The sequence below is a fragment of the Chenopodium album genome, chromosome 7 (genome assembly GCF_948465745.1).
Source record: "Chenopodium album chromosome 7, dcCheAlbu1.1, whole genome shotgun sequence".
Lineage (NCBI taxonomy): Eukaryota > Viridiplantae > Streptophyta > Magnoliopsida > Caryophyllales > Amaranthaceae > Chenopodium > Chenopodium album.
In genome coordinates, this window is record NC_137840.1 from 39,035,446 (window position 1) to 39,107,534 (window position 72,089).

The 72,089-nt window shown below is 34.7% G+C and overlaps 1 long non-coding RNA gene across 2 annotated transcripts; it reads left to right on the plus strand.

Annotated features, from left to right (window-relative positions):
* Positions 1–29,727: 29,727 nt before the first annotated feature.
* On the plus strand, positions 29,728–32,259 carry LOC145641065 (uncharacterized). 2 transcript variants are annotated; one of them, XR_014115137.1, is made up of 3 exons: positions 29,728–29,954; positions 30,942–31,656; positions 31,801–32,259. It is a non-coding gene; the product is annotated as an uncharacterized LOC145641065 (long non-coding RNA). The 2 variants fall into 2 exon arrangements; XR_014115136.1 differs by having other exon boundaries at positions 31,596–31,656.
* Positions 32,260–72,089: the final 39,830 nt, after the last annotated feature.

A 72,089-nucleotide genomic window follows, 5' to 3' on the forward strand; every position in this document is an offset into this window, starting at 1 on the left:
CTTAATCTAGAGAGAGAAACACTATTAGTCTTCATTTGGTAGAGAGAGAAAGTGTGGATTTCTTCATTGATGAACTTGGATTTTGAAGAAGAAGCTTGTTTAATCTTTTGTAGATCTTCAACTTTAATTAATGAGCAATCTCTTACTCTTTATTTTTACTTTTGCATTTAATTTTGCTTGTTTACTTTGATTTTCCATCTTTGCTTATTAATCATGTTGATGCTTATTGAAATGATGATTGATATTGTCCTCAACATGGTTTGTGAGTAGTCTCTTTGCCAAGGGTGTGGGGATGGTGTAGTTGCTAATTGTTCATGCTTATAATATTGGGATTAAGTTAATTGTGATTAAAATCTTTGCATGCTTGATATTCTTTGATCTTCTTGCTAGTGCACATTGTTAGTTGATTAAAGGTGATTCTTTGCTAACAAGAAACATAAGTTGACTTAGTTAGGATTCATTACTATCGATTGTTCTTTGATTGCACCTCCCAATATATAGTTCTAGTGTGGAAACATAGAGGCTATGTTTGGAGAAACCTTATATCGATATTCATGCATGTTTAGTTCACTATTGATTTGCTTTTATGTTATTGCATGATCAAGCGGCATCTACATCTACCCATCTCCCTTGGTGTTTAGTTGTATTGATTTTAACTCGTTTTATCTTTAGTTTAATCTCTTAGTCATTCCTAACCTTTGTCCCGAGATAGCTTAAAGTCTAGTGATGAATGCGGTGTTTATGTGCTTCTCCCTGTGGTTCGACCCCTCTTTTTACCATATACTTGTATTAGGATAAGTCGAGTGTTAAAAATTGTATTTGATTTAGGTGTAGTTGTCTAACGACGCAATTATTCCTCTATCAAATTGGCGCCGTTGCCGGGGAACGACTTCCATTACCATTATGTTATGTTATTGAGACTAGTCCATTGTTTATAATTTTCATTCTATTTGTTGTTTTTTATTTGTGTTGCCTTATTCGAAAAAAATTGGCTTATATTTCTATTCCTCAATTTGATAATGAACCGTTTTGGATGTATTTCAATAGACTTGAGGATTTCCTAGATAGTGTTAAAGGTTTAACCAAGGGTGATTATTGTGAAATCATCAATTTGGGATTAATTGAGCATTTTAGAGGAGTAGTTGATAATATGTTAAATGGTAAATTTCAAGACATGTCTTCGGATGAAGCTTGGGATTTCTATTCATGGTTAGCTAGGGATAATTATGATTGGGAGAGGGCCAATCATGAGACTTATGTTCGGGATTCTCATGCTTTTAATGTTAATGTTAATTGTCATGATTTGTCTAATATGAATTCCCATGATGTGCTTGATGCTCCCTTAGTGACCATGTAATGCATGATTTCAACTCCCCTCCCTCTATATCTCAATGTAATGAGGTACATTCTAATGATGATGAAGTGCATGTTCTTTCTCATATTGCATCCGATTTTTGCATAAATTCTAAAGGTGTTCCCCATAGTCCCCTAGATGATTCCAATGAGCAAGCTTTTAACTCGTCTATCCATGATGATTTGGACTCATTTGAGATTATGGCCCAAGTATTTCATGAGTTTCAAACGGTAGCCCATAACCTTATGAGTGAGTTCATTGATAAGGCTTCATTAGAAAGAGATGAGTTTGAGAGAAATTTGCCCCCATTCACTCTTAATTTTGAGATGTTAGGCCTTGAGAAATTTAAGGGAGATGTTGTTCAAGGTTGTGAAGAGGAGGTTGAGGTTGAATCGCTTGGAGTTTTTAAGCTTGAGGGAGATGTAAAACGTCAGGGTTCTTCATTTGAGGATTCCATGATTGATTTTCATTCCCTCATTAGTGATGTGAGACCTTGTGATGAGGGAGTAGCTACCCCTTTATCCCTTTCTCATACACCTTTCTCCCAAAGGTTTAACCATATCTCGTACTATCCTATGTTCCTCCCTTCTTTTCTCAAAGAACCTCTTATGTATCCTTTTCCTATTCATGCTTCCGAAGCCCCCAACTCTTTCATTGTTGATGAGGAAAAGAGTTATAATGCCAACCAAAAAGATTTTTGTGAGGAGAGTTTGCCTCCCTATTTCTCTTTTTCTTCTTATTTTCTTGATTTTTCTTTTGATTCTTTTACCTTTTCTTTTCTCCCTTCTCTCAAGCATAAAGTCTCCTTGTACTTTATGTTTGCTTGTCATATGAGCATCGCGTATGCTCTATTTCTCGATATGTTTGCCGGTGCATATGACAAGCTTTTGCGTTCTTTGTGGGGTTATTTACTAGATTGGTCATGCTTGGACGTTAAACAAGCCTTTCTCGGGAAGTAACCCGTGTTTTATTGCTTTCTTTTTCTTTCTTTTATGCTTCTCATTTTTGTTTACTCTCTTGTCTATGTGTATAGGTACTTGATGCATATACTCATGTGCAAGGATTTTGGATTGAGATCCTTGAGAAGAAGCACACCCATTATTGCTTGCATTTAGAAAGCAACAAAGACGAGGAATTAGATGAAAATGTGGACAATGTGCTCAATTGCGGGTTTCAACACCCACCTCACATTTGGTTTACTTTTTCCTTCTTCCCTCATCTTAAATTTGCTTTCTCAAATGCATGTGGATTGAATGAATTATGATTTGTTGTGTGAATGTGTTTTCTTTCTTCCACTCCCTCCCACCCTTTGTGCCTTTATTTTGAGCATCGAGGACAATGCTCCATTCTAGCTTGGGGAGTAGCTATTCGCTAGCTTGGGGGGTTATCTATATCTCTTGGTGGTTTCTTAATCCATAGTCTCATGATTTCTTGATTTATTTCTCTCATACTTGCCAAAGTCTATTATTGAGATTGGTTTTCTATGTTTGGATGGCCATGAGCGCCTTATTGAGTTGACTTTTGGTATATGTAGTTTTGATTGATCATGCTTTCATATTGCACAATTATATATGCATTCTTGAGTATTGTTGGTTGTGTCAATATTCGTTTGTATAGTGTCTTTCCATGGCATTCATGAAAGGAATGGTGTCCTTCGAACAAGTGTACTATTCTGATAGCGGGTTCAGAATTATTAGAAAGCTAATATATTCAGTAAGGTCAACTGATCAAAATGCCTGGGTGGAGGCCGCTTCCGATCAGTAATATTAATATAATTAATATTACAGCTTAATCTTGACTGAACCCTTCGGGTCACACCCAAGCAAAATATACGAACCGACTCGACGAATTAATTCGGAAGAAATTAATTCGTCGCCCGAGTGTTAAATATTTAGACGTCGGTAATTCGAGCTTGGAGCATCGAAACCGATCGTCGGAAGTCGAGTCAAAAATAATAAAAAGACGAGTTGCGCAAAATAATAATAAATTGACCATATTCCCAAAATACCCCTAGCATCGGAATGCCCCGAGCATCCGAATGATAGGGGCAAAAATGTCCAAGCATAGGTGGCTAGCAAGCGCACCAAGCCGAGCCTAGCATGGCTGGCTAGGTGCGTGCTAGCGCACCATGCTAGCAGCCACGCACACCAGCAGCTATCAGCCGCAAGCTAGGTGTGCTAGCAGCAGCCACGCACACCAGCAAGCCCATTTCACATGGTAATGCCACTTGTAGATTTATTATTAGTTTGCAATTTTAATTTAATTTAGCTTTAAATTAATTTTTGGAATTTCATGATCCCACATTGATGGGATAGAAATTCCCACTCATACTTTCCTCTATAAATACCAACCTTGGGATTTGGAGTAAAGTGCTTGAGTGGGAGTTAGAAAGAGCATTCCATATTTTGGGAAAAACTCTTAAACTCCATTAACACTTGGGTTTTGGTCGGACCTTGCTAACTCCAAGGTAGCGGACCTAAAAAGTCGTGTTCGTCCTTTTGGGTGGATACCGTTGGAGGAATGGCATTTGCGGTGCTCAAGGCTTTCAAGTAAGAGCCCGTTTTGAGAGGGTGAAGCTCGCTTCAAGGGTATGATTCGTTCTTCCTTTTCTTGTGTTTATTTATTTATGCTTTATGGTTTTATTAATTACGAGTGGTTCTTTGGGTCGGGGTTGTTTCTGGAGTGAGTCGGACTCACCAAACCCCAACAGCGGTATCGGAGCCCCGCTCGTTTATTTTTATAATCATGTTTTTCAAGGTTTATTTTTGCTTATCTTTCTGGTTTAAGTTTCTAATTAGATTAGTAGCTCGGTTTTATTTATTTTAATCCCGTTTTTAATGTCGAATTTGGCCCAGAACCCAGATTTTCGCCCAAAAATAGTGAATTTTGGGTGGAAAAGGTGTTCTGGAAATGTTTTATTCCTTTGGGAGTGTGATGTTAGCCAAATTCTGACCAGAAATGCCTTTTTCGAGGGATTTTTCGTTTTTGACGAAAAATTTTAAGTCTTTTCTAACCTTGAAATTAATGGCATAACTTGTTGATTATGTGGTTGATTATTTGCATTATTTTCTGCTTTTTAAGTCCCCTTAAAGCACACTTACTTGGTAGTATTTGATGCTTAAAGGTTGATTTATTTTCACATAATTGCAAACTGATTGCTTTTTAGTGTGAAATTTTTTGTTTTGAGGCTTCCTAAGTGTTAAAGATTCAATCTTTATTTGTGATAAGTGATTGAAACTTTAAAAACCACTAAATTCCATGTTATTTTGTATTAAACTTTGTTGTTTTAATCATTTTGAGTTGATTGGAAACATAAAGTTCCAATTTTTGTGATAGAAATTTGGTTTTCTTCATGTTGTAAGATATAATTTTCAAGGATTCACAAAATTTAGATGTTGGAATTTTCATTTGAGCATTAAAGTTCATATTTTTTTCCAACTTCCCCTTATTTTGTCAAATTCTGAAGTTTAATTTAATTTGATTAAATTAAAAGTGAGAAATTGCCTCAACTTTGTCATTGCACCAAGCTAAACCAATTTAATTAAGAATGGTTCTTGGAATTATTTTGGTTATTTGCACTTTGAAATTTTATTAAGTTAGACTTGTTAAAAGTTTTTATTTTTTGCTCATTAAGTTAGTTCTAAAATTAATTTAGAATTAAATAATTATGTCTCGCGAAATGGGATCAAATCCCGAGGCCATGACACGCAAAACGAGGCAAAGAACCACCCTTGGCTAGTCGGGCTGCATAGCAGCCCGCATGTGGCTGCCAAGGTGGCTGCCCCGCCTTGCGTGGGGCCACACGCGCGGCAGCAGCACACGACCGCATCAGCCACGCACCAACAGCCATGGCTGTGCGTGCGCGTGCATGCGGTAGTAGCAACAACCCATGGCTGATTGCTGCATGCCGTGTGTGCGGAGTTTTTTGTGTGTGCATATGCTTGGTGCGGTGAGGTGAATAGCCGTAGTATGCTTGGTTTGCATGAGCCGCGATTATTCGAGTTTCCTTGGCAAAACGCTTAAAGCAAAAGCCACTTGAAATGCGGTTGGCTTAATATTGCTTATTTTGCTGTTTTATTTATTTTAATTAATTTTGTTTATTTTAATTAAAATTTTGGGAGGCTAGGCATTGGCAAAATTTTATTTTGACAAGTTTAGGTGCTACCTACTTAATTAATTGGATTAATTAAGGGAAATGCGAAATTTAGTGGGAGCTTCAATTATTAATGACGTCAATTACATAATCGGTTAAACAACTTTGACTAGGTTTAATTAGGCGTGTTAATCGGATTAACCACCTAGATTAGTTACTAGTGCGCGCGTTGTTTAAATGCATTTTACTTGTTTGATATTGTAAATTGCATGGGCCATTCACAAATAGTGAATGGATGAATGGAATATATATTCTCTCTCACAGGTTTTATGAAATGGCAACTAGTGGAACCTGATTAGGATAGAAAATACGGACTACGTGCCGTTATGTATTTTTGTAAATCTAAATACGGTCTACGCACCGTTAAGTATTTTTGTACCTTAATATTTAGATTATTCCTAGTCGTAGACACTAGTATTTGCATAGTTTGGTTATGTCTTGAATACGGCGTATCTTGGAGGAAGACAAAGCCTTGAATTGCAAATGAAGACTTTTTGAAGATTTGAAGAATTCAAGGGGTCATGCTAGTTGCCAATATGTATCTATAATTTCGCTTTATATTTTATGCTTATATATACATGTGAATTATTCATTAGATGCATGTTTAGGTTTTCTTTATGTTGCGATGATTAGTTAAGTTCACTTAAATCAACCAACATAGAAATCCTAGGTTCCTAATAATATTGAGTCAAACTTGCCTTTCCAAAACAACACTTACCAACCGAACGAGGGTTATGGTAGGCTACGCCAAAGCGAGGTGCCATCACTTCTCCAAGGCTCATAAGGCACACCCAGTGTGCACGTTGGTTTTGGTTTAACTCATCGGTATGAGTGAGGAGACCTCACATACCGTGGCAAAAGAGATACATCGTCCAAGATGCATTAGATGCGACGATTGTCTAACCAAGAGTGGCTTAGAGCCATTAGCAAGGCAATGCTTACCCTAGAAGATTGAGTGTTAAGACAAGCCAAAGCATGCTTAACCACTCTTTGTTTCTTCGGATCTTGGAATCACCTTATTTTCACAAAATAGGGACAATTTTACGTGTAAATAAGACGCTAAATAAGTATTGAAAATTTGCATGAATAAAATTCAATCTTATTTAAGTAATTTTGAATGGTTTTTCATTAAAATTCTTTCAATTGTAGAATCATGTCTTCAACTAATGACAACAACCTTATGTACCCGGAACTTCCCGAAAAGTTACCATTTTTGCTGAATTTGGTGAACTTTAAGGAATGGGAAGATGAACTCCGAAAGACACTCAGAAATTGCTACCTAGAGCATATCTTGGACACTCTGATCCCCAGTTTCTACTCGAAAGGGATCATGAGTGATGAAGCTCATGAAGAATGGAGCATGGATTACAAGAGAGTTTCGAAACTCATGGCTAACTCCATCCCGGTTCAATGGAAGGAGATTTTCTCCGGCTATTTTCCGGACATGATGCTCAAAGCTCTTGAGGATGTAGTCAATTTGAGGGTCACCAAAAGTGCTAGGGGCAATTATGATGGTCACGTGGAGGATGTGACTAGGTCACTCTCCAAAATGAGGATCAAGCAACCGCAAGATGGTTGTCTCTCAAAAGAAACACAAGAGGTGTGGGGAAAAGTCTACAATGCGAGACTTAGGCCCTTAATGCCACTTCAAGCTCATGTAATTAACACGACAAGGCTATTCAACCATCTGGAGCTAATTGGCAAACCAGTGGAAGACGAGCAAGCGAGTCACATGCTTCTTAGCTCTCTTCACTCGGGATATGTGGGGCTTAAAATGCGTCTCACCACCAATAGGGATACACTGTCCTTAAGGGAAGTCATCCAAGAGCTTTAAAAGACCTATTCTTGCAAGAAGACTAACTTTTCCCTTTGACCAAGGAAGAAGGAGTTCAAAGACAAGAGGAAGATGCGCTGCTTCTATTGTGGTAACCCCGGACACTACAAAAGAGAATGCAGCAAGTATCTGGATGATGAGGCGAAAGGAAAAGTAACCTCAACCTCAAGTATCATCTTAAACACTTGAATATAAGCAATTTTAAAAGGTATTAGATACCGGAAAATTGACTCACAATACACTCCTTTTTCAGGAAACAAGTGAGCGGTGCTTTTTCATGTGGAAATGAGTACACAAGTAGGATGAAGGTGATCTATCCAAGAAAACTTGTAATCTCATGTTTTGTCTAAAGAAGTATAACTTATTTAGTTTTATGCACCATACTTTTGATGTATTTTCGACGTTGGACGTCGTTTTCATCAACCAAGACTTTTGTTTTGATGTCTTGAATATGGAATGACACTTTCACGTGTTTTTAGACAAAATGTTTGATACCAATGCAAAGAAAGCTAAGACTACACCGTCTAGTCAAACTTGTGGCACTATCATCTTGGCCACTTTAACATCAAACGCATCAAGAAGCTTCTTCAAGAAGTTATTCTTGACTCATTTGATTTAAAATCCTTTGAGAATTGCGAAGGATGTTTATTAGGCAAGATGATAAAGCAACCATTCTCCAAGTTGGGAGAAAGGGCCGGTGACTTGTTGGGACCAATACACACCGATGTATGTGGGCCAATGAGTACACCCGCAAGGAGTGGTTATCGGTATTTCATAACCTTCACGGACGACTATAGTAGATATGGTTATGTCTATCTAATGTCGCATAAATCTGAATCGTTTGATAAATTCAAGGAATTTCAGAACGAAGTTGAAAACAACCTCGGAAAGAAAATCAAAGCGCTTCGATCGGATCGAGGTGACGAATATTTGAGCCAAGAATTCGATGACCATCTGAAAGAACATGGAATACTTTCAGAGTTGACACCTCCGGGAACTCCTCAATGGAATGGAGTATCTGAAAGGAGGAATCAAACCCTGTTAGAAATGGTCCGATCGACTATGGGTCTTAGTGAACTTCCAATCTCTTTCTGGGGACATGCACTTTTAAATGCGGCACTTACACTGAATTGTGCTCCGTCAAAGGCAGTGGAAAAGACTTCATATGAATTATGGACAAATAAACCTCCAAGGTTGTCTTTTCTCAAGATTTGGGGATGCGAAGCATATGTCAAGAAACTCATTTCTGACAAACTTCATCCAAAATCTGACAAGGTTTACTTTGTTGGTTATCCAAAAGAAACCAAAGGGTATTACTTCTACAACAAATCCGAGAACAAAGTGTTTGTAGCTTGTGATGGTGTCTTTTTGGAGAAGGAGCATCTCTCCAAAATGACCAGTGGGAAGAAAATCGAACTCGACGAAGTTCGAGAGGACGAGCAACAAGGACAAGTTGACAATCAAAGTGCTCACAAAGCATCTGTTGACATTGGTCAAAGTCAAAATATGCAAAGTCAAACCGACAATGCAAATGCTCAGTCCATCACCCTACGTAGGTCAACTTGGCCAAGATCTCAACCTGACAGATATCTCGGTGTTGTATTAACCGAAGATTAGGACATCCTAGTAGTGGATGGAGATGAGCCGACAACCTACAAGCAAGCTATGAAGAGCCCCGACTCTGCAAAATGGCAAGAGGCCATGAAATCCGAAATGGACTCCATGTTTGAAAATCAAGTATGGGACTTGGTTGATTTACCCGTAGGTTACACACCTATCGGATGTAAATGGATTTTCAAGATGAAAACCGACAAAGATGGAAATGTATTCATTTACAAAGCAAGGCTGGTAGCAAAAGGTCACAGGCAAATTCACGGCGTTGATTATGATGAAACCTTTTCTCCAGTAGCTATGCTTAAGTTCGTTCGAATTCTTCTAGCGATTGCTGCATATTACAATTATGAAATATGGAAGATGGACGTCAAAACTGCCTTCCTCAATGGAATTTTGGAAGAAACTGTGTACATGACACAGCCTGAAGGTTTTGTTGACCAGAACAATCCTAAGAAGGTATGCAAGCAAGCAAGCAGAAGTTGGAATCTGCGATTTGATGAAGCCATCAGTAAGTTTGGTTTTATCAAGAATCCAGATAAGTCATGTGTTTACAAGAAGGTCAATGGGAGTGATATCGCCTTCCTAGTCTTATATGTCGATGACATTTTGCTCATTGGAAATAGTATTCTGTTGTTGGAGTCTGTAAAGGCTTGGCTCGGGAAATGTTTTTCAATGAATGACTTGGGAGAGGCTCAGTACATACTAGGCATCAAGATCTATAGGGATAGATCAAATAAGATGATAGGAATGAGTCAAAGTACTTACATCGATAAGGTACTAGCTCGATTCCAAATGGAAGGAGCCAAGAGAGGGCACCTACCCATGTCACATGGCATAACCTTAAGCAAGAAGCAGTGTCCAAAGACACCTGATGAGCGAGCAAGGATGAGTCGTATTCCATATGATTCGCTTATTGGATCGATCATGTATGCCATGATATGTACTAGGACGGATGTATCGTATGCCTTGAGTGCTACAAGCCGATACCAATCAGACCCAAGAGAGGCACATTGGATTGCGGCCAAGAATATTCTGAATTACCTGAAAAGGAACAAGGATAAATTCCAGGTCTATGGCGGTAAAGATGAATTGGTTGTTGAGGGATATACCGACGCAAGCTTCCAGACAGACAGAGACGACTCCAAGTCACAATCCGGATACATATTTTGTCTCAATGGAGGAGCGTTTAGTTGGAAGAGTGCAAATCAAAGCACAACCGCTGATTCTACAACTGAAGTCGAGTACTTGGCAGCGTCTGAGGCAGACAAGGAGGTAGTTTGGATTCGCAAGTTCATTGATGAACTTGGTGTTGTACCTTCCATCAAGGGTCCAATAAACCTCCATTGTGACAACAATGGAGCTATTGCTCAGGCTAGAGAGCCACGAGAACATCAGAAGGTCAAACATGTCAAGAGGCGATTTCACATGATTCGAGAATGGAAGACAGAGGGTGAAATCAGAATTTGCAAAGTGGGAACGGATGACAATGTAGCCGATCCACTTACTAAACCCTTATCTCAAGTGAAGCACAACAAACACAATGAGGCAATGGGAATCAAGCATGTCACGAACTGGCTTTGATTTCCACATTATAGTGTTTTAATTATATTTTGGACAATGTTAATGTAAAGCACAATGATGAACCATTCAGTTTTTGGAGTAATTAAAATTTTTCATGCAATTTAATTAACTCCGTCTCTATTTAATTGTGGTTTAGAATTAAATAACGAGTCCATTCAATTTTAATAAATATTCAAAATAGGGTATCAAGTCAATGGCTTGGATAAAGAAACACCTATTAAGTGAACATTGAATATTTTAATCGAAAATTATCCCTAATCAAGGTCATATTTTTTGTGGACGATTAATGACCATTAGAGATTAGTGTGTAGTATGATTTATAGCACCGTTTCTAGTGCTATGAGGATATAAATCATTTGCACAGGTATTGGTTTAGAACCATACTGGATCGACCTATGAGAATACTTTAAGAGATTTAAAATCGTCATAAGTATTTTTCTCATTATTACTATCGGAACTCTTTTCCTTGACCATGAGTAGTGGGAGGTCTCTTGTTTGAGTACTAGTCTGCTTTGGTACCGCCAAACGTCTGCCGTAACTGGGGATTATAACGACAGATATCGGGTGGCTAGGTCCTCTTAGTAAGAGAAGCTACATTACAAGACTGGAAATGTCCCCCTACTACCAATAGGGAACATGTCTTGTTGTTTACAAGGCCTCTCGAAGAGCGAGACTGTGAAAATGCATGGTCGTGCTCAGATGGATTTTAGAAATCATCTGCTTATTGACAGTCAAACTCGGATTTCGAGAAACACTTCTGGACGTAACAGAGATGACGAGTAATCTTACTCTATAGTTCATGAAGAGACATAGGAAAGGGGCTATACACTAAATACACACTTGTCCGGAAGGACAAGTGGGAGATTGAAAGGAATGGTGTCCTTCGATCAAGTGTATTATTCTGATAGCGGGTTCAGAATTATTAGAAAGCTAATATATTCAGTAAGGTCAAGTGATCGGAATTCCTGGGTGGAGGCCGCTTCCGATCTGTAATATTAATATAATTAATATTACAGCTTAATCTTGATTGAACCCTTCGGGTCACACCCAAGCAAAATATACGAACCGACTCGACAAATTAATTCGGAAGAAATTAATTCGTCGCCCGAGTGTTAAATATTTAGACGTCGGTAATTCGAGCTTGGAGCGTCGAAACCGATTGTCGGAAGTCGAGTAAAAAATAATAAAAAGACGAGATGCACAAAATAATAATAAATCGACCATATTCCCAAAATACCCCTAGCATCGGAATGCCCCGAGCATCCGAATGCTAGGGGCAAAAATGTCCAAGCATAGGTGGCTAGCAAGCGCACCAAGCCGAGCCTAGCATGGCTGGCTAGGTGCGTGCTAGCAGCCGCGTGCACGTGATGCGTGCAGCAGCTAGCTGCCGCAAGCTAGGCGTGCTAGCAACGCACGTACTAGCAGCCACGTGCACGTGATGCGTGCAGCAGCTAGCTGCCGCAAGCTAGGCGTGCTAGCAATGCACGCACTAGCAGCCACGCACAGCAGCAAGCCCGTACCAAGTGCGTGGCTTGCGCGCATAGCAGCAGCCCAACATAGGGAATAAACACGTCGTCAATTTTCTATCCCTAGATCAAATACAATTTATACAACCTAAAAAATGCTAATACGAGTATAAGGCAAGCATAGGGGTCAAACCACAAAGAACGGATAAACACCACCAAATGTTATAGACAATTAAGCTAGTCTGGAATAAGAGATAAATAAACTAAAGTCTAAAGATGCTAAAACAAGAAATAAAACATTAAGGGAAATGGTTTAGGTATAGCATTCAATTGAACATAAACTAAGGCATAGAAATTGAATTAATTATGAGCTAGACATGCTCGAATATCGAAGTAAAGGATCAAATCTAGCTGCCTTCCGGGGTCGATTGGCTTCTCCTAACATAGCCTCTATGTTTCAACATTAGAACGATATACTAGGAGGTACTATTAAATAAAAATCGATAGTAATGAACCTTAATTAAGTCAACTTCCGTTTCTTATTAGCAAAAATTCACCTTTAATCAACCAACAATGTGCACTTGCAAGAAGATCAAAGAATATCAAGCATATAAAGACTTTAATCACAAATAAATCAATTATAAACCTTAGAACATGCTCAAGGTCCAACTACACCACAACCATCCCCTTAATGGGAAAATTACTCACTAATCATGCTAATAACAAGATTAATTAACAAACAATCAAGAATAAACATGATTAACAAGCAATACCAACAACTAAAATAATAATAAAAATAAAGCAAATAAAAATAGAGGAGAGAGAGTTAGAGATTCTCATTCATTGAATGTCAAAATCTACAAACAAGATGATCAATCTTCTTCTTCAATATCCAAGCTCAACAATGGTGAAACCCTCACTTTCTCTCTCTTAACTACTCTAATCCTAACCTAAACCTAGAGAGAGAAGCTCTCATAAAAACTAATTAGAGAGTAGAATAATTGGTAATTGTTTTCCCTCTCCCCTTCTAATTACCCCAAAAATGGGTATATATATACTAACTTAGGAAAAAAAAGGAAAAAAATAAAAGGGGAAAAATAAAATAAATAAAGAAATAAGAAAAGGGAAAATAAAATAAATAAAATAAAACTAAAGAAATAATATTAAAAAGAAAAAGAAATAGGAAAAATAAACCTACAAATCCCCCTACAAAAAAACTTCAGACCCCTGCTTCCCCTTCTAATTCGAATATGGCTACTAAAAAATGGTGAAATAATCCCCTACTTCACACCCATCAAACAAAATCAGCATTCATCAAACTTCAATAAATGCCGCTCATTATCATCAAGAATCGGCATCAAGCAAACACCACCGTTCGATCTTCATTAAAAACCATGTGTGAAGATTGTGGAGTGGTTCGGTCGAACCATGGGATGGTGTGGGCGAACTACGGGGTTGGTTCGGTCGAACCATGGGTGTGTTCGACCACACCTCTTCAATTTACAGAACTTTGAAAGTTTCTGAGTCTTTTTGCATTTCGATCGAACTCCTCAATGGTTTTTCCCAACCATGATAATTCGTAATTTCATCTGATTTTGCTCTATTTCTTGCGCGAATTGGTAAGGTGGTGGCCGGAATTGGCGCGGCTGCTGCTTTAATTGATGCTGGGCTGGTGGTGAAGTGGCTGTGACTATTGGTGATTGAGAATGGTGGTGCGACTGTGACTGTTGGTAATTGGTGGTTGCGTGGAGAGGTGTATTGAGGTGGCTGGGGGTCTGGTTGGTCGATTGGTGGTTGATTGGAGATGGTGGTGGCTCTTCGCAGGTGGTTGCGTGGCTGGTGAGTGGTGTTTGCGGGAGCTAATGAGTTGGTGTGAAATGGTGGTGTTTGCTGCAAGTTGAGGCAGTGAGGGAAGGTGCGGCAGCAATTGTTATGTTGGGGTGGCGAACAGGTGATTTTGGTGGTAGATTGAAGGTGAGTGTGGTGGCGATGGTTGTTGGGTAGGTTGGGACTGCAATATGCGTGGAGCAGAGGATGAGCAAGGGAAATGGCTGGTTGTTTTGTTGTGGTGGAGGATAAGGAAGGTGGGGTGACGGACAGGAGGCAGCAGGGGCTTGATGTTGGGTGGCAATTGAAAAGCCTTGACTTGATCCTTGAACTCGAGCCTACACACAAACAAACCCGAGGGTAAAAGTGTGAAACCGAGACAAATAAAATAAAATAAATAAAAAGAAAATAAATAAAATAAAATAGAAAAGAGAAGTAACACTAAACTAATAAAAAATTAAATAAAACTATACAAGTAAATAAAATAAAATAACAAAATAAACTTAAAACTAATAAAAACTATGAAAGTAACTAAGAAAAGGAACGAAATAAAATAAATCGAAAGCAAATAAAATATGAAAATAAACTAGAAACTAATTAAATAAAGAAATTAAATTAAAACATAGTAAAACTAAGAAATAAACTAGAAACTTTATTAAAAAGAAAATAAGAGAATAAAAGGGAAAATAAGGGGAAATAAACAAGAAAATAACTCTAAAACTACTCCCTAAGAGTGACATAAATGTCACTCATCAGGCGCTAGCGATGTTTCAGTGGCGACACAACTTTCAGCCACTAAGAATGGTTAATTTGACCTCTTACAGCAATTTAGGGTTCCTTGGTACGCCAGTTAGCCCCTATAAGCAATTTGACATGATTTAGTAATCGGCTCGGTTACAGTTACATTAAGTGATCGACCTGATAAATGATCGTTTCACTTAGCTTAAAGCGCCTAAACATTGGCTCACTACAAAGGCACCGACATAATGGTTCATAAATATACAAAAAGCACTGACATAATGGTTTATACAGCAAAGACACCGACTTACTGGTTCACAATTCAGAAGCACCGACATACTGGTTCAAAAGCAGCAAAAGCGTCGACGCACATGCATAACAAAAGCAAAGGATCGACAGGCATTGGTCTTCGGTGATACTCCTTAGGGTATTTTCGCAAAAAATGAGGATAGTTTCAAGCGAAGAAAATCTTCGATCGTGTTCCCTGGCTTGCGAAAGATGGTCACAAAGCGCCATAAGGTCGTTTCAGGCAAAGCGGGGTTTTCTAGCTTGTAGAAGTCTATTACGGCGGAATTGGAGGCAATTATAGGCGTAGCAGTCTTCAGGCGGTATTCTCTAGCTTGCAGAAGATCGTCAAAACAAATAGCAGGATGATGTTCCCTAGCTTGCGGAAGCAATATAAAAGCAACAAATCGGCTACCTCCAGAGACTTGAGCTCGACGGTGCAAGATACGCATTTCTTTACTCTCTTATCTATTTTAACTAACGCTAGTTTTGTAGGTATCGGCATTACAAGAATGATTTAGGATCGCAGAACGTTCTGAATTATTCTCCGTCCCTATCGATACTTTGACTTTTGTTTTTGAAACTTGCATTTCTCCAAACTCAGTAAAAGTGGGGGCTTTTGTAGACACCTATTTTTGTCTCCCCAAAACCAAACTCAGTGATGAGTACCTTTCACGTCGAATCATAATCGGATGAGGTGAAAGTGTGGAAAGTCTAGTGTTGCGGTCAGTTTTATTTCTTTTCTTTCTCTCTGTTTTTGGAAAACCTATTTTAAGAAAACATCCAATCCAATTTGGTTTGGTCCATGAAAAGGGTCCAATAATAGTGTAGTTGGGTTGGGTTCGAAAAGAGATTTCCAACAATATATTATAAGCCCAATTCCGATGAATAATGAGGAAGTTATGGCCAAATTACTAAACTGGGCCCGGTTTGATATTTATATGCGGCCTAATGATCTAGAGGAGGGCCTAATATTGATTTACCATTCCTAATGCAATTAGGATTGATTATAGTCTTCTAGATTCTTCTAGAAGGTTCTTTTGAATCCTAATTTAATTAGCATTGATAAATTGACTTTAGTTGACTTTTAAGAGTTTTAATCAAAATAAAAGAAGTGTTTTTAAGGAAAATACGATTTTTCCCTCTCGTACGGTTAAATTTTATCAAAATAAGAAAACGCGTGGAAAATTATTTCCAGCGCCATACGACAGACCTTGCGTCTGGTGACACGCACATCGTCTGGCGACAGGTTTGTCATTTAGCGATAGGCGCGTGTTTGGCGCTGCGTTCGTGTTTTATTCTTTTCGAAACTCTTATTCGTTTTTTATTATATCCGGCTGGTTTTCTCTATAAATAGCCTCCTAAAACCTCCGTTTCAATCATCAATTCTTAGGAATTCTTTCTATCACCAATTTTCATCAAGAATCTCTTGATTACTCTCTCTCTTTCTCTCTCTCTCTCTCTTTTCTAAACTACCCTTTTGCATAAAAAATTCCGCATTCACAAGATCTAGAAAAACCTAGCCAAGTTCGAAGTTGCATTCTCCCTAGACGTGAAAGATTTTAATTTCTGAGGGTTTGGTCCCAAATCTCTCTTTCAATTATTTAATTTAATCGTTTTGTTTTATTATTTTCCTTGAAGTTACTAACGCATGTATTTTGTTATTAGAAAGAGGTACGAGGCATCCAAGTAAGTACTTTAATTGATTTATTGAAATTATGATATAGAAATCATGTCTAGGTTGTTATTGCTTGATCACACCTTTTATGCATGTTTAAAGGGAATTTGTACTTGTAATCACGCTTAATAAGATAATTAATAATCTTATTTAGGTTAATGTGATTATAATACAAGTGATCGCCAATAATAGATCTATTTGTGCATTGATATTCAACAAACATAGATAAACAGGTTTAGGGTAAACCTATTGATTGCATGTTAGTCAGAAAGCGCACATGAATACGATCAGAATAAAGTAAAGGCCTATTATTAGGGTAGGTTCAGTCTCTTTTAGGTTGGATTTGTACCTTCACTCCCGAACTAGTAGTCATGGTTCCAGACCTATTGGAGTTGACAATCTCCTGGATCGTTAAGGGGTGTAAACTTCACCCTGTGAACGGTTTACAAGTTAAGTGTATGATCATAGTGGGGTTCAAGTTTGGGGTAATGCTTGAAATATTCCCTACAAATATTCTTAATAGTTGTTCCTTTATGCTATGATTTATTCAAGTTCAATTATTTGAAACTAGTATAGGGCAAGTTGTTCTATAAGTAAAATAAGTTAAATCTTCTATTATAATCAAATGAGTCAAACTAGTCTTATCTTAATAATGGCTATAGTAGATTGGCAACCATGGTAAAGGAGGGAGAAAGAACAAGGATGAGCTAGTTTGGTGAAAATAAGGGCAACAACAACACTACTACATGGGTGGTGGTGAGTCTGAGTCATTAGAGAATTTACGATGGCTAAAGGCCTCAATGATGGCATCAAGAGTTGCAAAGATGGGAGGAGGAATTTAAGAGAAAGTGGAGGAAATCTATGCAGCTTTGGCACAACATTTGCTGGTGGTTCTCAATGCTATTGGCAGTGGAGGTACCATATACAATTTGTATCATATATTGTGTGATCTAATCATTTACTCATCTACCTTCATAATAGTACGCAAATTACAATTCAATCCTACAATTTATTTTTGATGACCATTACCTCGTGCAAAACAACTAAATTAGCAATTGCATATCTAATATGCACGAGACAAGCCTGACCTCTATCAAGAGATGCATCCAATATTTAATTTGTTTTTTTTAAAGATGTATGGGATTAAGCATAGTTAAAAGAGTTAATTACATCACCAGGGTTCAAAGCTGGGACATCACCAGCTGAAATTAAGTTAAGCAGTACCAGTTTAGAGCAACGTTGTTTTTCAAAAGTTACAAAACAAACTGGAGGCGGATAATGCAAAATATTAGTATGATTAATAATCTCCATATTCTTCCTTGCATCTTTCGCTACTTAAGGTTTACTCTTAATCATAGCTTTGAGGCCTATAATGTTTTCAGCATCTTCTTCAGGTTCCTCACTTCCGTCCTTGCCCTTTGTGTTTCTTAAATAGCCTACACCATAAATAAGATGTGTTCATGTTACTTTTAAATCAGCCAAGGCATTGATTATGAGATTAAATCAATCTACAACATACCACACTTTTTGATCACCAAGCTAATCTCAACGGCCATCGATCTTAACTTGTCATGAACACTTTTGACCATATATTCAATTCTCTATTCCAAAGTCTTCTCTTGCTTTCGAGTAATCCAGAGTTTATTGTCCTCAATTAATTCCATCAACTAATAAAAAAATAAATAAAAACAAAGAGTCAGACTAGTAAATTAGCAATTATGTGTGTATCTGGGAGGTATGTTCAAATTCAACATTCAACTAATTTGCATTGTTATATTTCCAACACACTAAAACATGATCATGTAGCTTCTTTGTATCTGTATCATCCCAATCACCAATCCTAGAAAGGTTATAAGTCCAAAGATTGTCAAACAAAATGTCGGGAGAGTATTCCCAAAATAGTGCCTACAAAGAAACAAGGTTCCATAGATCACTAGTCTATGCTAAAAAATTGAATTAGTATACAATGTTAATTACCAATAAAGAATTTGGTCCAATCCAGAAAACACTAAAAGCTATAACAAAGTCCAAAAATATATATATATATATATATATATATATATATATATATATATATATATATATATATATATATATAACATATCTAACCAATAATGAGATTCAAGGACATACCGAAAAATATAGGGCGCAACCTACAAACACAGTCTTGGAATCCCAGTCTAGGATGCACGAGCTACCTCAACTGCTTTATTCAGGATGTATTCAGCCCAGTTCTAACAATCAAGCTGCACCTCATTATCAATCAAGTTCAACCAACATTTCTTAGGGGTTTTATCTGGTGTAGGAGACATAAGTTTTGTCATCACAAATAAAACGAGGGTCGCTCTGAACTTGGGGTCTGTGTGAGGCAATTTCTTCAAGTCCAAGGACAAGGCATGTGTGTTCTTTAAAAGTGTTTTGTGCTCCTCTATTTTTTCTGTACTAGGATCAGCCTAAATAATAGCAATTACACAACTCAATCAAAATAAATAGCTGACACGGCTGAAAGAAGCCACTTAGATACACCTTAATTTATAATTTAAATTTTACACTTTACAAAAATGACATACACACATATCCAAACCAAACCAAACATTTATAGAACACTACTTAAATTTACAACTAAAGCACTTATGTTCATTTTGCAAAATTGCAGAGGAGAACAAAGAGCACCATCAGAAATGGCGATTTAACAGACACTCCAAATGAAATCAATTCAGCAAATGTAAACACAGTTAGCAATATCGTTTTACCAATTACAACATTAACATTAACAAAACAAGTTACAAATAACCCTTCAGGGGAAGATGATGAGATGTTTGTTTAAATAAAGAAATAATTAAAAAGAATTGAAAAGGGGGGGATTTCTTGAAGAGGGATTTCTGACGTGAGAGAAATTGAAAAAGGATTTCAAGGGAAGGGATTTAAAGGGATTTCTGAAGAGAGATACATTGTGAACAAGGATTTAAAGGGAGAAATTGATTGAATGTTATACACGTGTTAAGAACGCAAGCTACTTGAGATTTATCAAGTAAAAACCAGGACCAAACTTTGTCAAAGTTGGTAAAACCTCGACTCGAATCATAAACTACACAACTCAATCAAAATAAATAGCTGATACGACTTGTTTCTGTAAAAGAATTCTGAGATCCGTGTTGTGGGGGGAGCCTGCTCGCCTGGTCAAACCGTGGTGATTTGGACTACACTTGGTAGGGAGGACCCGTGTTAGATCACCCGCAACAATAATCAGGAGGGGACTGGAACCTAACCACCCAAAACTAATCCCCGAATTCAGATTAGCCAAAAGGGTTGATCGGATGGAACACCAAAAAAAATAGAACACTAATTAAATTTACATCAAAATCACTTACGTTCATGAAGCGATATTGCAGAGGAGAGTGAAGAGCACCGTCAGATAGAGCTGTCAAAAACTAACTTGACTCGAGAAGCCAAACTGAACCAGCAATGATCTAAACTTGACATGTACTCGAACTATAGGGTGAAACTAGTGACGTGTAACCCGACTTGTTCATAACCGAAAACCAATTTAATCCAACACTTTATAACCTGAACCCAAACCTGCACCCAACCTAATAGTAATCGTCAACTGATTTAATCCTACCCAACAACAATCTGAACCCGAACTAGTACCCGACCCAATTAAAACCTGTACCCGAGTAATGGAAACTAAGGTTTAATAAAAATTTATATACCTTTTGTTTAGCTTATACACTAGTACAATTATGTAAACCTTCAATCCGGTTCAATAAAATCTTTTGTTCAGCTTATATAACTTTGTCTCTCTGTTACTTTTATATAGGTTTAATATAATCTTGATGATGTTTGATCAAATTATGAAAAGGCGTAATTATGTAGTTCAACTTGACCACATCGATAACTGTTAGAATTGAACTTGAACCAAAACATGACTCAACACTAACCCGAACCCAAATGTACCATCTTATTAACCCATTCAAACCCGACTCAATACAACCAAAACCTGAAATTGAACCCGATCTAAATTTGACTCGAATTGAACCCAACCTATATCTGAAAAGGTGAACAACCAGTTATAACCCGAACTGAAATTGACCCGACCTGAATCTGAACCTAATCTAAAGCTAGATTAACCTGACAAAATCTAATCCTGATTTAACTCGAAACTTGATTTGACCCAAACCAAACCCGACTTGAATACTCAAATTAACAGCTCTATAGTAAAAAACGACGATTTAACAAACATTCCAAACAAAAACAATTCTGCAAATGTAAACACTATTAGAAATATTATTTTACCAGTTACAATTCATAACATTAACAAAAAAAATTACAAATGACCTTGCGGGGGAAGATGATGAACTGTTTGGTTGAATAAAGAGAATTGAAAAGGGCTTGGGTACGGTAGAGGTAATCAACATCGGCCTTCCCCGTTAGCTTGGACCGATCCGGCCTAAAAATTAAGTTGATTGACATTATTTGGCAATGTCAAGTCATGTCGTTGGTAGACATCCACTTTACAGTAATTAAATAACGGCTAGTATACACTCATATAGTAATGAATTGCTTGGTACTATCTTTAAAATGATATGGTCTCCTACCTATCTTGTCCAAGCACTACTTTCAATTATTCATAATCTCAAAATGCAGTAAAAAACGAAAGTCTACAATCAAAAGTTCTCTAACCATGTCCAGTGCGAGAAAAAATCGCCCGTTGAATACACCGAAGGAATCCATAGTGTTACCTTTGTTACAGACAAATTGGACGTCGTTTGTTGTTTTAGATTCTGGATTGTATGGATTTGATTATTGTTTTGGCAGTTATTGTATGGGTTCGATTATGGATACTACCAACCTAAGTAAACGTTATATGATATGAAGTATGTGATTACCTCCTTGGATTTCTTTTTGGCGATGAAATCCTAAAAACGATATTAGGATCACCACATGTAATGTTTTATGGTAACTACTAAGTAGTGTAACGGATATTACCTATCATATATTCTCTCTTGCTTTTGCGGGCAAAAAAAATTTCAAAATTTGACTTATATAAAGAGGAAACAGTGATTAGAAATGGTTTTAAGAAATCAATGACACCTCAGTAGAAGAATATAATATACACAAACTAACAACAACATGTATTTCATAATCTACAAAAATAATTTCAAAATTGGACATATATAAAGAGGAAGAAGTGATTAGAAATGGTTTTCAGAAACCAGTGACCCATTAGTAGAATAATATAATGTACACAAACTAACAACACCATTCCAAATCCAAATGAAAACAACAAGTTTCATAATCCAAACGAAGAATATAATGTACACAAACTAACAACAACATTCATAATCCAAATAAAAACAAGTTTCAAAATCCAAACAAAAGAAACACATTCCACATCTTAAGGAACAATGTTACAGAAAGGAACCAAGAGGGCCCAAAAGTTTAACTTGAAGAAAAATCAACTACTTGTAGAGAAATGAGGCATCACAATATTAATAGGAACATCATTTAGATTCTCATCACAGCTTTTTCGAGAAATCTATTCACCATTCCTGCATCATCTTTAAATCTCTTTTGCTCAACAATCTCAAAATCCCTTAAAGAAGGCCTCCAACAGTTGATAGGTTGAGACAGATAGCATCCACAGTTTGTTTGAGGTAACTCATCAGTTGGCTCCTTGTAATTTAACTGGAACAAATTAAATAAAAATTATATGAAGAGTAATTGAAGATTTGAGATGAAATTTCACCAAGAACAACATTTTCATATACTATCGCCGACTCCGTCCCTAAATAACAGACACAGATATCATTTAAGTCATCTCAGAAAAATATTATTCATGATACAAAATTTAAATAAACTATTGTAACGAATGGTGCTGAAACAAATATAGAATAATAAATAAGAAAAACATACCTTGAATAAATAATTATAAAAATTATTTCTGAGATGTGCACGAGAAGATAAAGAGCGAGGGACAAATTTAGAAATGCGAAGAGTCTTCAGCCGAGGAGAAAGCCAAAGCATGGATTCAATGCATCTGATAATATCAAGAAATATTACAGAACTAAAACAGGCTACCTTTAACTCGTCAATCTCACAAAGTGGAGACTCGTATCTCTGCCTTGCTGATATTGGTATTATGACATTCTTAAGCATATTTCAAAGCAATATAAAGTTAGGTTTCATCATAGTATAAATGAGATTACATAACTCAGTTGAATCATTCGTGAGTACCTAAATCCGTTCCATCTCAATACAAAAGTGCTCACAATGCCTTAGTTGCTTGAGCAATTTGATTATGTGTACATCCCATGAAGTATTCCAAATGGTATATATAGGGAGGTGAACGGTTATGCTAGAAGGTAGTATTCCAGACTCTGAAGAAAGAGATGTTAAGTTACGTTGAGAGCTAAATGTAAAGTCGTACAAATATGCACAAAGATTCAACTCAGTTTTATTGAATTTTAAACTCCTTGGTCTGCCTGATTTAATCCCCAGATAATGTTGCAAACCGGAGCTATTGACAATCCACAAAACATCGATACATAAAATACGAGAAAAATGTCATTTTAACCAATCATTGGTAAACTAGTAGTTTGACAGCTTTAAATTAGATAAATATGGATAGAAGCCGAAGCCCAATTCATTAAATTATGTCACAACCTGAAAATGACCAAATGAAAATCAACATTACATCCTCAAAACAAGAATATAAATAACAAAATAGTATATGATAGATTCTTACCAACTAGCTCGATATTTTTGAAAGTATTACAACACAAGGCTGACAGCACAAGTTTACATGGATCACCAAATTGTTTATAAAAGAGTGACTAGAGATTTTCTGTGTCGATCTCAAGCAATTTAAATCCCATGCCACTTTTCTGTATTAGATGTTTTATATTAGGATACCGTAAAATTTGAAGTGATCCATAACCTCGGAAGTTAGTGAAGCTCAACTTCTCAACTCTGGTGCAGCTAGCTACAAGGTTATCAACCACCTTCTGATTTATTACGACATAGCTCATAGAAATTTTTCACAATGAAGGGAGATTAATTTCATTAGTAGATATATAATCAGATATCTTGCAATCCTAAATATATAACTTAGTCAAAGAGTTGAAAGAGAAAACAAACTCTAGCACATAGTCCAAATCATCAAATGTCGTTCGTCTTGAAGTGCCAATGACATCAACTTCAAACTAATCAACTTTTAATACTTCCAAATAAGTTGAAGTTAAGCCTTGTGTTGGGGGTATATACAGCCTTAGCTTTTGGAATGATGGTCTTTTGCTTATAAAAGCACTGTCTAGAAACTTAATGAACCTCGGTACAACTTCAGGGTTTGGGACAGCTGTAATAGTGTGTGGGAATTCATCACTTACATCATCCAAATTCCAACATTTAAGAACAAACTTTCTCCCGAAGTTGATGTAGGGGATGCCAAGCCATTCATACCTCCAAGTCTTGGATATGGTGCTTGTTTGCATGTCTTCCTATGTTGTTAAGAACGAGAGTATATTCCTCTTGATATCATATGGGAGTTCTGATATATGATCATCGGATTCATCTATCGACATCTACATAGAAGAAGTGTAACCACAAACACTTAGTCTTTAACATCAATTAATATTCCTTATTTAGACATGTAAACCAACAAAGCTAAGTTTTAATTAGTGCATAGTTCAACAGTAAGAAGAGATGTAATAATGCAAAACCTTTTTAGATCCTCTAATATGTGCAGACGAAGGTTTCTCCTTTTCTTCTTTGGTAATGGAACTATTTTCAAGATATTAACAAAAAATTCAATCACTCAAAGAATCCCCAATAAATCAACCATCTACATCAATTGAAACAAAATATCAATACATAGTAAGTATGAGAATTCATTTGATAAGTGTGTATACTCAAATGACTTTATACCTCAAATTACGCAGAATAATCAAGTTTAATCACTCAAATAATCCCCAACGCATCCACCATCTACAGCCAATAAAACAAAATTTCAAAACTCTACAAAAAACTAATTGAACACAAATTATTATAATCAGATTTCAAAATAACAAATTAATCGGTTACATTTTATTAACTACAAGTACAATTCAGGTAGTTTACAAAGCAAAGTACGCTGTTAAAATTTACGAATTACCTTTCATCGGGGGAGGAGGATGAACGATCTGGTACAAAAGAGAGAAAGTTGAACGAAGAATGTAGAGAGAGAAAATGAAAAGGGATTTATGAGGATGGAGAAAATTTAGAGGTTTTAAACATAGAAGTTTGGGAACATATATAAGGAACCCCTACCTTTGGCTTCAAATTTTTCAAGGAAATTTTATTTCATGGTTATTATCAGGTTGACTTTCGGACGGTTCCACAAAAACACTCCTAGGCAAAATTAAGTAGATAGATAATCGCCTTAAAAAAAAAAGTAGGTAGATAATCAAATTAATTTACATTAACTATAAAATTACCATGTTAACGTGCGCGTTGGATGTCATATACATGCAAATAGCATTGCCATATAGGCTGTGTTTGGGGAAAAGCTGAAAGTTGATTGTGTTAGCTGATTTGAAGTAATTGAGTGTATAACTGATTTGACTAACTGATTTTATTAGCTTATTGTAGAAAAGTGTTTGGTAAAAATGGATTGTGTAAAGCTGATTGATTGGACCATGTTTGGTAATTAGAGTTTTGACCAAAAATGAGCCTATCTCACCAAGTTAGAGGTTTGACAACGTAAATCATCTAATTTGGTTGTTTAATAAAAGATCTTTTTAAATAAGCTCATTAAGGCAAATAAGCTAATATGAAAAGGCTAAAAAATAGGGCCTTTTAGATTAGCTTATTGAGTAATGAATGTCAAAAGACAAATTTATCCTAAAAGTTACTCTAATCAAATTAATAAATGAACTGTGGATATTACCAATTTCTAAGATGGTGATTTCTGTTACCTTAAAGAATATACTACTCGTATATGATACTCTTCTGTAGGAAGAAACAGAATATAAAGTAGAACCCATATTTTATATATTCATGTAATTCAATTACTTAACAACTCTTAGAAACCAAACCTATTAAAGATTTATATATTCTATGTAATTCAATTACTTAAAAAGCCTTACAAACCAAATTAAACCTATCAATTCTAACCAAACCTATAAAAACCACACACACCATTTCTGATTGAACATGACATGATCTAGGTCCAACGCGCTCAATCTTGAGCTGTGCTTTCTAGATTGACCCTCAATGCGTAAATTAAATTGTGGTGGAGTTCCCAAATTTAGAAAGGTTATCTTCTGCAAATGGTAGCGGCACATTCTTGGTTTCTAAGAGTTGTTAAGTAATTGAATTACATGGAATATATAAAATAGGCTCTTTAGTTTTCTGATTTTGGTACTTGTTGGGTTCTATTTTAGAATTTGTTTGTTCCTGTAGCAGAGTATCAAATACGAGTAGAATATTCTTTAAGTTAAGGGAAATTACCAGCTCATAAATTGGTAGTATTTACTAAATTCATTGATAGACATTACCAATAGAGGCGGGCTACAAATGCTAATACTGAAAGTGGCCCAGTGCAATTTTGCTAAACTGGTCCCTAAAATCACTTTATCGAGGAAAATTTATTTCTAAATTCAAATGATTTTAGGGCTTAAACATTCATCCACATTTAGATGACTGATGATTAACCTTTCCATTGATGATTTTGTTACTATCAAATAATTTTAGGGCTTAGTTTAACAAAATTGCACCGGGCCACTTTATGTGTTAACATTTGTAGCACCGCCTCTGTTAGTAATGTCCATCAATCATTATGGTAGTAACTATCCATAACACTTTTACATTTATAAATAACATGATTAACCTATAGTTTAGGTGGTAATGCTTTGAATTTCACATTTTTGAGTTTATTATTTGAAAGATGATGACATGGCGGTGAGTTTAGTAAGGTAGCGGATTCCAAATCACGACAAGCCTGATTTGCTAGAAACCAGCGTCACAATCGAGACTCCAATGATTAATTATTAGGGAAATTATTATTAGTAGTAAAATGTAGGTTTCATTAAAAATACTTGTGATGTTTCGTGGATGAACCATTACATTACGGTGGTTCTACAAGTTACTGCTAACAATGGAGTAAATGCTACTTAATTTTTTATTTTCTAAATATTCTCCAAAGTAAATATGAACAATAATGATATTTATGCTAGGAATATTACAAATTATTTGGAAGATGATCTTTGGTATTAACTATATAACGCACATCAATTATGTAGGTAACAAATTCCTTAGAGGAACTACCTTCAATCCCAGACAAAGAAATTGTTTATTACTGAAGAATAATCTACTTGAAAATGTTTGGAGGCATAACTATAGTAGTATGTAATGTTCCTATTCATTATATGATATTGCAAGAATCTAATTTATGATGTTTTATCTAAGTCATTCTTTTTTTTTGAAAGATATCTAAGTCATTCTTATATCGGATCTATCCGGACATGTTTATGCTACTTACCAAATATGGACAAATCCAACTAATAAATGAATGTGGATACTACTAATTTGTGAGATGGTAATTTCCCTTAAATTAAAGAATATACTACTCGTATTTGATACTCTTCTGTATGAAGAAACAAAATAAAAAACAGTTACCGTATTTTATATATTTTATATAGTTTAATTACTTAACAAATCTTAGATACCAAACCTATTAAAGGTATATATATTCCATGTAATTCAATTACTTGACAAGTCTTACAAACCAAATTAAACTTATAAAATCAAACTAAAACTTAAGGCTTTAATAGAACCTCCATCCAAAGAAAAAATTCAATACCCAACTAATCTTAAAACCTTAAATCCCTAACTCCATTACCCATCAACCTGTCAAACTTATAAGCTGACACAAACATACTCTAATGTACCGTAACATAAAGTCTAACAATTTAAAAGTTTACTTCTAAACACGTACAAACTTAGGGCCTGTTCTTATTAACTGAACTCAACTGAACATAACTAAACTAAACTGAGCTGAGCTAAACTGAACTGAACTGAACTGAAATGAATATTTTATAAGAGAAGGAAATTAGGAGCTGAACTGAATTGAACTGAACTGAACTGAGCTGAGCTGAACTGAACTGAACTGAACTGAATTGAACTGAATTTCAACGTATAAGAACAGGCCCTTAGTAAACCTTATCACAATTATAATCGATTAAAAAAAATCAACCTTTAACGTGCAAACATCAAAAATTTTAATAACTCCGTCTCTGTTATCATTCAATTAAAGTCCTCCTCTTGAGACAGTATCTCAGATTCTTGATTTCTATTTTCCCAATTATAGGTTTTCATATATAGAACTTATAATTTTGTCCAATTCATAGCACTAGTACTGTTTATACTATAAGGAACCGGCCACCTTTGGTGTCCAATTTTTTAAAGGAAATTGGGTTACATATTACCGGATATTACCATAATCACATATGGACGATTCCAAATGAAATTGCTAGCCAAAGTTTGGTGATGTAGTTTAACACGTAATAGGTTATTGTGTTTACTCTTACATAAAAAGGCACTTTAGCAAATGACAAGATTGCTATTAAAATCAAAATACAAACTAATAGTTGGAAAATACCATTATCTATATAGGACATTACCGAGTGTATGTAAATATAGGGCAATTATCAAAATATGATTCATTCATACATAAGCGACAGAAAGGCCTATAGCCTTTACAATTCAATTATTTATTTTTTGAGGGAAAAACATAGCCTTTACCTAATAGTGGAAAAAAAACTAAAGTATTTCAATTAGTAAAGAAAATTATATACCGCTCAAGGATTATTAATGTCATAATCTTCGATATCAACTTCATGTAGGTTAAAGCTAAGAAAATGCCAAGGTATGCAATTTTTGTTCCTGATAATTGAATCCCACAGTTGGCAAATACATCTATATATGACTACATTAGGCTGTATTCTAATTTTTTTTTTTCATGATAGGTGAAACAAGGGACTGAAATAAGTGAAAATATATGAGTGAGAAAATAGTAGAACTGAATTAATTTATTTATAAAATTCTTCGAAATATTTACTCCATCATTTACCTTTGAAAAATCTACATCATCATTTACCTTTGAAAAAGCAACACCATCATTTATGTATTCCCAAAAAATCATAAAATGTAATAGTTGAATCATAGAATTTTAAATGACAATATTATACATAATCTTTATTAAATAATTTATATCTGATACAAAGTAATTGTGAATGTATTTTTTAGCATCAACAATAGTGAGGATAAATATATCGTTTCCCATTTTCATTCTTTTTTTCCAATTGACACATCATATTCTCTTTCCTCCATATCATTTTCCACTATCTCCATCCTTTTTCTCAAACTCCTCTAATTTTTCCAACATCAATAAGGATCCTTTCTCATTTCTTTCTCCTAATTACATATACCCACCATATATTTTCTGTTAACATAATTATTTATTAATATAGTAGTTTAAAAACAAAACCTAAAACTAAAAATTATCAAGCTTTTTGCAGTAGAGCCAAGGAAGAGGATCCTTTACATTAAAAGGAAACTACCATTTCCTTTTCTGAAGATGATCCTCTCCCCCACTTTCACATTAATGAGGATCCTTTTAACCAACAAAAAATTGAGCTAAAAGGATACAAATCCTCATTGTTGATGGTCCTCATAAGACAAAGCCAATGGTTGCCCAAATCAATGGTGGTCATCAACTTTTTTTACTAATTTCTCTCTCTTCCATCTCATCTATGCCCAATCACCATGCCCAGTTATGCCTATATTTACCCATTGGTTGCCCTCTAATTTTTTATGATCATAATATTCATCACTAACTAAGAAAATAATTATAAAAAAAGATAGCCCACTTATACCGTGACAAGTGGCACACCCATATTATTTGTCCACCCTTTGCCAATGGTCATGGCTATGACCTCGTCATTAGATTTCTCTCTCCTAATGTATCATATTTTGAATTTTTTTAATATTTGTTTCTTTCTCTCTCTTAATACCCACCTTAAATCGGCAACCATTGGCTTTACTACCTCTGACTCTTTATCTACAATTTTTCCAAGGGCCTATAAAACATAGAAGGAGATTGTTTTTCTATTTTCACTATAAAATACTCCGTACAACCCCCCCCAAATAAATTTTCTCTTTGCTCATAAACTTTATCTCACCTAAAAAAGCCTTCTCTGTATAAAACTTGGATTAAGCTAAGTCAATTCTCTCTTTCTCTATCCAAGCAACCAGTTTTCCTTGACAATTAATGTTATTCTTGAATTGCTTACTTCGTTTTGTTAATTAAAAGTTTGAATTATTTTTCCAACTTCTACTTGCACATAAACCGTTCTTGATTCCGTCTCCATTTTCGCTGAACAAAAGTAAGTGTCGTGGTAAATTTATTTACTTCACTTAAATTAGGTTTTATTTTTGTTAAACCCTTTTATTCATCTAATTTTTGTTGTTGACTTCAGAAATTTGGGTTTTATTGGACATATGATGTTCGATTTATTTGGAAATAAACAATTAGGGTTTATGGTTGTGTTGATGTATTCAATTGTTATATGCTCACTAATTATTAGGGACTACACCGATTAGTGACATACATAGACAAATCTAGTATTTCCATGGTCCAATGTTATGTCTTCAATATAATTTGGATATTACCTACTATTATTAGATAGTTAAATAGTGTTTTACCATCCCCAGATGTCGTATACTTGGATTACAATGTATGTAAGTTTAATAATATACAACAAATTCGAATATATGGTCCTCAATAAGCATAGTGATAATTAATTCAAAAGAAACATATGTTGTCTAAATAAATCTATTTTCTGATTGTGTATGTATTATGTTCTAAATGTTGATGTGTATGTAGAGTGGTTAGTATCGTGTATCAAAAAAGGTATTTTGTCTCATTTTGTGTTGATCTACCATCTAATAATGTAAATAGAACATCGATAAGTATAATATTCCATTTATATTTGAAATTGGTTATAGAATTAGTGTTGAATTTTGAATGATCTTTGTATTTAGCGCATGATACTATTTAGTAATATAACCTAAAAAGTTAATTCATGAATTCTAATTAATGTTAAACAAAAGACTTGTACTCTTTTTTTTTTTATTATGGGCCTGGTTATTATTAGAATTTTTAAAAACTCTTTGTGTCTAAGAATGATAATATTTAACTATTTTTTTTGCATGAGTTAAATATGTATAACAACTTGCCTAATGTTGATGCCAAATTTGAAGAACACCATAAGACTCTGATGGTAAATGTTGCTTGTTTTAGTTATTGATTTTGTTCATTAGGGTTTAAGTGAAATCTGCTATGATAATAATCATGGATTGTTTGTTGATAGGCTGTTCTAGAGAGTTGGAGAAGTAGGCTGAGGCATTTGGAAGGACTTGTCGATTTTTACTATGGTAGAAATGGGAAAGCATGGTCTGTAACTATAAAATATGCTTCTTTTAATGGAGTTGTATACAATACTCATTTTGATTCTGGGTGGGATACATTTGTAAGTGAAAATAACATAAAGACTGGTTACAGGTTAGTTGTGTATAATGTTGGAGAAGATATCTTTTATACAAGGGTATTTTCTAAATCATGGGATGAAATTTTGAATCCTGGGTGGCAAAGGTACGGTACTCTAGAGTTCAGATAACAGCATTATTAAACCACATAGTCACATAGGTCTTGATGAACGGTTTGGTGACTGTGGTAGACGGCCTTATTTTTGTTTTAATATATTTTCTCCATATTTGAAAAATGATGAAATGGTATGTTAAGTTTAGGTATTATAATAAATTAAGGCCATTACAATTTTCCAAAATAAAAATAAGTAATATGTTAAATAAAATCCACAATATACAATTAGAAATTAACACACTAGGTTTGCTAGAATTCTACCTTCTACTCTAATGTACTCATTGCAACTTTTTTGTGTGGTTTATGATTAAGATTGTTTAATTCTTGCTAATGACTATTTTTTTAATTATCTTATTTTTTCTAGGCTGGATAGAGGACTGCCTCAATTTTCCTTCAAGTTCAAGGAGAATAGCTTAACTACTCTGGTATGCCTTTTTCAGTTGGCACTTTCATATTTTGCATTTGTTATATATATGTTACTCTAGTAATAGGAGAATAATGTGTGTTTGAACTTTAGAGTGGAGTAGATTATTCTTTTCACATGTAGTTATTGTATCTAATTTGTGCAGCAAGTACCAGATGCATTCACTACATTATATAATGAACAGACGTACGGGACCATTGCTTTCCATCGTGGCTCTGAAGGGCAGAAATGGGATGTTATAATTAGGAATTATTATTGGTCTGAAAGTTGTGTAATTTCATATTTCACAACTGGTTGGAAAGAATTTGTTTCTGATAATGCAATAGTAGCAGGGGATACCTTGACTATTTTCTATGGTGGTGATGATGAATTTTTTACCAAAGCATATAGCAAGTAAGGGCAAGAGAAGTTTGGTTTTGATGTAGATTTTGATGATGTTATGAAGTCATAGTCTGAAGCAGGTAATTTAGGTGATGCATGTGGTGCTGCGGCAGGTACAAGTTGATCTGCTTGTGACAAAAAGCGAGGTAGGCGCTCCTCTCTTGTAAAGCCTACTGCAAAGTTAGCACTCATTAACATGAGACTTGATGAGATAATTGGGAAATACAGGAGCCCATGTTTCAAGACAATGCTATCACGATCTTATGTGAAACAAGGAAGAATTATATGTGTTTCTTTGTCTTTTCCGCTTCTTATTTTGTTGAAATGTGACGAGGGGTGGAACAAGGTCGTTAAAACTAATCCTCCCTCGATCAAACTAAATTTATAAACACTTAAAAAACTTTTATACAAGTATAGAGGCCAGTCAAGGATCGAACCCAAAGGAACGGTAATGTTTAAGCACTCTCAATTATGTGCCTAAGCTAGGTCGAAGACAAAGATAAAGAGAGAACATTAACAAGTAACCAACAAAGAAACCAAACAAATAAAGCACTAGGAATGGGATCAACAAGCAATCATGACAATTGTATCAACTCGGAAATACATACAAGTCAATGGTTGTGAAGACTAATGACAAGCTCAATCGAAAGAGTCAACAAGCTATCACCTAGAGGTCATACTAGCGCCAACTCCGAGAGACTCTAACTTGGAGCATCACTAATCAAGCTCAATCGACAATTGCAACTCCTAAATCAATGGTCCATATCATTAGAAACTACAATGCAATCTAGCATAATTCTCAAGGTCTAATTGAATTACACACACGCAAACTTCCATTAATCACTTTAATCTCGACATTAATCAACACAATCTCAAAATTAAGCACAATCAATCAATCATACAAGTTTCATCCTATCCCTAGCCAAACAACTACTTAACCATTACCATCTAGTTCACAAACAACTAAAGAAATCAAGAATCATCAAAATATAGAGAACAATTACACTAATAAAAAATCAAACATCAAAATCAAACCAAACAAATATGAAATCAAACAAAGCAATAAAGAGGAGAGAACATGAGAAATCCTCATTGATTGATAATGGAGATCTTAAATACAATTGTCATCTTGAATCTTCAACCTCTCAAATAACCATTAAAATTCCTTAATTTCTCTCTCTAAAATCTACTCCTAAAACTAACCCTAAAACTAGAGAGAGAAGCTCTCAATTAAGCTAAGAAAAATGAATTCTTATTCTAATCTAATTCTACTTTTTTTTTCTCTTTCTAACCCAAAAATGGGTATTTATAATTACAAGGATAAAATAAAAGAAAAGAGAAAAGAAAATAAAAGGAAAGGAAAAGAAACTAAAATGAATAAGAAAATAAAAAGAAAGTAAAAAAAAAAAAAAATAGAAAATAAAAGGAAAATAAAAAGAAGAAAAGAAATAATGAAATCAAAATCAAAAGGAAAATAAAATAAAATAAAAGAAAAGAAATCTGATTCCTTCTCGATTATTGGCTGCTTCATAAGAGTGGGATTTTATCCCATGTTTCGCACATCACCCCAAATCATCATCATCATGGTTCGATCAACGGCCGAGAGTTAAGTTCCCTGCCACGCTCCTCCTTCAAACCCAGATACGCGCGCCCGCGATTAATGAATGCGCGCCCGCGTCTTTTGAGGTTCGAATGATGGCAGGACTGATCGGAGGCACTTGCGGGACTACTGCTATGGTGGAGCAGGGGCTGTGTTTGTGTGGTGGTGGTAGAAGGAAATTAGTTGCGGAATGAGGGAGGCGAAGGTGGCTGATTATGTGTTAATTGCGGTTGTTGTTGGAGCAAGGGAAAGGTGCTGATTTGCACGGTGCTGGCTGGTGTGAGTTGGTGGTGTCGGTGCTATTAGGTGCTATTGCTGTTTGGTTGCTGTAGTTGTTGTTGAATTGAGGAAATAAGGGAGTTGCGTGAGTGGTGGAGTGAATTGGTGGCAGGTTTGGTGGTGTGAATTGTTACGGGACTTGGGAGCTGAATTGGTGGCTGGTGGTTGCGGCAGTTGGAGGTGCGTGAGGTGGTGGAGATTGGAGGTAAGTGATGGTGGGTGACTGGTGGTTGAGGGAGCGTGTAATTGGAGTTTTTACTGTTGGTGAATTGATTGGTGGTGGACTTATTTGTGGCTATTTGGAGCTAAAGGTGAAGCAGGGGAATGAATTTGGGGAGCAGGGGAGGTACTTGTTGTTGAGTAGTCGGTGGGCACAAGAATCGTCCTCACAGCATACTCGTGATGAACACTAAAGTAGGCAGTCCCTAAACACCATGATTGTAGGTTCAACACTACCCGGCTTGAGAGCGCGACTTTGCAAGCGCAAGGAGTTGAACTTGGAATATCCACCTACTAAACACAAATGAAACCAAGGATAAAATGAAGTAAAATAAACTCAAAATTAATAAACAAAATTAAGAGAAATAAAATGAAAATGAAACGAATAAAAGAAAGAAAACATTATAAAATGAAAAGAAAATAAAGTTAAGAAAATGAAATGAAAATGAAAATGAAATAAAATATACTAAAATAAAATAAACCTAAATCTATAAAATCTAAAATAGAGGAAAAACAACTAAAATAACGAAAGTAAAACAAATAAAGGAGAAAAGACTAGAAAAACCATCAAAATGCACAAAAGCCATAATCAAGAGAGGAAAGGTAAAATAGAGAGAAAAAACATAAAACTAAACATTTATTGAGAAAGAAAGCTATGAAAAGAAGGTGAAAATGACTTAAATGCTCATCAAATGGGTGTCATTTATGACACCCATCAAATACCCCCAAGCTTACCTTTTGCTCGTCCTCGAGCAAAACAAAACCAAGGGAGAAATGATGAGCTTATTCAAACAAACAAAAAGAACAGAAGAGACAAGAATATACGCTAACTCACTTTCGTAGGAATCACGGTCAATTTTAGCAACTAAAGACAAGCCATTTAAACCCCTAGACCGCCCTAGAGGATGAGTGATGCTCTCGTAAAGGTTTCCTAAGAGATTAACCTATAACTCTTGTAATAATACAAATAAGGCAAGGCATGAAGAAGAAACCGAAATACAAGAAAACCAAACAAATGTTCATGAAAGGACTTTTCCAAATGTACAAGCATAAATGAATGCAAATCTTTCTAAACAAGTAAGGGAGTGCACGTTCTAATATATTTAAGGTTGATTGAAACAAAGGATATGCTAAGCATAGAGAACTAAAGAAACGCTATTCACTTTCATCTCAAAACTCCAGCACATTCTCCCAATTAGCTTCAAATCTACTTTTTAGTGAGCGTCTCTATAGTTCCTTGAATGAACCGGAAAAACAAATAGATTTGAGGTTTCTCGACATCTTAACTTTGCATCCCCTTTCCTTAGGCTTTAACTCATAATGCCCTCCCTCCAAATGTGACTCAACCTCTAGGTCAAAAGGTCTTTCCCAATGGTGGTAACGTAAAGGCAAAAGGTTGAGGGTAGGCTAAAATTTAAAAATTTGGTGGTATCCCTAAAAGTGAAGCAAAGAACGGGCCCTTTCTTGAAATCACTGTCAAGTAGTCACCAAACAAAAATAAACTAACACCCCTAAGCTTATTCAAAGCTATACTCACAAACATATATACAAAAAGCGTAAACGCTTCTCCCCCAAGTTTACAGGAAGCATTGTCCTCAATGCTTGAAAAGGGGAAAAGAATCACATCAAAATATTTTTGAATTTTTTCATTTCCACTTCTTTTTTTTTTCTCTTTTAAAGCATATATTCAAAGCAATTGTCCTCGCCTCTTTTAACTTTTGACGACTTTTACAATTTTGCATTTATTATGTCCTTGCCTTTTTTAACTTTAGACAACTTTTTCTATCATACATTTGCCATTATTCACAAAATATACACAAAAACACAAGCTTTCTTACAAATAGAACCAATATCCAACCTTATATACCACAAACTCAAAAAACATGACCATTTGCTTCACAAAAACCCAAAATGGAACAAAAATAAAACAAAAGGCTCAAAATTCTAAATATGTGGCTTGAAAAGAAGCGAAAAGACTCAAATGGTTAGCAAGAAGGCAAATTAAAACCAAATAAACTAAATATAAAGATGATTAAACCTAGAAAAAGAAAGATAACCACCCCAAAACGATGCCTTTTTCCTCCCTAATGGTTCAGTCTCGTGTTGAGAATTATGAGTCAAGATTCAAGATTAGGTCCGCAATAGTCAAGGATCCATGCCGCTTATGCAAGATATGTAGAAGGCTTGAAAATCATGAAACCTCACAAGGTTGTGGTAAAAACTCACTAAAAGCTTCAAATTCACAAAAAGGGAGTAATTGCAAATTTTAAAAAACAAATAGAATCCGGCTTCAATGTCCCAAAAGTTCTAAACGACTACCTTAGCATACTCTATCCTAGAATAAACCAAACATACTCTCAAACTGTGCACACCATTACCATTTAATAAGAAAATCATTCAACTATACAAGTCCAAAAGTATTATGTCCAAAGCAAGAACAAAACAAAACACATTGCAAATTTGCCTTGATAGAAACAAAATTTTTTTTTTAGAGTTTTTCAAAATAAAGAACATGGAAATGCATATACAAAGGTACATAGCATATATGAATCAACATTCTACCAAACATGATAGAATACCCTCCCTCAAGCTTGAATGAGACAATATACTTAAACATTAATCAAAGAAACCATGGGAGGGGAAAACAAGGAGAGCAATCCAACAAACCAACATACGTCTAACAAGTCATCATCAACTTGAGAAAGAGCAAGGAAGGATATTACCGGATATTGGGTGGGTGTAAATACCCACATATGACCCAATTAAACCTTTCAAAGCTAATTTCCTCAAGAATTGAACCTTGCCTTCCCTATGCTAGCAAAAATAGAAGTCAAACTTCCTTGATTCTTGATCCAAATTGAAGCACCAAAGTATATCTTCAAGTCATGTACCTAGAAAAATGCATACAAAAATTTTCATGAGAGAAAATCTATTTTAAAAAGAAAAGAAAATGAAAGCAATAAAACACGAGTTACTTCTCGAGAAAGGTTTAATTAAGGTCCAAGCTTGACCGCTCTAGTAAAATAGTATTCCAATGATCGCAAGAGCTTGTCAAATGCAATACTACACATTTCATAAGAAATTATGAATGCACATGACAAAAAGAAGGCATGCAACAAGATTAGTGCACACCTATGAGGAGAGAGTTGCCAATAGAAAGAAGAGGAATTAAAAGAAAATTTAACAAAATAAGAAAAGGAAAAGGAAAAAGAAAAGGAAGATGAAGGCAAACTCTCCTCACAATATTTTTGGGTGGCAATATCACCCTTTTCCTCAATTAAGGAAAAATGAGCCACATACAAATCATCATAGACAAGGGGTCCCCAATAGGCTCAATTACAAAGGAAGGGAGGGATATAGGAGTGTAGGGGATATGGTTGAAATTGCTTGAAAAAGGGACATGAGAGGAGGGAATATGGGCTATGGTTTTGCAAATGAACTCTTCCTCACCACTATGCCACAAATCACCAATAAGAGCATGGAAATCAATCATAGAATCCTCAAAAGAAGAACACTCATGATCACCATCTCCCTCAAATTTCAATCTCCCAAGAGGAACCACATAATCTCCTCCACTACATTCAAGAACAACAACTCCCTCAACTTCTTTAAAGCCCAAAGTCTCGAAATCATGCATGAATAGATGCAAATTAATTTCAAAATCATCTCTCTCCCATGAAGCATTCTTAATGAACTCACTCAAAATGCTATGGGTTTTCTTTTGACTCTTAAAGAACTTATTGACCATAACCTCAAACAAGTCCAAATACTCATGGATAGAAGAATCACAATCATGCACAAGAGACTCATAAAGATGGGTGGGACGGTTGGAGATTTCAAATTCAATAATCTCTTCATTCTCAACTCCTTCACCATCACACAAATGCTCATCGATGGTATCCTCACACTCTCTTGTTTGCTCAAAAACACTATCATCATCCTCAACACACATATTGGATGTGTAATTTTCACACAAAAGCATCAAAGATGACAATTGGCTTTCTATCTCTTTACCTCTCCTTCTTCTCTCCTCAAGATGATCCACACTATTTTTCATCACCTTCAATTGATTTCTCAAAGAATTAAGAATCAACTACTTTTTAGGCTCAAGATCATCACTAAGCTCAATATGCCTAATTTGAGTTTCCAAAGTAGCAATAAGAGGTTCAAAGGTGTAGAAGATTGAGGCTCAACAAGAGAAGAAGAAGTACAACCAAGATTGGAAGAATCAACATTGAAATCATGAGCATATACATCATATTGGGGAGTGGGGGCACAATCAAACATATGAGATTTGTCAACTTGATCATGCCCCTCATTATCATGAACAAAGAGGAAATAGAATTGAAAGCACTTATTCATGGTTCACAAATGGGATCATGTGACACATCATGGGAAATCATGTTAACATTAGAAAAATCAACACATTGCACATCGAAATTAGAAATATGATTACTCCTATTATGAACATCCCAAGCAAACTAAACATAAAAATCCCAAGCATCATCAATTTACAATGCTCTAAATCTACCATTATGCACGCATTCAACTTCATTCTTAGTTTGTTCATTCAAACCAAAATAATAAATCTCACAAGCCTCCCAACGACTACAACAGTGATAGTCAAGAAATCCTTCATGTCTATGGAAATATTCACAAAAAGGCTCATTGTTACATTAAGGAAAAGATAGACATGCCATTTTTTTTTTTCACAAAACAAACAAAAATCAAATAAAAGAAAAGTAGATACAAAGACCAAGACTCAAGCAATAAAAAACACTCAAACATAGACAACGTTCCCCGACAACGACCTCATTTTGACGATGGGTGGAACTAGGTCGTTAAAACTAATCCTCCCTCGGTCAAACTAAATTTAGAAACACTTAACAAACCTATATACAAGTATAGAGGCAATTCAAGGATAGAACCCAAAGAAACGATGATGTTCAAGCGCTCTCAATTATGTGCCTAAGCTAGGTCGAAGACAAAGATAAAGAGAGAACACTAACAACTAACAAACAAAGAAACCAAACAAATAAAGCACTAGGAACGGGATCAACAAGCAATCATGACAATTATAGCAACTCAAAATACATGCAAGTCAATGATTGTGAAGACTAATGGCAAGCTCAATCAAAAGAGTCAACAAGCTATCTCATAGAGGTCAAACTAGCGCCAACTACGAGGTACTCTAACTAAGAGCATCACTAATCAAACTCAATCGACAATTACAATTCCTAATTCAATGGTCTTGTATCATTAGAAACTAAAATGCAATCTAGCATAATTCTCAAGGCCTAATCGAATTACACACATGCAAACTTCCATTAATCACTTAAATCACAACAATTAATCAACACAACCCCCAAATTAAGAACTATAAACCAATCATACAAGTTACACCTTATTTCTAGCCAAACAACTACTCAAACATCACCATCTAGTACAAACAACTAAAGAAATAAAGAATCATCAATTTATAGAGAACAATTACACTAATTAACAATCAAACATCAAAATCAAACCAAACAAATATGAAATCAAACAAAGCAATAAAGAGGCGAGAGAGTGAAAAATCCTCATGGATTGATAATAGAGATCTTCAATACAATAGTCATCTTGAATCTTCAACCTCTCAAATAACCATTGAAATTCCTCACTTTCTCTCTCTAAAATATACTCCTAAAACTAACCCTAAAACTAGAGAGATATGCTCTCAATTAAGCTAAGAAAAATGAATTCTTATTCTAATCTAATTCTACTTTTTTTTTTCTCTTTCTAACCCAAAAATGGGTACTTATAATTACAAGGATAAAATAAAAGAAAAGAGAAAATAAAATAAAAGGAAAGGAAAAGAAACTAAAATGAATAAGAAAATAAAAATTAAGTAAAAAGAAAATAGAAAATAAAAGAAAAATAAAAAGAAGAAAAGAAATAATGAAATTAAAATAAAAAGGAAAATAAAATAAAATAAATCTGATTCTTTCTCGATTTTTGGCTGCTTCATAAGAATTGGATTTTATCCCCTATTTCGCACATCAACCCAAATCATCATCATTATGGTTTGATCAACGGCCGAGAGTTAAGTTCCCATCCACGCACCTCCTTTAAACCCAAATACGCGCGGCCGCGATTATTGAATTTGCGCCCGCGTCTGTTGAGGTTCGAATGATGGCAGGGCTGCTCGGAGGCACTTGCGGGACAACTGCTGCGGTGGAGCAGGGGCAACTTTGTGCGGTGGTTGTAGAAGGAAATTAGTTGAGGAATGAGGGAGGCGATAGAGGCTGATTAGGTTTTAATTGCGGTTGTTGTTGGAGCAGGGGAAAGGTGCTGATTTGCACGGTGGTGGCTGGTGTGAGTTGGGGTTGTCGGTGCTGTTAGGTGCTACAGCTGTTTGGTTGCTGTAGTTGTTGGTGAATTGGGGAAATAAGGGAGTTGCGTGAGTGGTGGAGTGAATTGGTGGCAGGTTTGGTGGTGTGAATTGTTACGGGACTAGGGAGCTGAACTTGAGGCTGGTGGTTGCGGCAGTTGGAGGTGCATGAGGTGGTGGAGATTGGCGGTAAGTGTTGGTGTGTAATTGGAGTTGTTACTGTTAGTGAATTGAATTGGTGGTGGACTTATTTGCGGCTGTTCGGAGCTAAAGGTGGAGCATGGGAATGAATTTGAGGAAAAGGGGAGGTGCTTGTGGTTGAGTAGTCGGTGGGCACGAGCATCGTCCTCACAGCATGCTCGTGATGAACACTAAAGTAGGCAGTCCATAAACACCATGATTGTGGGTTCAACACTACCGGCTTGAGAGCGCAGCTTTGCAAGCGTAAGGAGTTGAACTTGGAATATCCACGTACAATACACAAATGAAACCAAGGATAAAATGAAGTAAAATAAAATCAAAATTAATAAACAAAACTAAGATAAATAATATGAAATTGAAAAGAATAAAAGAAAGAAAACATTATAAAATGGAAAGAAAATAAAGGAAAGAAAATGAAATGAAAATGAAAATGAAATAAAATAAACTAATATAAAATAAAACGAAATCTATCAAATCTAAAATAAAGGAAAAGCAACTAAAATAACGAAAATAGAACAAATAAAGGAGAAAAGACTAGAAAAACCATCAAAATGCACAAAAGCCATAAATCAAGAGAGGAAAGGTAAAATAGAGAGAAAAAGCTTAAAAGTAAACATTTATTGAGAAAGAAAGCTATGAAAAGAAGGTGAAAACGACTTAAATGCTCATCAAATGGGTGTCATTTATGACACCCATAAAAATGAATTCATGGGCTAACATTTGCGTTTTTTTTTGGGACGAAGAATGTACCGCTGCCATTTGCAGAAGCTAACACTAGTAGAAAAAGGCAAAGAGGCACCGCTCAATTACCACCGGTTTTTAAAAACCGGTGGCAAAAGAGGGGAAAAATGGGCGGGGATAGTATTGCTCGGTTCAGACCGAACCAGTGGGGAAAATATTATTCCCACCGGTTCAAAACCGGTGGCTTTATAATATAAAAAAATCGGCCCTTATAAACCCATGCTATGATTCCTCAGCTCTCTCCACTAACCCTAGCCTTCTTTTCTCTCCCCTCTCTCCTCTCCTTTCTCTCTCCTCTTCCTTGTGTCTCCTTCTCTAAGTTCTCTCGTCTCTCTCTTCGATCTCCTCTTTCCATCACTCTCATCTCCTTCTCGTCCCCTCCTCTTCTTCTCTCGTCTCTCTCTTCAATCTCCCTTCTCTCGCCCACCACCACCGCCGCCGCACTACCACCAAGATCGACATCAACAACAATTTCTTATTAATGAAGTGTCTTTGGTCGGTCGTCCTTCCTCGCAAGCTTCCTCGTTAATTAGAAATTTGAGGTTGGTGTTTTTGGGATCTTTTGCTTTACGCTTTAGTTCAATTATTCAATTTAGATATTTAATTTAAAAATGGTTGTGGCTTAATTTGGTTGTTCGTGGTTGTGGTTTCATTTGGTTGTTGGTGGTTTATGCATTTTAATTTTGTTGCTGGTGGTTGTGGTGGGTTGTTCCAAATTAGATCTTTAACTTCAAAATTGTTGCTTGTCTTGTAGATCTAATTTGGATTTTTTTTCCTTTTTTTGAGTTTTGAGAATTAAATATCCATATTAATTATGTATTTCGGTTTATAATGTTTTTATTGTTTTTGGATTTCGGATTTTTTTTTTTGGAGGGATTCGATTTTTTTTTTCTTTTTTTTTTTTTTTGAGTTTTGAGAATTAAATAAGACTATTAAGAAGCATGATTTTTTTTTTGTTCTATAATATTTTTGGGTTTCAGTATGTTAATTTATTTTGGGATTTTATTAATTTTGGTGTTCAAATAGGATGCAGATTTACTTTCACATGGCAAAAGGATTCAAGATGTTGATTTTGGTGTTTTAATTCAAAGTTGTAGTTTTTTTTTTAAAAAAAATTTATAAAATACTGTAATAATTATTTATTTGATGAATATATATATGTATGTGACTATTATTTTTTTGAGGGAATGTATGTGATTATTAATATCATTGTATTATGTTTTTAATATCAATGTATGCTAAATTTTAAGTGATAAAGTTTCGTCAACAAAAAAAATTTAAAGTGATAAAAGAAAAAATATAATTTTTTTTTTGTTTTTTTGGCACTGGTTAACCGGTGTCAAAAGTAATGAATAATTTTTTTTTAAAAAAATTGGGTGCCTCTTATTGCCACCAGTTAACCGGTGGCAATGCTTGTTTTTGCCACCGGTTTTGAACTGGCGGCTTTTCATGAGACTATTGCCACCCCCAAAATTGGCACCGGTTCAAAATCGGTTAACCGGTGCCAATTTTGTTTTTTCACCTAGTGTAACCTTGCTAAATTTGGGAACTCCACCACAGTTCTATTTAAGTATGGAGGGGCAATCTGGAAAGCACAGCTCAAGATTGAGCGCGTTGGAGCCCAGATCATGTACTGTTCAATCATAAATGGTGTGAGTGTTTTTTTTGCTAGGAATCGTGTTTGCAAAAATGCAGAAGTTATTGTAATTTACAGAGAACTGTAGACACCCATTTGTGTCTCCCCAAAACCAAACCCAGTGATAAATACCTTTCGCGTCGAATCATAATCGAATAAAGTGAAAGTGTGGAAAGTCTAGTGTTGCGGATAGTTTTAATTTCTTTTCTCTTCTCTCTGTTTTTGAAAACTTATTTTAAGAAAACAGCCAATCCAGTTTGGTTGGTCCATGATATGGGTCCAATAGTAGTGTAGTTGGATGGGGCTTGACAAGAGTTTTCCAACGATATATTATAAGCCCAATTCCGATGAATATTGAGAAAGTTATGGCCAATTTACTAAACTGGGCCCGGTTTGAGCCTTATATGCGGCCCAATGATCTAGGGGAGGGCCTAATATGATTTATCATTCCTAATGCAATTAGGAATGATTTTAGTCTTCTAGATTATTTTAAAAGGTTCTTTTCATTCCTAATTCAATTAGCATTGATAAATTGACTTTTGTTGACTTTTTAGAGTTTTAATTAAAATCAAAGAACATTTTTGAGGAAAAGATATGATTTTATCCTCCTGTACGGAAAAATTTAGCTGATTTCAGAAAACGCGTCAAAAACAAGATTAGCGCCTAATGCCTGGCGCCTGGTGCCAATAAGCCAGCGTTGGCGCCAGCTCTGTTTTAGGTGCGCCAGACTCTGTTTTGATAATTTATCTTTGTGGCGGATTTTCTCTAAAATTAACGTATTAAAAACTCCGTTTTCGATAACCAGATTTCATCAATAACCAGTGATAACCAGATTTCATCTACAACCAGTTTTCATTCTCTCTCATTCTCTAATCATTCACCATCTTTCTCTCTCTAAACTAGCTTTTTACACACAAAATTCCGCATTCATTAGATCTAGAAACACCTAGCCATATTCGAAGTTGTCTTCTCCCTAGACGTGAAAGGTATAATTTCTGAGGGGTTGGTCCCAAATCTCTCTTTCTATTTTTTAATTTAATTGTTTGTTTATTATTTTCCTTGAAGTTACAAACGTGTGTATTTTGTTATTAGAAAGAAGTACGAGGCATCAAAGTAAGTACTTTAATGGTTTAATTGATATTATGATATAGAAATCATGTTTAAATTGTTATGATATTCCTAGTATCATGTCTAGGGTAATTTTAATATCAAATATGATTGAAAATACGATGCTTCCTATTCTCTTCCTAATATTTATGATTGTTAGTATCTTGTTAGGGTTAAAGATTTGATTTTTATTGCTTAGTGACATGCTAGGGTTTGTTATTAATCTTGTTAGTATCATGCCTATGATCTTGCTATTTTTATTATGCTTTAACATGATTTATGATTATTTTTATAACTGTTTTGGTTATGATAAAAATTTTATTATTGCTATAATTATTATTAATATGATTGTTATTATGATGATTATTGTTTTGATGATTATAATTATGATTTTGATTATTTATTATGTTGCTTGATATTTATTTATTGCTTGATCACGCTTTTTATGCATGTTTAAAGGGAATTTGTATTTGTAATCACGCTTAATAAGATAATTGATAATCTTGTTAGGGTTAATTTGATTATAATTCAAGTGATCGCCAATAATAGATTTATTTGTGCATTAATATTTAACCAAAATAGATAAACAGGTTTAGGGTTAATCCTATTGATTGCATGTTAGTCAGAAAGCGCACATGAATACGATCAGAATAAAGTAGAGGCCTATTATTAGGGCAGGTTCAATCTCTTTTAGGTTGGATTTGTACCTTCATCCCCGAACCCTTATTTGGTTCTAGACCTTATGGAGTTGACGATCTCTTAGATCGTTAAGGGGTGTAACCTTCACCCTGTGAACGGTTTTCAAGTTCCTAAAAAACTTGTTGGCGACTCTTTTGCTCTATCTTCTTTCCCTTTGGACGCCACCGTACTTTAGTGTATGATCACAGTGGGGTTCAAGCTAGGGGGTTAATGCTTGAAATTTATTCCCCACAGTTTTTGGCGACTCCACTGGGGAGGATTTCTATTTTAATTCCTGAATTTGTTTCGGCAATGATTTAGAATGAGTGGATGAGACTCGAAACTTTCTAAGTATTTTATGTGCGTTATTTTGATTAACATTATTGTCATATGCATAAAAAAGATCTCATTGGAAAGACCATCCGTAATGAGTTAAAAAAATAGGATTTTACAGGTAGGAAATTTGAGAAATATCTTTCACAACTAGGACCGAAATAACACCGCGCAAAACTGGAAACTTTTATCGAGCACAGAAAGCTGCTGAGGCATGTGGGAATTAGCGCCAGGAGCCAAAGCGCCAGACTTTTAACTGTAGCGCCAGATGCCAGCATTGGCGCCAGGCGCTATAGCTAAAAACTGGCGCCATTCTCTGTTTGCTGGCGCCAACTTCCCCCAATACCGAGCCAAAAATATGCATTCTAATTTTGACCAGTTTTTCGTATTGTTTGCTCAATCCTACTTCCTGATTGAATTTTTTCTCACTTTTCTGAAACCCATATGTGTTCTACATATGGACATAACCCTCTGGGAATTCATGCTCCATCTACCTGATTGAACGCTCTGTGCAGCAAAGGGTACATCCCAGAATGTTTAATTCACCAAACCATGGAAGCTAGTTTTTTCTAAAACTCGTAGTGTTCCATCCACTAGCGCCAACCCTTCATGGTTAGGCTTTCGCGCGGTGCATCCAGACAATTAACCATGGACCCTCTATTGACTAAACCATATCCCAAACTTTAGAGAACTAGAGCCATGGTTAGGTTGCAAACTCATTGCATCATATTCACTACAAGAAAAATGTCTTTTCGTAGCGATTATTTCGTAGCGATTGTACATTCGCTACAATATGCAAGTCTATTTGTGAAATAATTAAGGTTTTCCAAAATAAAATTGATACGGAAAACATAATAATACATATCCACACTATTTTTACACATTTATATAATTTTGAGAAATCGTATCATTTACAATCGCCACTAAATCCTAAAAATTGATACGAAAATCCTTTTCAACACTAGATATATAAATATTGTTTTACAAAGAATACATAAAATATGTCATAGCTTATTGGTGAAAAATTTAATATATGAGTTTGAGGTTACATGTTCGAATCTTGTAAAGATCATACGCATGTTTTTTTTTTTTTGAAGAAAATGAGTTGAACATTTATAGCGATTGTAATCGCTACAATAATCACCACGATTGGATGTAGTTTTTCGTATCGATTATTGAGGCCAACCCCAACGATATTGAAAACCACTACTAAAGGCTAAGGCAACGGGGGATATTGTATCGAATGACCATTCGTTGGGAAAGCTTTTTGTTGCAATTACAATCGATACTAAAGGTTAAAATAATCGTTACGAAAAGGTTATTTTCTTGTAGTGATTGTGCCTACTTGACTAATTGTGCATTATTTGTTGTGCATATATTCTACGTTTCTCTTAACTGTTTGTTTGACTTGTGTTGAGATTAAATAAATTAATGACTTAAAGAACTTTGCCTAATTAATTAATTAATTAATTAATTTGAGTCAATAAAGTCTAATATTTCAATCAGAATTGACCTAGTACGACTTTAGGCATACCCCTATTGATTGATAACACCGAAAACAGTTCCAGATTGAAGCTTCAGCATTGGCGACAAAGTCTGAACTGCAGCGCCACTCTGTGAAGTGTGGCGCCTGGCGACAGCTCTGTCGTTTGGCGCTACACTACACAATGCGGCGCCAGTCCTGTCGTTTGGTCGATAGTTCGAATTATTGATTGAGTCATCACCTAGTGTCTAATTAACCAGTTTGCTAATTAATTCGGTTAATTTTCGCTGTCAATAACACCTTGTGAAGTTGTTAATTGAGTCTAGTCACATAGTCTAGCCACATGGTCATGACACGAGTCTTAACATGTCACCTACACTCATAGTCTTAGCACTCACTTCGAGTATATGTCACCATGACCATGTCTTAGGTTCATGCATGAGTCGGTTTTTTCCGTCATTTAAGTTGGGGGTACATCCTATTCCTAATTCTTCATATCCCTCCACCTCCATCATTCTTCTTCACATTCTATTCAATTTTTCTTCACTTCCTCCATCCATTGCATGTTAAATAGAGTTTGAGTCAAATAATTAACAATGAATATCCCCAAATTCCTTTTCCACAGTACTTGGTCAAGGAGAGAAGGGCGATTAATCAAGGACAACCTCTTTATTCAAGTTTCCCTTTTTGATAAACCAATTCGTCAAAAGAGGAAGGCTAAAAGGATAAGTGCAACTCAAGAAGAAGTCAATGAGCTTAGGAACCAACTAGTTACCATGACTAAAACACTAAAGCTCCTCAACCTTAAGGTTGATGACCCTGTGAAGCAACAACAAATGAACCACATGCAAGAAAGCTTGAGAAAGCTATCTAGTGACTATAAATTTCAGTGCATGAGTTCACAAGGGGTCTCGCTGGACAAGGAACTTCTTTCACATAAGTTCAACGCCACTGACATCCCTAAATTCAAGGCAACAGATAACCCTTACTTCCATCTAAGAGCTTTCGAAACTATAATGAGTATTAAGAGTATCGATAAGAAGGTTTTCCCCTCTCTGTTCTCACTATCTCTTGAGACCGTTTGCCAACAATGGTACTTCTCCCTTGACAAAGAGAAAATCTCTACCTGGGAATCGATAGTAAACTCTTTCATTGATAGGTACAAGTGCAATATCCAAGTTGAAACCGACCATAGACAACTTGAGATGCTAAGACAAAAAGAGAATGAAGGTTTTACTTCTTTCTTTAATAAGTGGAGGGAAACTTCTGCTAAGATGATTGAGGTGCTGACTGAAAAATAATCTGTGAGGATGTTTATCAAGAATCTCCAAGAGAAGTATTCGAAGCATCTAAAGTATCAACACAATCTGAATACTTTCAAGGCCGTTTATGACATCGAAATTGAAATCGAAGATGACCTCGCAAAGAAAAAAGCTACTAACAATAGTAACCACGGTGGCTGGAAAGGAAAGAAGAACGAAAATCCTTCTTCTTTCGAAAACGCCCACTCTAGTAACAATGTTAGTACCTTTGATCTCAGTGAAGTTTTAGCCATGAATAACCAAGGATCTAAGAAGCAACTAAGGAAAGACTTCACCCCCATTGGGATGAGCTACGATACTTCCTTCGATCGACTCCATGCCAAAGGACTCATTACTCCCATTGGACCTATTCAAGATCCCATACCTTAAAAGAGATTGCCTAGTTGGAATCCAGACAAACACTGCAATTACCATCAAGGTAGGGGTCATACTACTGAGAGCTGTTGGAAGCTAAAGGAGGCTACCCAACATTTGATTGATAATAACAAGCTTCCCATGCCTCCAGTTAACAAGAAGAGCGAGTGATGATAAAGGAAGCAACACAAGACAAGAGGCGAGCTTCAACAACAAGATTTCGTGACCTCTTTTTTTCTATTTCTTTTTTATTTACCCTTTCCCCGATAAGTCTAGCATAGGCACCTTTTTATTCTACTTAGATTTATTTTGTAGGATCATTATATATTTTCTTTTAATAAAATGAGCATTTATTTCCTTATATATGATCATTTCATTATATTGCATTAAAAAAAGAAAAAAAAAAATAACTGTCGAATTAAGCACAAGGTATACCAATGATTTGAGGCACCCCTTGTAGCCACATCATATATCCTTTCACCTTTCAAATTTACAATCCTTTCTTCATAAACCACTTTGAGCCTCGTCTAACGATAGACCTTTCTTTTTTAACCTACATTTACCTAACGTTGGGATGGGATGGTGTGTAACTTATGCAATTCCAAAAACAGCTTGAGTGATTTCAAAATATCAAAATAAAAATAAGCAAATAAAAAATAATAAGAGTGTACAAAAGAGTAAGTGTTCCAATGTCTTTGATATGAACATGTCTTTGATATGAACACGTCTCAGATTGCGTCTCTTATCGAGTGCTCGGTACCGTGCCTGAGAAACATGAATGCCAAATGAGTGATAGACAGCATGATCGGGATTGCCCAAACTTATAAAAATGAAATAAAGAGAGCTAAAAAAGAATAGAAACTCAACCATAAAACCAAATATTCAAAAGCAAGGTTGCACACCTTGGGGGGCTTATCTAGGGTCTTGAGCCTTTATCCCCTTCTTCTTCAAACCTTTAGCCTAACCACGTTACAACCCTTAAAAAGACCTTTTTGAGGTATACACATACTTGTGCGAGGTTCGTCTAGAGTTACGTTCGGCCTGATTCCTAACGGATACGTAGGCAACCTCACATCGAGGTGCGACCGTAATAAAAATGCATTCATATTCACATTCACACACTTACACCATGATCATATCAAAGGATTTCCTATGCTCATCCCTTTTCACTTAGAGCTAGACTTGGGGGCTTGATCCCTACATCATTAGCTTACCTAGCCTAAGAGTCACTATCATTCGACTCTTTTAAAAAATAATATCTTTCCACACACTTAGCTCTTGCGGCCTAACTTTAGTGTCACTTTCACACGCTGCACATATACATGACCAAATATACCTTCCCTTAGGAACCCTTTGTCATGGAATCTTAACACAACGTTGAAGCATACCTTGTCATATCAATATCTCTCATCAATCATAATTGTCATTGCATCACGAAGTATAAAGTGCTTAGCCTCCGTGCCTAAGTTACCCAAATACTTTCATTATCGATTTAACTAGGATAGCCTAGGATGGATTAATCCTTGCACCTTGAGAGATAGTATCAAATAACATTTGACTAAGCTCATTCAACATGCATCTTTAAACTTTCGATTCTTTTTTGCGTCTTTCTTTTTAAGGAGAAAGTCGGTACCCTCCACAAAAACGACGGAAAATTTTTGCTTTTTTGCATTTTCGAGTCGCACGATCACAATACAATGCACACATGGGTCATGAGTCACACGTGTTATTTCACTTCGAGTCAAGTCAACCTCGAGTCAGTCAATAACAATGAGTCAAATTTATGCCTTGAGTCGTGTTAAGTCAATGAGTCAAGCGACAATAAACCTTAGGTCAACCCTGAGATGATTAATGAAATTGGCAAAGTTCTATAGTAAAAAATAAATACAGGTGCAGCAGAACAGGGAAGACCCTACTCCAGCACCGGACGAAAACATCTAGTGTCTGGAAATAGATTTCAACGCTTGGCGCTAGATCACAGCGTCTGACGACAGATCCAATTCCTGGCGCCAGAGATATTCCAGCAGCAACAAAACAACAATTTCGGGTTCCTTGGTACGCTAGTTAACCCCTATAAGAAATTTGACATGATTGAGTAGTCGATTTGATTACAACCGCAAATAAGTGAACGACCTGGCGAAAGATAGTCTCACTTAGCTTAAAGCGCCAAAGAATTGGCTCATCATGGAGACACCGACATACTGGTTTTAGTAGAAGCAAAGTTCAAGCGAGCTTTAAAGATCGACAAGTGTTGGTCTTCGGTAATTTTCTTTGGAATATTATCGCAACAACTAAGGAGGACTTCAAGTAAAGTTATTTTCAACGGCATTCGCTAAGATTGTGGAGGTTGTCACCCAAGATTTGAGAAGACAGCACAAGATGGGCGGTCTTCGACGGCATTTGCTAAGATTGTGGAGGTTGTCACCCAAGATTTGAAAAGATAGCACGAGATGAGCGGTCTTCGACGGTGTTCGCTAAGATTGTGGAGGTTGTCACCAAGATATGAGAAAAGCGGTTCATGATGAGGCGGTCTTCGACGACTTTTGCTATGATTGGAAAGGTTGTCACTATGATTCAAGAAAAGGCTCAAGATATAGCAACATTGATCGACGGCGTTCCCTAGATTGCGGAAGATCGTCAAAACAAACAGCAAGATGGCGTTCCCTAGATTGTGGAGGGTTGTCACAAAAAATTGAGGATTGTTTCAAGAGAAGAAATCTTCGATAGTATTCCCTTGGACGTGGAGTATTATCATAGCGGATGAGGATTGTTTCAAGAGAAGCAATCTTCGATAGTATTCCCTTGGATGTGGAGTATTATCATAACGGATGAGGATTGTTTTAAAGAAGCAATCATCGATGGTATTCCCTTGGACGTGGAATATTATCAAAGCGGAGGAGGATCGTTTCAAGCGAAGCAGTCTTCTATATTGGAAGCAGTTACATGCGTAGCAGTTTTCAAGCGGGATGGCATTCTCTAGCTTGCAGGAGGTCATCAAAACAACGGAAAAGCGGTAGCAAATCGGTTACTTTAAGAGACGTGTGCTCGACGGTGCAAGATACGCGTTTCTTAACTTTTTTATCTGTCTAACTAATGCTAGTTTTGCAAGTATCGGCGTTACAAGAGTGATTTAGGATCGCAGAACGTTCTGAATCATTCTCCATCCCTATCGCTACTTTGACTTTCGTTTTCAAAACTTGCGTTTTTCCAAACTCAGTCAAAGTGGGGGCTTCTTTAGACACCCATTTGTGTCTCCCCAAAACCAAACCCAGTGACGAGTACCTTTCGCGTCGAATCATAATCGAATAAAGTGAAAGTGTGGAAAGTCTAGTGTTGCGGATATTTTTAATTTCTTTTCTCTTCTCTCTGTTTTTGAAAACTTATTTTAAGAAAACAGCCAATCCAGTTTTTTTGGTCCATGATATGGGTCCAATAGTAGTGTAGTTGGATGGGGCTTGACAAGAGATTTCCAACGATATATTTTAAGCCCAATTCCGATGAATATTGAGGAAGTTATGGCCAATTTACTAAACTGGGCTAGGTTTGAGCCTTATATGCGGCCCAATGATCTACGGGAGGGCCTAATATGATTTATCATTCATTAGGAATGGTTTTAGTCTTCTAGATTCTTCTATAAAGTTCTTTTCATTCCTAATTCAATTAGCATTGATAAATTAACTTTTGTTGACTTTTCGGAGATTTAATTAAAATCAAAGAACATTTTTGAGGAAAAGATACGATTTTATCCTCCTATACGGCAAAATTTATTTCATTTTAGAAAACGTGTCAAAAACAGGATTAGCGCCTAACGCCAGGCATTGGCGCCTGCCGCTAATGTTGGCGCTTGGCGCCAATAAGCCAACGTTGGCGCCAGCTTTGTTTTAGGTGCGCCAGACTCTGTTTTGATAATTTATCTTTTTGGCTGATTTTTTCTATAAATAACGTATTAAAAAATCCGTTTTTGATAACCAGATTTCATCAATAACCAGTATTAACCAGATTTCACCTACAACCAGTTTTCATTCTCTCTCATTCTCTAATCATTCACCATCTCTCTCTCTAAACTAGCTTTTTACATACAAAATTTCGCATTCATTAGATCTAGAAACATCTAGCCATATTCGAAGTTGCCTTCGCCCTAGACGTGAAAAGTTTAATTTCTGAGGGTTTGGTCCCAAATCTCTTTTTCAATTATTTAATTTAATTGTTTGTTTATTATTTTCCTTGAAGTTACTAATGTGTGTATTTTGTTATTGGAAAGAGGTAGGAGGCATCAAAGTAAATACTTTAATGGTATAATTGATATTATGATGTAGAAATCATGTTTAAATTGTTATGATATTCCTAGTATCATGTCTGGGGTAATTTTAATATCAAATATGATTGAAAATACGATGCTTCCTATTCTCTTCCTAATATTTATGATTGTTAGTATCATGTTAGGGTTAAAGATTTGATTTTTATTGCTTAGTGACATGCTAGGGTTTGTTATTAATCTTGTTAGTATCATGCCTAGGATCTTACTATTTTTATTATGCTTTAACATGATTTATGATTATTTTTATAATTGTTTTGATTATGATTATAATTTTATTATTGCTACTATTATTATTATTATGATTAATATGATTGTTATTATGATGATTATTGTTTTGATGATTATAATTATTATTTTTATTATTTATTATGTTGCTTGATATTTATTTATTGCTTGATCACGCCTTTTATGCATGTTTAAAGGGAATTTGTATTTGTAATCACGCTTAATAAGATAATTGATAATCTTGTTAGGGTTAATTTGATTATAATTCAAGTTACTGCCAATAATAGATTTATTTGTGCATTAATAATTAACCAACATAGATAAACAGGTTTAGGGTTAATCTTATTGATTGCACGTTAGTCAGAAAGCGCACATGAATACGATCAGAATACAGTAGAGGCCTATTATTAGGGCAGGTTTAATCTCTTTTAGGTTGGATTTGTACCTTCATCCCCGAACCCTTATTTGGTTCTGGACCTTATGGAGTTGACGATCTCTTGGATCGTTAAGGGGTGTAACCTTCACCCTGTGAACGGTTTACAAGTTCCTAAAAAACTTATTGGCGACTCTTTTGCTCTATCTTCTTTCCCTTTGTACACCACCGTACTTTAGTGTATGATCACAGTGGGGTTCAAGCTAGGGGGTTAACGCTTAAAATTTATTCCCCACAAGAAAACAACAAGATTATGTTTGAAATCTAGTTTGCTTAGTTGTACACAAGTAGTAAAACATTTATTTGCAGCGGTTAAAAATGATTAATTTGCTGCATTTTTGGAGCAGCAACAAACGCCAGGGCAGCAAATCAATCAATTAAATTTGTTGTAGTTGGTTATCCGCAGCAAATCAATTGATTGATTTACAACGGTTTTCTCCATTAACCCCTGCTAATAAATACTTTTTTACAATTAATTAACTTTGTATTCACCGGGTTTTTATTTGTCAAATCTGCTGCTAATCTATTGTTCAACCAAAAAAAAGAACTTTTTTTCCACTAGAAGAAAAATGAAAATTGCACCTTAAAAAATCACACAAAGGAAAGACTTTTATATATATTGTAAATTTTGAATGTTTCCATAAATAAAAGAATGTATTTCATAAACTTTCACAATAAAAAAATACAATTGGACGTTTCGGGCCTTTCAACTGTTTAAGACAATATAACTATAGCACAGCTGCACTATGGTAAGCAACAACGGACTTTGAGATATGATGATCAAAGAAGTAATAGAAGGCAGCAGCCAACAACATCAACAGTGGCGTCAAGTGATCAGGAAAGCAATGACATCAAGTTAGCAACAATAACAATACTGTCAAGCATGCAGCAGCACAAGCATTGTCTGTTAGCCAGCATCACCTGCAACACAAGCATCGTTTAGAATGTAGCAGCAATCAAAGTAATAATATATTAGAGAAGTACAATAGCTGGCTCTAGTTTTTTAGTTCTATCCAATATTAACAAGGTATAGTAATCTTTTCCACCTCCTTAAATATTAAATAGCCAAATAACTAAGGTAAAACTTCATCTACTCTACTCTATGATAGAAGTCAGGTGACATTGTAAATTCACAAGAGAGTATGATATTGTTCTTGAAGCAAGACATTTTATACAAATCATTATTTGGTACGTGGAGGAGTTGGTAGTGAACCTTAACGATGAGCTGATGATCATTAGTTGATTTCCCATCATAAAAATGATCCTCCATTAACAAAACGTTACTGGACACTAACTATCCATATCCTGCAAAAAAATGGCATGAGCATGATACCTCAAACATGGCCAATCTAAAGCATAAACAAACCTGACTAACTACAACTTCCAAATCATGTCCAAGCATTTTTAAAGCATCTCCATACGCATTGGAAAGGTCCAAATTCCCAATACCGTTCAACAATGCTCTGTCCTACAAACAAAAGAAAAATTACTTAATTTTTATATTGTCATACACAATTTTTATATTGTCATAGACAACATGAGATTTTTTTTTCAATATTGTACGATCAACCAGAAAAGACCAATAAGAAAACTTAGAGAAATTCCATGGACAAATAATAAAGTTGCTTCATGTTCATCTTCTCATAATGGTCATAAGTAGCGCTCCATCAAGTTGATTATAAGTGAATCTCTTACACTCTGTGCAGAAGCAAAGAAAGCCTTGGGAAAGGAAAACTCATTGGGAGCAAACAAATGAGTAAACTCTGCATGGTATTTAAGATTTGAGGCAATTGAAGCAGATTCTGGGCTCAAGTTTCTTAATGGGTTCAAATTGCTTGAAGTCCCTGAAACATGAGTATGAAACAAATAAATAAAGCCCGAGAAAGAACTAATCCCTCTTAAGCATGCTTCATGTAATTTGCTACTATCGTCATTACTAGTACGATGATATTGGATGCTCATACACTAGTTCATAACAGCATAAATGTCTAGGTCGCGTGCTTGATTATCCAATCGGGTTGGTACACCAGGACATATTAAAATCAGCCAAAAGGGGATAGTAGCAGTCCTCGTTACATTATCAACATTATGATAGCTTTGGACACTCATAACCATTTCTTGATATCTTCAAATAAAATTATTTAGAGTGATTGGATCTAATACAAGTCCAACTTTCCCAGCAAACTAAAATAACCTCCTACAGGATAATCCTGGTGATTGTTCACATCAATTTTTGTGACTAAAGCTAATGTAAATGCAAAAGTAACTGAAGCTATTGTAAATGCAAAAGTGATTGAAGCTAAATTTACCACTAATCAGACTTGAACACCAACACCAACAGTGGGATTCTTGAACTAAGCATCAAAATAAAGAGTATCACATTAAAGCACAACATAATCAAACCAAAAGTAAATTTAATTAGACAATGAATAATTGTTACCTTGAGTAGGATCTCTCTTGCAATATCCTTAGAATTGGCAGAGGTAACCCCTAATTTTATTGAGGAAAATCGTGTCTTTTCTTCCACCACTATATAAAATTTGATCAATTAAATTCCAATTAAGAGCCAACAGAAATCCATTTTAAACTGGAAGAAATTTATCAGCAAAAACCCTAATTTACTTCTCCCTCATCGTGTAAAGGGTGATGGTGTGATATGCAGTTGTGGAGTCCATGTCCATCCATCTATCTTTCAAATTTTATTATTTAATTATCTTTTTATGAATAAATATTAGAAGGAATTAACTATAAACAGCCCAATTGTATCCACCAAATCAATTAACCCTAGAACTTCAAACAAGTTCAAAAATAGCAAATTGAATCTTTAAATAGATAAACGCGAGATTACTTGAAACAGATCCATGGAGAAGAGCTAGATAAAGAGAAGGTTTGTAGGAGAATGCAACCGCAAAGATCAACAATAATGATGGAGATCGAGAAGGTGAAGGGCCAACGGTGAAGGATTACAGTGAGTAAGAACGAACCTACCTCGCAACAACGCCGGTGAGGACGACGGTGACTGAGATGTCGAAGTCGTGTTGGTGAGAATGACAAATTTAAGGAAAGAGGGAGATGAAGGTTGAGAGAATTTATGATGGTGGAATGAGAAATGAGTTGAATTAGGGTTTTGGGGATTAAAGGTGTGATGACTGATTTGCAGCGGTATGAAGGTTTTAACCCCTGCTAAATAATTATTTCTATTAAAAGAAGTAAAAACACACTTTAATTTGCAGCGAATTGTAAGAAACGCAGCAAATAGATATTTTTCTTGTAGTGGTATTTGCTATGCGTGTAGTACATTAATGTGAAGGTAAACTGTTGTGAATTGGATTTTTTTTGAATGATCTGTATATGTAGGGTGGGTAATGGGGTAAGGGATTTAAGGTTTTAAGATTAGTTGGGTATTTAACTTTTTTTAGATAGAGGGTTCTAGTAAAGCTTTAATGTGTGATTAACATTAATGTGTTTAATTTTGTTTGTAAGACTTGTAAATTAATTGAATTAAATGGAATACAAAAACCTTTAATAGGTTTGTTTTCTAAGAGTTATTAAGTAATTGAATTACATGGAATATAAAAAATAAGCTCTTCACAAATTTAAATGGAGAAAGCCATGAATCGGATAATTACTGATTATATGTACCCTACATTCTTTATTTCCAAAGAAATCAAAACATAAACATGTTTTTCCTTACATATTAAAAAAAATGGTTGAAGAAGGATTGGAGAATTGTGTTTAAGTCAAAGTGGATCAAGTAAATTAGAACGAAGAAGTAAGTCATATCTTAGTAGTCTTAAAAAGTCATCCACATTAAGATGGATGATGATGAACCTTTCCATTAATGATTTTGTTACTATAAATTATTTTAGGGCTTAGTTTGACAAAATTGCACCGGGCCACTTTCAGTGTTAGCATTTGTAACACCGCCTCTATTAGTAATGTCCGTCAATCGTTATGGTAGTTATTATCTACAACACTTTTACATTTATAAATAAAATGATTAATCATTACTTTAGGTGGTAATGCTTTGAATTTCAGAATTTTTAGTTTATTAGTTAAAATATGATGACTTGGCGACGAGTTTATTAGTAAGTTAGCGGATGCCATATAATGGCAAGCCTGATTTGCTAGAAATCAGCATCATAATCGGGACTCCAATGGTTAATTATTCGAAAAACTATTATTATTAATAAAATATAGGTTTCATTCAAAATACTTGTGCTTTTTCCTAGATGAAGCACTGCAATACGATGGTGCTACGAGTTACCAAGAACAATGGAGTTAATGCTAGTTTAGGTTTATTTATTTATTTATTTATTTTTAACTATTCTACGGAATAAATATGAACAATAATGATTCTTATTCTAGGAATATTACAAATGATTTGGAAGATGAGTTTTGGTATTAACTACATAACGCACATCAGTTATGTAGGTAACAAATTCATTAGACGAACTCCCTTCAAACCAAGATAAAGAAATTGTTTATTACTGAAGAAAAATCTACTTGAAAATGTTTTGAGGCATATTTATAGTAGTATGTAATGTTCCTATTCATTATATGATATTGCCAGAATCTAATTTATGATGTTTTATCTAAGTCATTCGTATATTGGATCTATCCGGACATGTTTATGCTACGTACCAAATATGGATGAATCCAACAAATAAATGAATGTGGATACTACCAATTTGTGAGATGTTAATTTCCCTTAAATTAAAGAATATACTACTCGTATTTTAGACTCTTCTGCATGAAGAAACAAAATATAAAATAGAACCAGTATTTTATCTATTCTATGTAATTTAATTACTTAACAAATCTTTGAAACCAAACCTATTAAAATTTTATATGTTCCATCTAATTCAATTACTTGACAAGTCTTACAACAAAATTAAACCTATAAAATTTGACCAAAACTTAAGGCTTTAATAGAACCTCCATCCAAAGAAAAAATTAAATACTCCACTAATCTTAAAACCTTAAATCCTTACCGCATCATCCATCAACCCGTCAAACTTATAAGCTTACACAAACATAGTTTAATGTACTATAACCTAACGTCTAACTATTTAAAAGTTTACTTCTAAACACATATAAACTTAGTAAACCTTAGCAAAATTATAATCCATCAAAAAAATCAACCTTAAACACGCAAACATCGAAAATTTCAATAACTTCGTCTCCGTTATCATTCAATTAAACTCCTCTTCTTCAGACAGTAGCTCAAATTTTTGGTCTAATTCCTATTTTCCCAATGATAGGTTTTCATATATAAAACTTATAATTCTATCTAATTGAAAACATGAGTAATATTTATTCTATAAGGAACTGCCCACCTTTGGCGTCCAATTTTTTAAAGGAAATTGGGTGACATATACCGGATATTACAAGAATCACATATGAACTGTTCAAAATGAAATGGCTAGCCAAAGTTTGGTGATATAGATTGACGCGTTATAGGTTATTGTGTTTACTAGTTAGACGAATAGGCACTTAAGCAAATGAAAAGATTGGTATTTAAATCAAAATACAAACTTGTAGACACCTAAAAATGTCTCCCCAAAATCAAATCCGATGATGAACAACCTTTCACCGCCATTATTGGTCGGGTTGAGTATTTAATCTTGGAGTGCTTAAATCCATATTTCCATTTCATAAACCAACCCAAATTCTAGCCCACTTCCCCAAACCATAACTTATTTTCCTCTATTCGTGCCTTTAAACCCAAAATAATTCATTTCGTGTCCTTTAAAATCATTCATTTCGTGTCCTTTATATAAAAACGTTTATTCCAGTTTAATTTGGTCCATAATCTGGGTCCAATTATGAAATAATTGGATGGGGATTGAAAATAGCTTTCCAAGGATATATTATAAGCCCAAATCTGAGTTATAACGAATAAGTTATGACCATAATATTAAACTGAGCCCTAACCAAACCTAAGCCGACATTACCTACAACCCAATGATCACGTGAAGGGGTCCAAATTATTTAATCCCATTCCTAAACCAATTAGGATTAATTAGAAACTTCTATAAGTTCTAGAAGATCTTAATTATCCTTTTTGAAAAGATAAAGATTAAAGAGTTTGAAATTGAATAAAACTTTTCTTTTTGAAAGTCCTAATTTTATCCGAATAGAAAGACATTCAAAGATAGACAGATATTATTTTAGTGCATCACAGTTTTTATCCAAATTTTATATGTTTGGATAGCCCTTGAAATTATATTTCCAATGATATATTATAATATCAATTCCGAGCTATAACGAAAAAGATATGAATAAAATGTCAAACTCTATCCAAAACTGACACCGTCTCACTATTTCGGCAATATCTTTTATTCTAAAACAAAATTTTTTAATCTGATTCTTATTGGGTTAGAAATTAGACTTTAAGAGATTTCCAAAGATATCTTATTCATCTTATTTCGATTTCTGGATCAAAAGATATGATAAAAACAAAAACCGCAAAAACTGATGTCTATCGCAAGAGTTTTATCCGATTCGAATTCTTATCCCTTCTTTTTTCTCTATAAATAGAGGTCATATCTCCCCTTTTTCAAGGATCAACAAGCTTGATCATCAAATCCTTCTCTCTTTCTCTCTTTTACACCAAAAATCATTCTCTTCTCTCTCTCCCATATTCTAAGCCTTAAATCTATATTCCTAATTACACCATTTTTTCCTTAAGCACTCCAAGGAGTCCATACTTGACCCGAGGTTCCGTCCTTAAACCAAGGCGTGAAAAGGTATAATTAACTGGGGGTTTGAAACAAATCAAATCTATATTTATTTAATTTAATTTCCATTTAATTTATTTTTATTGAAGTTACTAACAGTTTATTCATGATGTAGCAATTCAAGAAAACGCGAAAAGTGAGTAGTTAATCACTTAATTACTCTTATTTTTATTCTTGTTTCTAGTATCATGATTAGGTTATTTTATATTTTATTTGACTAACGCTATTATTGTTAAATTGCTTCCAATATTAATGTTTATTCTATTATTGTTATGATCACTATATTTCATGTTTAAAGGGAATATGTAATTGAAAAAATTACGCCTAATAAGATAATTTGGACAATTGGTTTAGGCTCCTTTTTAATCTTGTTGTTAAACCAAGTGATCACAAATATTTTAGAATTATGTGTTGCATTAATATTAAACCAGTTTAGCTTAATAATAGGTTGGAGCAAATTGAATCTTTGTGTGTATGTCTTTGAGATCGCAGGAATCACTTTTCACTATAAGAATCGAGTAGAGGCCAATACGGGCGAATGTAACTCCATGACTCACTTTGTACCATCATCCCCAATTCTCCTTTCGTGGTTATGAACCATATGGAGTTAGTAATCTCATGAATTATGAATGGGGTGTAACTTTCACGGGTCAATCGTTGTTGCCTTCGTTGTCCCTTATTCGTGGTTTCCTTTTATGATCCGTGAACAGTTTACAAGTTCCTTAAAAACTTGTTGGCGGCTCCCTACTTTATTTGTCCCTAATCGTATTATGTCAAACCCACTTCCTATGAGTGCCAAGCATATTCACACATGCTTTAACGTAGGCGCACTTCGAGCAACGCCTACAAAACTAATAGTTGAAAAATACCATTATCTATATAGGACATTACCGAGTGTATGTAAATACATGGAAACTATCAAAACATGATTCTTTCATACAAAAGCGACAGTAAGGCCTATAGCCTTTATAATTCATTTTTTGTTATTTGAGGAAAAGACATAGCCTTTACATAATAGTGGAAAAAGCTAAAGTATTTCAATCAGTAAAAGAAAATTATACAATACTCAAATATTATTAATGTCATAATCTTCGAAATCAACTTCATGTCGGTTGAAGATAAGCAAATGCCAAGGTATACAATTTTAGTTCCCGATAATTGAATCCCATAGTTGGCAAACACATCTGTATATTACAACATTAGGCTTTCCTTCTTCCTTAGGCTTAATTACTGATTGCTTGATACGAGGGAAACATAACATACCTCAGCCCCTGGAGGACCTGAGAAGCAAAGTAAAGTAAGAAATTATGTTTGTGATTTCTTGGCAAAAACCTTTGCAAATTAGCATCTAGTTTGCAGCATCTTTCGTCGCGTCTATTAAACTGCCGACTTTGAAACGATTATAGTTTATGCCTTGTCTTGGATTCTTCGGTCGTATTCTAAATTTTTTTCATGATAGGTGAAACAAGGGACTGAAAGAAGTGAAAAGATGTGAGTGAGAAAATAGTAGAACTTAATTAATTTATTTATAAACTTTGAAAAATTTACACCATCATTTACCTTTGAAAAATCTACACCATCATTTATGTATTCCCAAAAAATCGTAAAATGTAAAAGTTGAAACATAGAAGATAGAACTTTAAATGACAATATTGTACATAATCTTTATGGAATAATTTATATCTTGTAGGAGTAATTGTGAATGTATTTTAAGGGGCTCTTTATCCACCATTTCGCCTAGGGCCCATAAAACACCGAAGGAGCACTACAAGAAAATTGATTTTGGGCAACAACGAAGGTTTGCATGGGCAATGAAAATTAATTTTGTCGCCCTTATCTAATAGTTTGGGCAACGAATAAAAAGTCGTTGCCCATTAACAAAATAGGGCGACGATTAGTTGAAGTTGTTGCCCATTATGCTATATTGGGCAATGAGATACTAAGTTTGTTGCTCAAAATATTATCTTGTGCAACATGGTTCATGGTCCGTTGCTCTTATTAGAGACAAAGACTACGAAGTATTGAATTCGTCGCCCAAAACACTAAAAAAATCGGCGGAATTTTTTGGCGCTACTAAAATTTCATCTCAAAGTTTTAATTTCAGATTTTTAATATCTTTAAAAACTCTTCCACGCTCTAAGGTTAATTTTTACCATCTTTATCTCATAACACTATCTTTCTCTCTTGGGTTTAATTTTTTATTTTCATCATTCTTATCTCTTAATTTTGTCTGTCTTTGTGTAACTCCTCCATTGAAATGACTCTTGAGCCCTTTCTCGTCCATTGTTAAGGCTTTAAAGGTATGATTTTCTTTCCTTTTTATTTTTACTCATCGATTATTGAATGCCAGTTTCATAATCTAGGGTTTAGTTTTAAATTTTTGTTAACTGAATTGTCATTATACTCAGTTTAGGGTTATTCTAGTATGGACTATTGAAGTAATGGGTATGATTATTGAAGTTATGAATGATTATCATATTATAACAACCGATTTGTTGCTAAAAGTTTGGTTACCACCCTCAATATTGTTTTTTTGTTGTATTTTTGCTACGAAGAGGTTTTGATGTATAATATTTTGGTTAGATTTAGGAAAATTGTCATTTTGATTTTGTAAATTGATTGATTTTTTGATTAAATTTGATGGTAAATATATAAATTATGATGTGTTTTGGGTTGATTTTTCTGGGTTTGTCCCGCCTTTTAATTGTGAATGTATGAATTAAGATGTGTTTTGTGTTGATTTTTCTGGGTTATTCCCACCTTTTGATGGTGAGTATATGAATTATGATGTGTTTTTTTGTTGATTTTTCTAGGTTTGTCCCTTTTGAGGTAGGTTTATACTGTGCAATTGTTAAAATTTGCTAAGAACAATTATCAATATCTTGCAATAATACATAAATGTATCCAATATAGTTCAATTCTCGGAAACAGTAAAACGGAGAAGTACACATACTTTCATTTGATTCTTCATAATTTTCCTTCGCATTTAGCAGCACCATTATTACGTGTTGGAGTTGTGGTTTAATCATTTATGAAAAATTTTGTGTTTTAAGTAATGTAGAACTCATGCTTGTCTTTTGCAGGCAATAATAGTAGAGGGTAATATAGTCGGGAAAATGCGATAAAATAAAAAAAAAAATTATATAAATGGCCTTTTTATGTTAATTATCCAAATATTTTATTATCATTTTAAAGAAGTTGGATGTATTAATAGAGTTGGAAGAAGCTAGACAATATGCTCATGATAATGTCATATTATATTCATCTTGATTAATGAGGATGTTAAGATGTTTGTTGAAAATAAGTAGGCAAGAGATTTCTCCTATTGCAGGTTATTCACTAATTCGGTTGCTCCTACGGTAAAGGTCTAATTTCTTTTTCAATTTGATAATATGATTCATTTTTAAATTAATGAGTTGCATTAATATGTATTACTTGTATTAAATTTGTTTGTTTTTCAATCATTTAAGAGTAGTTGTGGTTCTTCTATGTCACGTGTCTTTCAGATGTTGATCTTCCAATGCTAGGTATAGGCTTGTCAAATTTGTTTGAAAATTGAAACATAGAAGGCCATAGCTTAGTGTTCTCTGTTTTTTTTTTCTTCAGTTTGAGTTGTTAGTTTCAAGCATTTCCAATTCTTGATATTTGTTAAGTTAAACTATGTATTATATGTGATGTATGTGCTCACCAGTTGTGTGTTTTTTAGATCAAATACAAGCTTTTTCTATACATTCAATTTTTCGTTCCTGATAATATGTTTTAAGAAAATTAATATTATATCTTTCTAATTTATATAGGATTACTGCTATTGACATTTGGCAAAAGGTTATTGGTCTTCTTATAGTTTTATTAATCCTTTTCTTTGTTATACGTACCTAATCTATTAGTTGGGTATAAAAATAAGTAATATGTATCGTTTTAATTAGGACATTATTTGTAATTTATTACTGTTAAAATTTTGTTTTTCTTGATATTAATTGTGCTTCTTAATGTCTTATAGGTTGATGTTGATTACTTCAAATGCTCAACAATCAAGGACAGAGATTTGATCATTTATGAAGACATTTTTTTTTATATAGAATTAAGAGTTTTCTCTTAGTATTTATGTCATCAAAATTAAGTATTTACCGATACAAAATACATACTATTTTTTGAAATAGATATAATTTGTACTTTTATTTAATATAATTCATGTTGTAAAAATATATTGAATGATATTTTGTAAATATATATTGGTTTATTACAATTGTATCCCAAAACATGCATGGTGAGACAAGTGAAAATATGAAATCAATACAATTATTGAAAATAGTATTTAAAAATTTAGGTTGATGAAGAAGGAGTTCATTGCCTAAAATTTAACATGGGCGACGAATCAAGCCATGCCCAAACCTTAATAACATGTTTAGCATATGAATCTTTGAGCGACATAACTTAATACTTATTGCGCAAAACTGCTTGGGAAATGAAAATACTTGACGCCCATCTTGTTTGGGGCAACGAAATATAACCTCGTCGCACAAAATGGAAAAAGGGTAACGAAATTATTCGATGCCCATACATGGTCTGGGCAACGATATTGTAATTCGTCGCACAAAATTAAAAGGGCGTCGACCCTTGTGCGACGAGCCCGCGACGAGTTTCTTTTCGTTGCACAAAGGTTTGGGCGACAAGTTTGAGTGTTTGGGCAACGAATTTATTCGTCGCCCAATCGACATTTTCTTATAGTGGAGATTATTTTCCACTACAAAATACTCCGCAAAATATCCCCAAATAAATTTTCTCTACTCGTAAACTTTATCTCACCAAAAAAAACCTTCTCTGTATAAAACTCGAATTAAGGTCAATTCTTTATTTTTCTCTCCAAGCAACCAATTTTCCTTGCCCATTAAGGTTATTCTTGAATTGATTACTAGGTTTTGTAAATTAAAAGTTTGAATTATTTTTCCAACTTCAACTAGCACATAAACCATTCTTTTATTTGTCTCCATTTTCGCTGAACAAAAGTAAGTGCTACTGTATGTTTATTTACTTTGCTTCAATTAGGTTTTTATTTGGTTAAACCGTTTTATTCATCTAATTTTTGTTGTCGACTTCATAAATTTGGGTTTTATTGGACTTATGATGTTCGATTTATTTGGAAATAAACAATTGGGGTATATGGTTGTGTTGATGTAATTAATTGTTATATAATCACTTATTGTTAGATTTGTGGACTACACAAATCAGTGACATATATAGACAAATTTAGTATTTCAACGGTCCAATGTTATGTCTACAATATATTTTAGACATTACCTACTATTATTAGGTAGTTAAATAGTGTTTTACCCTCCCCAAATGTCGTATACTTGAATTACAATGTATGTAAGTTTAATTATATACAATAAATTCAAAGATATGGCCCTCAACAAAGATATGGCCCTCAATCAGCATAGAGATAATTAATTCAGGAGAAACACATGTTGTCTAAATAAATCTATTTTCTGATTGTGTATGTATTATGTTCTTAATATTGATGTGTTTGTAGAGTGGTTAGTATTGCATATCGAAAAAGGTATTTTGTCTCATTTTGTGTTGATCTACCATCTGATAATGTAAATATAACATTGACATGTACAATATTCCATTTATTTTTGAAATTGGTTTTAGTGTTGAATTTTGAATGATCTTTGTATTTAGCGAACTATACTCTGTAGTAATATAACCTAAAAAGTTAATTCATGAATTCTAATTAGGATCTTGCTAGCAAACGTCCCTGAGGAATTTGATAAACATTTAAAATATTGCCTAAAATGATACAAGTATTAATTTGGGAAAGCATAACAAAATCACGCGTCGATCGGTGACAATCTTTCTACTTTTAGCTAGCTTATCAACCTTCCCCGGGGCGTTCGTTAGCTTTTTCCTTCTTATTAATGTTAAACAAAAGACTTGTACTGTTTTGTGTGTTAGGGCGTGGTTATTGTTTGAATTTTTTTAAACACTTTGTGTCTAAGAATGATAATTTTTTTCAAGTTTTTTGCAGGAGTTAAATATGTATAACAACTTGCCTAATTTTGATGTTAAATTTGAAGAACACCATAAGACTCAGATGGTAAATGTTTCTTGTTTTAGTTATAGATTTATTCATTAGGGTTTAAGTGAAATCTGCTATGATAATAATCATGGATTGTTTGTTGATAGGCTGTTCTACAGAGTTGGAGAACTATGCTGATGCATTTGGAAGGACCTGCCAAGTTTTACTATGGTAGAAATGGGAAAGCATGGTCTGTAACTATAAAACATGTTTCTTTTAAAGGAGTTGTATAAAATACTCATTTTGAGTCTTGGTTGGATACATTTGTCAATGAAAATAACATAAAGACTGGTTACACGTTAATTGTGTATTATGCTGGAGAATATATATTTTATACATGGGTATTTTCTAAATCATGGGATAAAATTTTGAATCTTGAGTTATAAAGGTATTCTGGAGTTCAGATAACAACATTATTAAACCACATAGATATTGGCAAACATTTAGGTGCCTGTGGTAGACCTAATTTTTTATTTCAATATCTTTTCTCCAAATTTGCAAAATGATGAAATGGTATGTAAATTTTAGGTTTGTTATATTCTGTTAAAGTCTAAGTTGATATTTATTAACAAATATGTTGTCTTCCAGAGTTTATAACAATGTTTGGTATTTGTTTTTTGTTTTATTTATTTAATTACAAATGGTTCTAGATCTATTTGCAAATTATCACTTTTCTAGTTTTCATGATGGCATGCCGATTTATCTACAGTATTTAGGAATGCCTTGGAAAGCTATGCTTAAAATTAAGCGTGATAATGGGAGAATTATTGAATGCAAAGTCACTAATGGTATTGATCAGCTGATCAAGGATGAAGGAATAGTAGTTGGACATTGTGGGATAGTTATATATAATGTTGGTAGTCCAATAATGCTAGATATGTATTTAAAGAAGGATAAAATATAATATAATATAATATAGCTGTAAGGTGTGTGTAACCTAGATAATTAGGGTGTGTGTAACCTATAGGATATGTATTTAACGTTATGTATTTAAAAAGCGCTATGAATAGATGTAGGGAGTGTAGAACCTATTTTTTTTTGTCTACATTCTTTCCCTCTGTTGCTTGCTCGTTAGTAATAATCTCCACATATTAGTTATTTAAAACCCCAGGGTGCTCCTTAGCATGCAATATCCATTATTATGCGTAATACCTTTATTATTTGGTTATCATAACTATGATTGACAATAATTATGAATTTATCTACAGACTTACATGTATATATCTATTTCAACAACTAACTTTAAATGATTTGAAGAAAGACTGGTAAATAGTGCAAAAGTCAAAACGGGTCAAATGAATAAAAACGGAGGAAGTAAGTCATATCTTAGTAGTCTTAAACATTCATGCATCCACATTTAGATGGATAATGATAAACCTTTCCATTGATGATTTAGGTACTATCAAATGATTTTAGGGCTTAGTTTAACAAAATTGCATCAGACCAATTTTTGTATTAGCATTTCCTACACCGCCTCTTTCTATCAATAAATATGGTAGTTACTATACGACACAACACTTTTACATTTATAAATAACATGATTAATCATTAGTTGAGATGGTAATGCTATGAATTTCACAATTTTAAGTTTATTAGTAGAAAGATGACGATGTGGCGGTAAGTTTAGTATGGTAGCAGAATACAAATAATGGCTAGCCTGATTTGCTAGAAATCAGGATGACAATTGGGACTCCAATGGTTAATTATTACTCGGCAGACTATTTCTATTAGTAAAATATAAGTTTCATTCAAAATACTTGTGCTTTTTCATAGATGAACCATTGCATTACGGTGGTGCTACAGCTTTCATTCAAATAAAATGTAGGTTTCTAGCAAATAAGGTTAGCCATTATTTGTATTCTGCTACCATACTAAACTCGCCGCCAAGTCGTCATCTTTCAACTAATAAAATAAAAAAAGTGAAATTTAATGCATTACAATCTCAACCCTATGATTAATCATGTTATTTATAATTACAAAAGTGTTGTGGTGGTGTAGACACCCAAATGTGTCTCCCCAAAACCAAACCAAGTGATGAATACCTTTCATGTCATTTGATTATCGAACGAAAAAAAAGTGTGAAAGGTCTAGTGATGTGGATGCTTTTATTAAAATATCACCCTTTCTGTTTTCAAAAATATTTCTTTTTTCACTCTATTTATAAAAATGTCCAATCTAGTTTGCTTTGGTCCATAATAAGGGTTCAATAATGGTGTAGTTGGATCAGGCTCAAAAATACCTTTCCAATGATAAATTATAAGCCCAATTTCGATGAATAATGAGGAAGTTATGACAAAAGTACTAAACTGGGCTCAAACCGAATTTTATCTACGGCCTAATGATCATGTGGAGGGTCGAAAGGTTTAAACCTATTCCCAAAATAGTTAGTATTTATTAGAAGATTCTATAAGTTTCTAAAAGATCTTAATTATCCTTTTGGAAATGATAAAATCAAAGAATTAGAAATTGAATAAAATTTCCTTTTATTTGAGTCCTAATTCTATTCGAATTTAAAGATGTTCAAAGACAGTCAGATATTATTTTTGTGACTCATAACGTTTATCCAAATCTTATATGGTTGGATAGATCTTGAAATTATCTTTACAATGATATATTATAATATTAATTTCGAGATATAACTAAAAAGATATGAAAGGAATACGAAACTCTATCAAACTAACATCCTTCCACTATTTAGGATATATTTTTTAATCTGCAAAATATTTTAATCTTATTTTAATTGGGTTAAAAATTTTAATTCATGATCTTTCCAACGATATATTATATGACTCTTTTGGACTTCTAAATCAAAAGATATGATAAAAAAAAATATATAAAAAAGTTGTCCCAGCGAAAAATGACAGGTCTTTCGCCTGGGGTTATTACCTGTCGCCTGGCGCTGCTCCTTTCGTCTGGCGCTAACTCCTGTCGTTGGTGACAGGAGGTCTTTTATTCTGAATAGGACTTGAACTCTTTTCTTTCGATTTCAGAACTATTTTTTCTATAAATAGGGTCGTATCTCCCCGTTTTTATTCTCAATCATTCACAACCATCATCTCTCTCTCTCTCTCTAAAAGTTAGAAGGTTTCTCTTCTCTCTATTCTTTTTCTAAACCTTCCCTCTTACAAAATTCCTCATACATTAGTTCTAGACACACCTAGCCAAGTTCGAAGTTGCCTTTGCCCTAGACGTGAAAGGTTGATAATTTCTGAGGTTTGGTCCCAAACCTTATTACAATTCTTTGATTAGATTTACTGTTTTAATATTTTTCCTTGAATTTAATAACGTGTGTATTTTTTTTATTAGAAAGAGGTACAAAGCATAGGAGTAAGTACTTTAATTGTTTTATTGATCTTTTGATATAGAAATCATGCTTAAATTGTTTTATTGATTCCTAGTATCATGTAAGGATGTTTTATTGCTTCATAGTATCTGTTGGGGTTTTGTGAGTCCGACTCACAGCGAAAGAAACCCCAAAAAAAAGACCGCACTCGCAATAAATAAAACCATAACCATAATTAACTTAATGACAAGATTAAGATAATAAATACACCTTTAAAGCGTGCTTCGCTCGACCACTAGGGCTCTTACTTGAAAGAAAGCCTCGATAATACAACAACCTCCAACGATGATCCACCCACAACTCGAACACCAACTAAGTCCAATGCCTTGGAGTTAGCAAAGCCCGATGAAAACCCGAGTAATTGAGTTCAAAGGTTTTTACAAAGGTGTTGCCTTTTTAAACTCTTGAATTCAAAGGTTTTCACTACTGGTGATGCCTTTTCCAACTCTTGCTCAAGTGAATAATCCCAAGCATGCCTTGGCTATTTATAAGGAAAGCTTGCTTGTGAATTCCACTCATATTTCAATGTGGGAATTTTTAAAAAAAAATCCCACATGGAAAGATTGATAAATTCAACCCTTAGCTAAATAAACCAAGGAACAAGTAACAAGAATCACATGGTTAGATAAGGACCACTTACTCACTTGGTCCCCAAAGCAACTCACATGCATTGTGAGCTAACCATGTGTCACTCAACCTTGAGCCGCAAGATGGGTTCGGTTGGGCCACTTCCTTTTGGCCCTTGTCCATGACCCGTCACCCTGGTCCACGGCCCTTTGCCATATGTGTTGCCACCATGGCACGCTGCCACGTGGCATGCTGCCACTTTGTGGATGCCAACGTGTACTGCCACGTGGCACGGTCCTATTTGGCGCACTTCCCTTGTTTTTGCGTGGCTAGGGGTTTTTCTTGTTACTTGAAGCATTTTCCGGTCTCGCCAATTCCTAAATTTTGCCTCGACATTTGAGATTCTCCGACGCTCCAAGCTCGAATTTCCGACGTCTATATATAAATTACTCGATCCACTCATTAATTTCTTCCGAATTAATTCACCGCTTTGGCTCGTTATTTTCTTGGGTGTGACCCGAAGGGTTCAATTAAGATTATGCTGTAATACTCATTATACATTAATATTATTGATCGGAAGCGGCCTCCTACCTTGCATTCTGATTACTTGACCTTACTGAATATATTAGCTTTCTAATAATTCTAAACCCACTATCAGAATTAAACACTAGTTCGAAGGACACCATTCCTTTCAATCTCCCACTTGTTCTTCCGGACAAGTGATCTTTTAGTGTATAACCCTTTTCCTTCTTTCACTTAATGTCTCTTTATTTACTATAGGTTAAGATTATTCGTCATCCCTATTACGTCCAGAAGTGTTTCTCGAAATCCGAGTTTGATTGTCACTCAGCAGATGATTTCTAAAATCCATCTGAGCACGACCATGCGTTTTCACAGTCTCGCTCTTCGACAGGCCTTGTAAACAACAAAGACATGTTCCCTATTGTTAGTAGGGGGACATTCCCAGTCTTCTAATGTAGTATCTCTTACTAAGAAGACCTAGTCGTCCGATTGCCGTCGTTATAATCCTTATGTACGACAGACGTTTGACCAACATTAAAACGGACAAGTACTCAAACAAGAGACCTCCCAATACTCATGGTCAAGGAGAAGAGTTTTGATAGCAATAATGAGAAATATACTTATGACGATTTTGAATCTCTTAAATTATTCTCATAGGTCGATCTAGTATGGTTCTAAAGCAATTCCTGTGCAAATGATTTATGTCCTCGTAGCACAAGAAACGGTGCTATAAATCATACTACACACTAATATCAACTGGTCATTAATTGTCCACCATTTAAATGACCTTGATTAGGGATAATTTTCGATTAAGATATTCAACGTTCAGTCAATAGGTGTTTCTTTATCCAAAACATTGTCTTGATACCCTATTTTGAATATCCATTAAAATCGAATGGACTCATTATTTAATTCTAAACCACAATTAAATAGTTTTGTGGAATATTTAGGAAATTTTTTATTCCGCTATGAAACATCACAACGTTTCATCTTATGATAAATGGTTTTCCCAAATGTTTTAAGAGTAGTACTCTTCATAAAATATTTATAGAAATCACACCCATATTTGATATGATTGATTTCTTTCACGCAATTTGTGAATGTTGTCGTTCACTTATTGCATAAGTTTATTTATAATTACTTTGCGAATCTTAGCATCTTCATTAATAAGATGATAAAATTTGAGAGTGTCATGGAATACATGTGATTTAGGATTTATTTTCCAAGTAATGGCTCCCACTCATTATCATGATTGAGATCTTCAACTTGACAACCTACAGTCATTAACGTTCAACAACGAACTTTTCGTAAAACATCTTCTTTATTATCGCCTTTAATGCAACAATATATTGTCAACATATATTTTAGTAGAATTCCTGATGATGCTTTGCTTGGGTTTCAAACCAAACGATCACAATGATTTGGGATACCCTAATCACTTGTGATCATGGAAATTTACTTTAAATTCCCGCACATTAAACATGGATGCACCTCCATGTT